Genomic DNA, 72,089 nt, shown 5'->3' on the forward strand with positions numbered 1-72,089 from the left:
GTTTGGTGACACCATCATAAAGATTGGTGAAGACCTTGCCCACTGTAGCGGATTTGTCGATGAAGTCGAAGCTGTCGACACTGCTTGAGTCATCGCTTATATAGGAGTCTGCGGATGACTCAAACGACATGTCGCTGAAGATCTTGGCGAGCTTTTCGCTTGCCCTGGTGCTGATGAAGCGTGGCGATGAAGTTTCCTCTTCGCCTGACTCGTTTGACGATGTTGAGCTTGAAAAATCGGAATCGACCGCCGACAATCCCGACGAGATCGGAATTTCGAGACGATATGCTCCCTCTTTCTCGACGCGAAAGTGGAATCTTCCGAACGTCATCTCCATAGGCTCCTCCAGATACGCATATGCATCCAAACGGGAGGGCGGGTGAGGAACAAAATCGACAAGACCAGTTGCGATCTGTTTACCTCGATCCATCGCGTTGCTTGCAGTTGATGAAGTCGACGATCTTGAACGTGCCATCGAGATCAGATCCTTGATGCCTCTAATTCCCACAGACGGCGCCAATTGACAAGGGATTAACTTGTCAATGCCTACGGGTTGTAGACTAGGGTTTAGTTGGAAGTAGAGGGCAAGTAGATCTCGAAGGTTTCAGCCGAAAAGTACTCGACGATTATGAAAACTAGGGTTTGAGAGACAATGATTCGATGCTTTCTTTGTCCCTCGACTCCCCCTTATATAGGAGGTGGAGTCGAGGGATTCGTATTGTACAAGTTACAGAGTCCGGGAAGGTTTCCAACTCATCCCGCAAGATTACAAACATCATCTTCTAATACAATTCTAAATATCAACTTGGGCTCCTGTATCTTCTTATTCTTCGAGTCGTGGGCCTTCAGTAAACCCTGAGTACTATCTTCGGCAGGCCCATTGGGGATGCCTATGTCACCTTGTATGTCTAAACTACCCCTCCTTAGTGGCTCCCTATATATAGGCTCCCACTTCCCCCTTCATTAGGTTAGAGTTGAACTTGAGAGAACATGGGCTTATGCCTCCACCATCCCTTTGGGATTAGGAAAACCCCCCCTTAGATTATCAAATCTATTGTATCAAGGTACTCCTTATATGATTAGTCTCTCACACTTGTGATTCTACCACCGGTCTCTCACTCGTGTGATTCCACCGATCGTATACCGATCTTCCTCTCGGGGATTCTACCGCGTATCTCTCCCTTGAGAGATTCTATCGGGATAGTGGTTCGGGCTATCGGGAGTAAACCGGAATTGTATCGGGTTGTGTTGCGTGCGTTCGCCGTGTTCTTCGTCGTGTTTTTCGTGTTCATCCCTCGCCCCCTCTTGTTCTTGGTCAATTCGTGAGATCGGGCCACAACCAAGCCCTTAGGGCTTGTTCATATGGTATCAGAGCCCAAGTTGCCACGAATTTGACCCCCAAATCCACCGATTTTCGTCCGAAAAATTTCCCAAAACATTGCCCCAAAAAATAGCTCGAAATTTGATCTGCAAATTTGTTGCGTTTTTTGTGGTTTTGATCCACGGATCTGGTGTCTCTAGTGTTGATCTACACTTCCTCCAATTTTCAGCTTCTAATTCCATCAATTTCTGCTCGAATTTGAAGAGTTTCAGTCCGTTTTCGTGAAGAACAGACCAGCAGTTCATCCCCAAATCCTGGTGAACGCCATCGTCTTCGTCCACTCGATTCTGCCACCACCACGCCGCACATCACCAGCTCGCGCATCACACCAGCCAGGCCACCTCCGTTCGGGCTTCCAAACGCCTGGCCCAACGCCCGTCGTCCGCTCCTCTACTCCCAAGCCATCGCACCCAGCGCCGCCTGGCCCCACCGCCGCTCGCCTGCACCACTCGGCCCACCTCTGCGCAGCCGCCAGGAACCCGCTCCACTGCCGCCCGCTCCACTGCCGCCCGCACCTGGCTCGCAGCCGCATCACGCCAGGGCCCCGCCCATCCACGCGCCGGCCGGCCGCACGCCAAGCCGCGTCACCAGCGCAAGCTGCTGCGCCGCCAGCCTCGTCTTGGCCGCTCCCGCTCCCGCACGCCGTGCTGCTGCAGCTACACGCGCCAGCCTCGTTCACGCGCAAGCCCCGCCCGCGCCTCTCCTCCCCATCAGGCCGCCGCCCTGCTCACCTGCGCACGCACGCGCTGCCAGCTCCAGCTCGATCCCCAACTCCAACCCAACTCACGCATCGAGCCCCCAGTTTCCTCCCAGAAATTTCCTCAATCAGCAATTTTTTTTTCCTGGCCGGAGCCTCCGCTGGAGCTACCGCTCACATGTCTTTGCTCCCTGTATACTCTTAACATATTAACCGGTACCTCCTCCGTACCTCGGCCGGTACTACCGCTAACATATCTGTCCAGTTTCGCACAGTTTGACTCACGGGGTTTTTCCCCCAAATTTTGACAACTTTCCGAAACCCATTTGACTTCAAACTTTGACAGCCATCTCACAATATTGTGACTCTAATTTTGACACCTTTTCCGAAATTTTTGGAACCCAACTTTTGACCGCTCGTTTTGACCCAACTTTTCGGGCATTGACTTAATTTGCCCGGTTTCCGTTTTGGAGTGCCTTTGGTCCGTGACAACCCCTTCCGCGCCTACATCGACATCGCGACGACGGCATCGGTACTCCGGATCCCGGCGTAACTTCACCACCACTACTTCGCCATCGCAAGTTGTGTGTTCCGACACCGCCTAACATCAATAGGTATAACTTGCCTCCCCTTGTAGCCAAACATTTCTTCCTTTGCGTACATGTCCCATTGAGAGTGGCTTTCCGAGTGTTGCGAAGCATTGCACAAGTGTCACGACCGTGAGAGGGTGTGTGTGCGCGTTGTGTTGAGCAAAGCTCCGAAGCAAGCTCGGTGAGAAAGATACACAAAAGAAGAAAAGTGATATACATACATAGAGAAAAATAAAGCTTCTAAGCATAAAAAAAAGTGAAAAAGGGAAAGAAAAAAATAGGAAAGAGTGTGTGTGCCACTGACACAAAGGAGTGCAAAGCTTATAAGCACTAAGAGAGATAAGAGAAGAGTGGCATTTGTGCAAATCTTGTTGCTTCTCTCATATGCAACCGAGCTACGGTCTCTCTTGTGTTGGCGCGACACCGAGCTAATAGTCTTCGTTAGGACCATCCTTGTTACTTGCTCACTTCCTTGGTCGCGCTAACCCCATTGTTCTTCCTTGTGTGTGTTTCCTTGACATAGATCACCACTTTTGACATTTGACTTTGGATCTTACCCACATTTGACAATAGACTTTTCCGTTGATCTTTTTCGTTTGCTATCCACCCCTTACCCACCACATATAGAGTTCTTAGCCTTTTGCGGTGCTTTGAGTGTGTGTGTGAGTAACCCCGATACAATTTTTACTTTGCTCTTGACTTGAACCATTGTTTCGATACTTTCTTGATAGGTGGGATACTTGTGTAGTTTTCCTTCCACCATACATATACACCTATCCTAGTGAGATATACATGATGACCCCACAAGAGCAAGCCGAGATGAGAGCATACTTCGTCGAGCTAGATGCTCGAGAAGCCCAAATGACACACAAAGATAAAGCCGAGTGCAACGCATACTTCAAACGCCTTGAGAGCAAGAGTGATACACACCATGAGTCGAGTGAGGATGTTTCGATTTCTAACAACTTAACCTCTACTCCGCTTGTGTTGTCTTCCTCTTTGCTAGGTTGCTCGGACATCGACGACGCCATTGCCATGGAGATGAGGGACTCCACTATATGTGAGATGAGCGACTCCACTATATGTGAGATGAGTGACTCCACTATATGTGAGCTTGATGAGTGCCTCCACTTCGAGAGCATGAGTGATACACCGAGTGAGATGAGAGTCGTAGTTGATAGGTCATGTGAGGCCATTTCGAATTCTAACAACTTACCCTGTACCTCTAGTGTGTTTCCTTGTGTCTCATTAGGTCCCATGGATGACGAGACGCCGGTCATGGAGAAGATGTACATGGTACATGAAGATGATGATATCACACCATGCTTGATTGAAGATGAACATGGAGGCCACGTCGAGCCTACCTCTTCCACAACACCTACCTCATATGAGCGGGAATACAAAGGTACCTATATGGGTGTTGATGATGCCATGATCCGACTAGTGGATATGATGATTTGTGAGTGCATGCATGATCTTGATGATACAAATGCTATGTCATATGCTTCTTTCATTTTCCCATGCGATGCATTGCTAGATAACATTGTTGATCATGTGGACTTGATTGCTTGTGATAAGATGACCATGCCATGCTATGAGTGTTTCAATATATCTCACATTGCTTGCAACTTGTCGAACAATTTCTCTTTCTCGTGTGTTGATTGCAATGAGGACATTGATGCTTGTGTTGTGACAACCTTGCCGAACAATTGCTCTTTCCCTAGGTTTGTCGACAACAATGATCAAATGTTGAACATGTTTTGTGCTACATGCTTGCAATATTCTCCCATTAGTGCAACCAAAATGTTGAATACTTCTCATTCCAATGCTTGGTTTGTCATAATGTTAATATGCTTGTAAATGAGATTGCCCCCATAGCTCTCTCACATTTTGGAGACTTTGCATATATCCATGTTGAGCATGTTCCCATGTTTACTCCGCATATTCACCACATCTACTATGGTAAATTGCTTAATGCTAATGGTGATGTGCAAAAGAAATGGACCATCATGATGGATGATGTGTATATATACCATGCACACACGTTCTTTGTTTTGCCTATTGTGTGTGTAGGTACACGGAAGACAAGGTCAAACTCGATTGAGCACGAGTTGACCAAACGAGCTCTTGAGAGCATAATACAAGTAAGTACAAGATCGAACCCGGCTCTAATACCTTTCCCATGCTTTGCATTGAACATGCCGAAAAATTTCTCTTTCTTATGGTTCTTTTGCAAGCATGATGATGTGATCCTTACCGTTGGTGTTGCCACAAATATGAGGACCAATTTCTCTTTCCGATGGTTTGTGTGCACACATGTTGATGATATTTTGGACACTCTCCCTTATGTGTTTTTGCCAAATTCTCCTCTTATTGCTTCAAGGATGTTGAACAATTTCTCTTTCCGATGCCTTGAGTGCAATAATGCACATGAGTTTCTACATGAGATGGACATCATAGTCGTCTCACAATTTAGAGATTTTGTGTTTCCGCATTTGGAAGATGTCCATACGGAGTTCTTACACATTGACCTTGCATATGCATTATTCTTGATATATTTGTGTTGCGCTAACGGTGTTGTGAACATGAATGGACATGTCGTTGATGATATGCTCCTCTATCACGCACACATATACTTTGCTTGGTCTTTGTTGTGTAAAGGTACACGTGACTTGTGGATGAGCGTCAATGAGTGGTTCCGCCCACATACTTCAACGACCCAAGATCTCTCGATGAGAGCACACCGGCATCTTGCTAAGGTGACCTCCTTCTACTTACGGCCTCTTGCTAAACACATTGAACTTTGGCTACACTTTGATTGCTCCTTTGCTTTTCTTTTGCTATTGATAGGGCTCTCGACAAGTGAAGGAACATTCAAACATTAATTGGTGTCATCTACCTCCTCCATATAAAACAATGTAGATGAGATTGGTTTGTCGTGCCTCTCTGGGCCGACGTAAGACACTTTATATATACGTGTATTAGGGTTTACATGAGTTGTTAGGATTACAACAATCTAACTAACATAGAGGCTATCTACTTTACAATTCAGTTAGACAATCACGTGAGGGATCGTATCACATCTAATCATCTGACTCCGTTTAACAGTCTCCCTCGATCCGAACGTGTGCCAATCAGATTCAATCCATACCTCATTCGATCAAACGTCTCTTTGCTAAGAGCCTTAGTAAATATATCAGCAAGCTGATCACGCGTCGAGATGAACCGAACCTTCAGAGCTCCAGCTGAAACCTTTTCTCTCACAAAATGAAAATCAATTTCGATGTGTTTGGTTCGAGCATGGAAGACAGGATTTGCTGTGAGGAACGTGGCTCCCAAATTATCGCACCAAAGTACAGGAGCTTTGGCTTGGTAAATTCCTAGTTCCCTGAGTACAGACTGAAGCCATGTCACTTCGGCGGTGCCATTGGTGATGGCTTTGTATTCCGCTTCTGTACTCGATCTACTCACAGTTGGCTGCTTTCTTGAGCTCCATGACACTAAATTCGGTCCATAAAATACTGCGTACCCACCAGTAGAACGACGATCATCTGGGCACCCGGCCCAATCAGCATCTGTATACACACTGAATTCAGTGGAGTTAGACCGGCATATACTCAAACCGACATGCAGCGTGCCCTTCACATATCTCAGGATCCGCTTGACTGCACTCCAGTGTACATCGGTAGGAGTAGCTAGGAACCGACAGGCCTTGTTTACAGCGAAGGAAATGTCTGGTCGTGTCAAACACAAATACTGCAAAGCTCCCACAGTGCTTCTGTACTTAAAGGCCTCATTATTAGTTAACTGAACGCCAACTGTCTTGCTAAGTTTATCTGACGGAAGCATAGGCGTACTGATCTCCTTGCATCCATGCATGTTCACCTTACGAAGCAGATCTCCTGCATACTTGGTCTGCGTCAGAGATATTCCATCATACTGTGGCTGTGTTCACCTTACGAAGCAGATCTCCTGCATACTTGGTCTGCGTCAGAGATATTCCATATTGTGGCTGTACCTCAATACCAAGAAAATACGATAGTGGTCCAAGATCCTTAACAGCAAAGGATCGTTGCAGTTCAGACATCAGCTTCTCCACTGCTCGATGACAGGAGCCGGCGATGATTATATCATCCACATAAATCAGCATATAGATGGTAACCCTTCTGTCATTAAAAATAAATAACGAGGTATCTGCTTTAGAAGGCACAAAGCCAGTGGACTGCAACTTGATGCTCAGTTTGGAGTACCACGCCCTTGGAGCTTGCTTGAGACCATACAAGGATTTCTGAAGCCGACAGACATAGTTTGGATGTTTGGGATCAACATAACTGGGAGGCTGCTGCATATATACCTCCTCCTGAATATCGCCGTGGAGGAAAGCGTTTTGCACATCCACTTGCCGAAGAGTCCACCGCTTTGACACAACGATAGACAGAATAAGCCGAACGGTAGTTGGTTTGATGACAGGGGAAAAAGTATCTGTGTAGTCAATGCCAAGGCGCTGAGTGAAACCTGTTGCGACGAGGCGAGCCTTGTACCGATCGATGGAACCATCTCGTTTTTGCTTCAGCTTGAAAACCCACTTGCAGCCAACAATGTGATGTCCTGGAGGGGGCGCAACAAGGCGCCAGGTGCTGTTGAGCTGAAGAGCATGAAATTCCGTATCCATAGCAGCTTTCCAGGAAGGATGACTGAGGGCATCATGATGTGACACAGGTTCTGCAGCGAAGGCCCGCTTGGACGGATCATAACGGACAATGCCATCAAACATACGGAGAGGCTTGACCATGTTGTTCTTCAGACGGGTGCGCATAGAGTGTGCTCCAGGGGCAGGGGCAGGCGGTGGAGAGGACGACGATCTCGGAGCAGAGGTAGACGGCGAGGAAGGTGAACTTCCAGTGTCTTGGGCCGTGTCATCGGGTGGGGACGGCCCATGAGATGGAGTGGACAAAAAAGGGACGGTGGCAGAGATGTGTCCGCATCGGAGGCACCATCGTGGGCCGCATCAGGCCCGTCCTGATCCAGGACACCATGATCGTCGTGGGGAGGCGCATGCAGATCATGCATGGGAGGAGCGACGCCCGCCGAAGGAGCACCTGAAACAGAGACAACAGGTGGCAAATTAGTAGCACAAGCCCTATCACTACATGTGGATGATTCCATGTCTGGTTCGGGAAGAAGAATGAGGTTCTCTGTGGGTGGAGAGGAATGACAAGAGGTCGTGTCAGGGGGCGCAAAAGGAAAGATACTTTCGTCAAAGACGACGTCGCGAGAGACATAGATTCGACCTGTGGAGCGGTCAAGACACTTGAAACCAAGATGATGGGGGCTGTAACCGAGAAATACACACTGTCGGGACCGGAACTCAAGTTTACGGTGATTGTATGGCCGAAGATTTGGCCAACACGCGCACCCGAAGACACGGAGAACCTCGTATTTGATGGGAGTGTTGAAGAGTTTTGTGACTGGTGGGATGTTGTGAAGAACACGGCTGGGCATACGATTGATTAAATAGCAAGCCGTAAGAATGGCGTCGTCCCAAAACCGAAGAGGAACATGGGCTTGAGCAAGAAGAGCAAGTGCAGTTTCGACAAGATGTCGGTGTTTGCGCTCGATGGCGCCGTTTTGCTGATGGGTGTGAGGACAGGATAGTCGATGGACAATGCCAGTGTCACGAAAATAGCGATGCAATTTATGATATTTCCCTCCCCAATCAGATTGAACTGATAGAATTTTAGTACCAAGAGAACGTTCGACTTGCTTTTGGAATTGGTAAAACACAGTCTCAACATCAGATTTATGTTTTAACAGATAGACCCATGAAAATTTACTAAAATCATCCAAAAAGCTTACATAGTAATGAAAACCACCAGAAGATCTGATGGCAGGACCCCACACATCTGTGTGTACTAACTCAAGGGGAACAGTAGAGACTCGGCTAGACAACTCATAAGGGAGCTGATGTACTTTTGCTTGTTGACATGCATCACATACATGCACAAGGGACTCTTTATTTGTGGAAGACTCTAAATTATTCTTGGACAGGATGGCTTGAACGATGGTGGAGGATGGATGTCCAAGACGCTTGTGCCATGTATCCTTGGACGTGAGGTGGGCTTGGCGAAGATGATTTGCAGGTACTGGATACAGGCCGGCCTGAGCTTTACCGTGAAGCCGAATTTCCTTCGTGATGCGGTCCTTGACATAAAAGGAGAAAGGATGAAGTTCAACAAAGCAACCATTATCAAAGGCAAGTTTGCTGGTGGAGATAAGATTTTTACTAATATGGGGAGAGTGCAGAACATTTTTAAGATGCAATGGATATTTCGAACCAGGTATGGAAGAGTCACCAACATGTAAAATAGGGATATGCATACCATTTGCGACCTGAATCTGGTCGGTTCCCTTGTAGGCCTCCTGGACGTGAAGGCGCTCCATGTCATTGGTCATGTGATCGGTCGCTCCAGAATCCATGTACCAGACAGGCTCAGAGGAGTTGTCGCCATGGTTGGAGTAGTTGGCAGAGCGGTTCGACGATTCCGGTTGAATGGCATGGTTGAACCGAGAGTAGCATCGCAGGGCATCATGCCCGTAGACACCGCAGATCTGGCAGGTGGATTTGCCACCTCCACCTCCACGTCCGCGTCCTCCGCCCTGGGCATTGCCACGCCCAGAGTAGTCACCGCGGTCACCGCCACGACCGCCGTTTCCGTAGCCACCGCCGTAATGGCGGCCTCCTCCAGGGCCACGGCCGCCACCATCGCGACCACGGCCACCTCCGCCTCGCTGAAACTAGCCGCGGCCACCTCCTCACGACGTGTTATTGGCGGAGTGCTGGAACTGCAGATTGTTCCCAGAGGCATGATCACCGTTACGCGCCTCATAGGCAACCATGTGCCCAAACAAATCATCGAGGGTGAAGTCGTCGTCCCCCTTGGATGCGATCACCGAGACCGAAGTGGTGAAGTTCTCATGATCATCGCCGAGGCCGGCGAGTATGTAGGAGATAATCTCCGAGTCAGAGAGGGGATTGCCGATCGTCACCATGGTGTCGGCAATTTTCCTCACGTGGTTGAAGTAGTCAGACATCGTCGCGTCCTTCTTCTTGGGCCGGACTAGGGCCGTGCGAAGCTGAACCACCTTCGCTTTCGACCGGGATGCGTACATCCGATCAAGGGTCTCCCATGTCGCTGCAGACGTCTTTAGCAGCTGAACGTGGCCGAGAGTTGAGGGAGACAGGGAGGACAGCAGGGCGCTAAGCACATGCTGATCGGTGCGGAACCAGACCGCATAGTCAGGGTTATCGACCAGCGTCGAGCTTCCCTCGGTGGAGGCAACCTTTTTCGGTGGCGCCTTCTCAGATCCATCTACGAAGCCGAACACATCTTGGCCGTAGAGCGCGGGGAGAGCCTGCGCCTTCCAGAGCAGGTAGTTGTCCTGATCTAGCTTGATGGTGATCGCCGAGGCAAGAGTTTGGGTGAGGTTGGGGATCGGCGTTGTTGGAGCCATGGATGATCAGATCGTGAGAGGCTCTGATACCATATAAAACAATGTAGATGAGATTGGTTTGTCGTGCCTCTCTGGGCCGACGTAAGACACTTTATATATACGTGTATCAGGGTTTACAGGAGTTGTTAGGAGTACAACAACCTAACTAACATAGAGGCTATCTACTTTACAATTCAGTTAGACAATCACGTGAGGGATCGTATCACATCTAATCATCTGACTCCGTTTAACACTCTACACGTTCATGAAGACTCATCGTCGAGGACGACTCTTTTTCAAGTGGGGGGAGATGATGCAGCCCGGCCTACGGTCTACGCTTCATCATGCGCGTCAACGTCAAGAACCACACTCAAGGCCGAGGTCACGGAGGCATGGAAGAGAAAAAGGAAGAAGATGCGTCTGAGGTCGCCTAGGAGAGAAGGCGATTGCCACAAGTCAATTCGGGCCAAGGCCCATGTATCCCCTTGTATGCCTAAACTACCCCTCCTTAGTGGCTCCCTATATATAGGCTCCCACCTCCCCCTTCATTAGGTTAGAGTTGAACTTGAGAGAACCTAGGCTTATGCCTCCACCATCCCTTTGGGATTAGGGAAACCCCCTCCTTAGATTATCAAATCTATTGTATCAAGGTACTCCTTATATGATTAGTCTCTCACACTTGTGATTCTACCACCGGTCTCTCACTCGTGTGATTCCACCGATCGTATACCGATCTTCCTCTCGGGGATTCTACCGCGTGTCTCTCCCTTGAGAGATTCTATCGGGATAGTGGTTCGGGCTATCGGGAGTAAACCGGAATTGTATCGGGTTGTGTTGCGTGCGTTCGCCGTGTTCTTCGTCGTGTTCTTCGTGTTCATCCCTCGCCCCCTCTTGTTCTTGGTCAATTCGTGAGATCGGGCCACAACCAAGCCCTTAGGGCTTGTTCACCTATACACGCAAGAAGCCCACTAGTGGCTAGTTGTGGGCTTAGCCCAAGTACATTAGGGGCTTAGCCCAAGTAAATTAGGGTTTAGAGGAGGCCGTCCTCCTATATAAACACATGTACCCTTCGTGATTAATCAGACAAATATTCAGTATCATACTGTCTCGTCTCCCTTCAGGAGACGGGAGACCCCCTGCGCCCAGCCGCACCCAACCCTAGCCACCGCCTCCTTCCTCCGCGATGGCGCCCAGCCGCCGGCGCCGAGCACTCCAGCCCCTCCGCCCTCACTTCCACCCTTACAACCTCCGCCCTAGACCCGATAGAATCCTAGCCCCTACCACTTTGGTATCAGATTGCCTAGGTCTAATGGGCTCCAACAGCCCCCCCGTCGACCCCATCACCGCCACATCCGCTGCCGCCACCAACACCACCCGCGCCACCTCCGCCACCATTACAGGCGCCCACGCGCCGCGGGAGGCCGCTGCCGACGAAGACCAGGGGGCCGCCGCCGCCGCTGCCATCCAGGCCGCCGCCGCCCCCACGGGCCTCAACCTCCTGCCCGCTACACTGGCGGACCTCGCCGACAGTCTCTGCGCCATCCGCTTCGAGCTCGCGGAGATCAAAGCCGGCCAGCACCCGCCGCCCCCACCGGCCGCCGTCCCGGCCCTGTCCGCAACCCCGACACCTCCCGCCTCCGTCGCCAGCAAGGGCCGCCCCGCGTGGTGGCCGCCATCGCCCTCGCCAATCCCCACATGGACCGACGCGTCGCCCGTCTACACTCAGACTGCGGCGCGGAAGACGGTTCAGCAGCCCGCCCACACCCTTGGCGGTCCTGGCGGGCTTGCTGCCCCCTTCGCCGCGAGCACGTCCTTCACCCCGGGCCGCCAGGAGGGCGCCTACGGGGTCACGCCTCTGACGCAGCAGCCGCCCCGCTTCACCAAGCTGGAGTTCGCCACCTACGACGGCGCCACCGATCCCCTGAACTGGTTGAACCAGTGTGAGCAGTTCTTTCGGGGGCAGCGGACGCTCAGCGCCGATCGCACGTGGATCGCCCTCCTATCACCTACGGGGCGCCGCGCAGACTTGGTACTACGCCCTTGAGCAGGTGGAGGGCGGGATGCCGGCCTGGGAGCGCTTCCGCGACCTGTGCCTCCAGCGGTTCGGGCCGACCCTACGCGGAAGCCACCTCGCCGAGCTGGGACGCCTCGCCTTCACCACCACGGTCCAGGACTTCGCCGACCTCTTTCAGGCGCTCGCGTGCCATGCCCCGGGCGTTTCGGCGCGGCAGCACACCGATCTCTTCGTCGGCAGCCACCCCGACTACATCCGCGTCGACGTCGAGATGCGCGAGCCTGAGGACCTGCAGACGGCCATGTACTACGCACGGTCCTACAAGCAGCGCGCCATCGCCATGCAGCAGGTCTACGCGCAACGTGGCAGCGCTCGTCCCGCGCTCCGAACCGCCTCGACGCCCACCGCCCCGCCGCGCCCCACGCCGACCGCTGCGCCCGCGGGCCCTCATGCACCGACTCGCCCCTTCAAGCGGCTAACGGCTGCGGAGCAGCTCAAGCGGCGCCGCCAGGGGCTGTGCTTCAACTGCGACGAGAAGTACGCGCCGGGCCACACGTGCGCCCGCCTCTTCTACCTGGAGACCATCGACGACGCCGACGTGGAGGCCCTCACCGCCGAGCTCGCGGCCGCCACCGTCACTGAGGCCGGTGTCACGACCTACGCGCCGGTCGACGCGTCCGCCTTCGTCGTCTCTCTTCATGCTATGGCGGGCATCAAGACGGCAAAGACGATGCTGCTCCCGGTGACGATCAATGGGGAGCGTCTCACTGCGCTGGTGGACACGGGCTCGACGCACAACTTCCTGTCCAACACCGCCATGCGCCGCCTCGCTCTCCAGCCGGCGGGATCCGAGAAGTACAGCGTCACCGTCGCCAACGGGGACCGTCTTACGTGCCAGGGCGTGGCGCAACAAGTTCCCGTGCTCGTAGGCGACGAGCCGTTCTCCATCGACTGCGTCGGCATCGAGTTGGGCTACTACGACTTCATCCTCGGCCTCGACTTCCTGAGCACCTTAGGACCCATCCTGTGGGACCTCGACGTGTTGTCCCTCATCTTCTGGCGCGAGGGCGGCCGCCGTGTTCACTGGAAGGGCTTGGGCAGCACTGGCGCATCCCCGCAGCTCCACCTGATGGCCGCCACGCTTGACGAGGCGCATCCGCTCCTGGCCGACTTAGTGCAGCAGCACGGCGACCTCTTCGACAAGCCGCAGGGCCTCCCTCCCTCGCGGCCCTGTGACCACCGCATACACCTGCTGCCGAACACGGCGCCCGTCGCTGTGCAGCCGTACCGGTACCCCCAGCTGCAGAAGGACGAGCTCGAGCGCCAGGTGGCAATCATGCTAGAACAGGGCATTATTCGGATTTTGACGTCGCCGTTATAAGCCCCCGTGCTCCTTGTGCGCAAGGCCGACAGCACGTGGCGCTTCTGCATCGACTTCCGCGCCCTCAACACCATCATGTCCAAGGACAAGTTCCCCATCCCCGTCGTGGATGAGCTCCGGGACGAGCTGCATGGCGCGCGCTTCTTCACCAAGCTCGACTTGCGCGCGGGCTATCATCAGGTGCGCATGCACCCGGACGACATCGCCAAGACGGCGTTCCGCACTCACCATTGCCACTACGAGTTTTTAGGTGATGCCGTTCGGCCTCTCCAACGCGCCGGCGACCTTCCAGGCCCTGATGAACGACGTGCTCAGCCCCTACTTACGCCGCTTTGTGCTTGTTTTCTTTGATGATATTTTGATCTACAACGCATCCTGGGCGGAGCACCTGCAGCACGTGGCCATCATCTTCAACGAGCTTCTAGCGCATCATCTTCATCTCAAGCGCTCGAAGTGCTCGTTTGGCACGACCTCCATCGCGTACTTGGGCCACGTCATCTCCGCCGACGGTGTCGCGATGGACGCGGACAAGGTCGCCGCCGTCGCCGCCTGGCCGACGCCCCAGTCGCCGCGAGCTCTTCGCGGATTTTTGGGCCTCGCGGGATACTACCGGCGGTACATCCAGGACTTCGGCCTCATCGCCGCGCCTCTCACGCGCCTGCTTCGCCGCGACGCCTTCTCCTGGGACGGGGAGGCGGCCACGGCCTTCGCCGCCCTGCAGCGGGCACTCATGACGGACCCCGTTCTTCAGATGCCGGACTTTGACGAGCCGTTCGTGGTGGACTGCGACGCCTCAGGCATCGGCTTCGGCGCCGTCCTTCACCACAGCGAGGGGCCACTCGCGTTCTTCAGCCGCCCCTTCGCCGCGCGCCACCACAAGCTCGCCGCATATGAGCGCGAGCTGATCGGGCTGGTCCAGGCGGTGCGCCACTGGCGGGCGTATCTTTGGGGCCGGACGTTCCATGTGCGCATGGACCACTACAGCCTGAAGTTCTTGCTGGATCAGCGCCTCTCCACAGTGCCGCAACATCAGTGGATCAGCAAGCTCTTCGGCTTCGACTTCACCGTCGAGTACCGCTCCGGCCGCCTCAACACAGTCGCCGACGCCCTATCCCGCCGCGACATCGACGACGCCGCGGACGCGCCCACGGTCGGTGCGGCCCTCTGCATCCACTCCGGGCCATCTTTCGCCTTCATCGACGAGGTTCGCCGCGCTACTGCCGAGGCCGCGGATGCGCAACAGCTGCGCCAGCGCCTGGTCGACGACGAGCTGGCCGCGTCATGGCGCCTGGACGAGGGACTACTCCTCCATGGGCGCCGCATCTTCGTGCCGGATCATGGAGACCTGCGCCACCAGGCATTGTCCTTGGCGCATTCTGCAGGTCACGAGGGCGTCCAGAAGACCCTGCACCGTCTCCGCACTGATTTTTACATTCCAGGGGATGGCGTCCTGGTGCGAGACTGGGTGCGGGCGTGTGTCACATGCCAGTGGAACAAGACGGAGACGCTCCGTCCGGCGGGCTTACTGCAGACGCTGGACGTGCCGTCCCAGGTGTGGGCGGACATCTCCATGGACTTCATCGAGGGGCTGCCGAAGGTTGGCGGCAAGTCCGTCATCCTCACGGTGGTCGACCGCTTCTCAAAGTACGCGCACTTCATCGCCCTCGGCCATCCCTATACGGCGGCATCCGTGGCACGCGCTTTCTTCGACGGCATGGTTCGCCTCCACGGGTTTCCGTCCTCCATCGTCAGTGATCGTGATCCTGTGTTCACGGGTCACGTCTGGAGGGACCTCTTTGGGTTGGCGGGCGTGAAGCTCCGCATGAGCACGGCGTTTCATCCTCAGACGGACGGCCAGTCCGAGGTCGTCAACAAGATCATTTCCATGTACCTGCGCTGCATCACAGGGGATCCTCCACGAGCTTGGGTGGACTGGTTGGCGTGGGCCGAGTACTGCTACAACACGTCCTACCACTCCGCGCTGCACGCCACTCCCTTTGACGTGGTCTACGGGAGGCCACCGCCGGCGATGCTTCCCTATGCGCCTGGCATGGCACGTACTGAGACGGCGGATGACCTGCTGCGTACCCGCGACGAGATACTAGCTGAGGCGCGCCAGCGACTTCTTCAGGCTCAGCAGCTGGCCAGGAAGTACTATGATGCACACCATCGCGAGGCGGAGTTTGCTGTGGGCGACTGGGTCTGGCTACGCCTTCTTCACCGGACGACCCAGTCCTTGGACCCGCGCTCCAGGCGCAAGTTGGGACCTCGTTACGCCGGTCCCTTCCGTGTGCTAGAGCGCATCGGCACGCTCGCCTACCGTCTTGAGCTGCCCGCAGGCTTGCGCCTCCACGACGTCTTCAACGTCGGCCTCCTCAAGGCCTACCGTGGCGACCCTCCGTCTGCACCACCAGCTCTTCCACCTACTTCGGACGGGCATCTCGAGCCTGCCCCAGCGAGTGTGGCTCGCATGATGAAGGCCCAGCAGCGACGTGGTGTTTGGCACGTCTTGGTGCATTGGACAAGCATGCCAGAGGACGAGGCGACTTGGGAGAAGCTTGAAGATCTCCGCCAGCAGTTTCCAGAAGTTCAGCTCGAGGACGAGCTGTTTGAGAAGGCGGGGAGAGATGTTATGTTCGGTCTGACCTATACACGCAAGAAGCCCACTAGTGGCTAGTTGTGGGCTTAGCCCAAGTACATTAGGGGCTTAGCCCAAGTAAATTAGGGTTTAGAGGAGGCTGTCCTCCTATATAAACACATGTACCCTTCGTGATTAATCAGACAAATATTCAGTATCATACTGTCTCGTCTCCTGAAGGGAGACGGGAGACCCCCTGCGCCCAGCCGCACCCAACCCTAGCCGCCGCCTCCTTCCTCCGCGACGGCGCCCAGCGCCACCGGCGCCGAGCACTCCAGCCCCTCCGCCCTCACTTTCACCCTTACAACCTCCGCCCTAGCCCCGGTAGAACCCTAGCCCCTACCACGATGATTTCCAACGCTAGCAGTGGCTTGAGCATTAGTGATAGAAGAGGCCCTCTACTGGGCAAGTGGGCGTTTAAACATGAACAGAATGGCTGAGGAAATTGAAGAGGACAACTTGGGATTACGTAAACCATCTTGATTATTCATTCACTTTTTTGCACTGGTACAGTGAAAAATTATGTATGACATTGTCTACACAAATAATGCTTGTAGTGTTGTATGTGTTAAAGTTACATTTTTACTCAAGTTTGCATTTTCAATGGACAACAAGACAAAGATGCTAATTTATTTGGCTTTGGCATATATGCTTGCCTCTGTGATGTCTAAGATGTTCAAGTTCAGTTCCTATTTTTCAAAATGCAATCTGGTTTAATATATTGCTGAACATAACCTTGTGAAACTTATATTGCTGAAATCAAATGCAAAAGGGAGTATCTCATAATCTCGTGACAAAAAGGTCAGCACAACAACATATACACCTCGTCTCTTCAAGCAAACAAAAAAGGGTTCATCCTATGCACCGAACCAACCATCTACCCGAGAAAAAAACTGGCTCATCCCTCTCATCCAACCAAACAAAAAAACAAGAATATTCCCATCCATGTAGACATGGATATCCCAACACATTACTGCTTGACCTCAAACCAAACACACCCTAAGGGCTTCAAAGGTAAGAATGTGGTGGATGTCTTGCAAGTTGCCACACCTCATCACCTTCATAATGTGGTGAAAATTTGTTGTTCTCACTTTAATCAATATATCTTTCAATAATGAAGCACAGCACATAAATGCAAAGCTTTAAAATTTCTTGGTCCCACATAATGCATCTGGTATTTTTCAATCACTATTAGTCTAGCATATACACATCATATTTCCAGCTCAATAGAATTATTGGTTTTGGCTGGTTAGCTTTTTGATGCCTCGGACCTTAGCCTTTTTTTCCTCATTGCACATGGATGCTTTGAAGTATGTTTTGTTCCGTACGGGGAAAAAATGCATACCATATTTTCATGCCCACAATAGTTTCATTAGGTTGATTTATTCTACACATTTGCAATTCTGTCAAGAGACCTAGTGCAGATATAATGTTTTCTCAGCCAATTTGAATACTGTTATACTGTATTGAAGAATCAAAATAGCAAAAGACAGTAAGCCAACTAGAAAAGCTATTCAGCATAAACGCTGGAATTCAGTCTTACCAGTGTACATGAGCAGGCGCCAACCATTCAAAAATAAGATTACTTGGCACAAATGAAGTCATTTCCTCATCATAGTAGTTCATGCCAACAATATTCCCATCACAATCAACAAGTGGTCCTCCGCTGGCAGCCTGGCACAAAAAATTAACTTACGCTCAGCCTACCACACATACCAAAAAAATTGAAATTTTGGGGCATAAGAAAGTATAATGCCCATAATAATGATAAATAATATGACCCTAATATCATGAATTCACTGTACAATTGTTGACTTTGACCATGTCGAAAAATCAGACAAGATATCAACAGCGCACCTCGATGATTTTGCATGTGGACAATTTGCGCTCTTTCTTATGAATTCCACCTGTCCATGTTCCATGTATCACTGACCCTCTCGTGGACACTAATTCTCCTGAGTCGAAGCAACGCCTTACAGCTAATAACTCAGCAGACGACTCAACGTGCATGTCGTTGCCAAGACATGCTACACAAAGATCAAGGGAGGACGGCAAGGAATGGGTCACGATGACAGCAAGACTGTAAGGAGACGAATAATAATGCAACCACCCATGGACCACTTCATCATTCGGAAGGTGCACTTTGATCTGTAATTATATAGCAAAGGAAGACAAATGTTATGCGTAACCATTACCTATAGCATAAATAAGCAAGCAAAGCACAGAAAAATTGGCAGCACAAACCGTTAAATCATCCCAAAGATTTTGATCTAATGATCCAAACAAACTTGCTGTCGTCAGAAAGGAGGCTGAAGATAGTTCTCTGTCAATAACCATGCCTGTGCATTCAGAATGCAATGCCTCTCCTATGCAACATCATAATTTCAGTCATTAACTACTGATGACGGCTAAATGCAACCATTGGAAATGTGCACATAGTAGTATTAATCACCATCAAATGAAGCAATGGAGATAATGCTCGGAGACAATTTTTCTGCAAGTGCTTGATTGAGGTCACACCATACATCATTAGCTTCATGAATAGGAAATGCGCAAGGTTCCTGGTTCTTATTTTCACTTCCCTCGCTTGCGCGATTTTGACTTGAGCTACCTACAATGGTACCTAAACTTGAAGTAACTATAATGGAAGCGAAACTGAATTTAGACAAACTGATTTCATATATGCCTACTTCAGGATGGCCTACGTTAGTGTAACTATAAAGGAGTGATTGTGCTTAGCTCACCTACTGAACTGAAGTTCGATGGTGTGGGAGTATTCTCCAAATAGGTCCTGCAGCAGAATGTAGTAAACTTATCATAATTTTTAGTATCATCAGTAACAGAGGACATGTTTGTTTCAAGGCCCAGGTAACTACCCAACTAAAATTTTGGTATGACAACCGAAGCAAAGGCATGACCACTATTTTGTTATGTTAATGTTGTTTGGATTATTATGAATATAGTACCTTCCAACTTTTTGGCAAAAAATAGGTCTCTGATTAGTTTGCAGCCAAATTGCTTGGCAAACAATCGGCAACTTGGCATGCATAGTGATACCAATTGTTTTCATGATGAGGCAATAAGAACTTGAAAGATGTGAGCATGTAGAGAAGTATAGAATTCCAGCACATATGGCACCATTCAACTGAGACATAGTCATAGCCAACTACAATCATCATGAAAAACTAATCAAACTATAATCAAACTGGAACAGCAAGAAATAGTCATCAACTCATCATCCTTTGAACACGCGACCACTTTTTTCAAGAAAAAAAATAGTGCGGTATGTTGGCCTGCTATTGTGCTGTGCTATACAGTATTAATTAGACCGACACTTACACAGAAACGTTCACTTAATTAACTTAAACATCCTACACTTCAAAAAAATTGGAAATGTCATCCTCATGTGTTCATAGCTGCAGGTTAGACGCTATGTTTCGTCTCCCATCAGCATATATTAAACCGCTTGATCAGCCACCACTAACCGCCAAAGGAGACCCACAGAGAAGAACGGTAGAGCTGTGAAGCCAATTTTTTGGTAGAGCTTTCCCACAGCCTCTGCTCACCAGCAGCCACATGAGAGTGGGGTTGGGGTTGACTCGTCGAACAGAGAGCATCGAAGCCGCTTAATGAACCGTCAGATGGTGTAGGGAAGAACTGTACTAAGATGGCCAGGGTTTGAACATCGTAAGATGTGAATGTCCCCAATAGAGACATCTAGCCTGTTTAATTTAAGTGAAAATAACATGGGTGCCCATAGGGCTAGGCGAGCCAAAAAAATGCAATTCCAAAGACCAATCAAATCAGGTGGGCAGCTAACTTTTTTAATCTAGACAGATTTGGCTGAAAGCGAACAGATGCATAGATTTCAGAACACATACTGTGTTTGTAATATTCATCAGTATGATTGAAGCATAGATGACATACCAGAACCCAAGCCTGTCCATGCATTCAACAATTCGCTTTGCTGGTACGAACGAGGTTTTTTGCTTCTTCATACAGAGGTTCATCCCAACAATATTTCCATCAAAATCAACAAGAGGTCTACCACTTCCAGCCTAGCACAAAATAAAATCTGTGATGCCTCAAAAGAGAGTTATAAAAAACTTGGACAGAAATTGACAGTGCACATCAGTGATCTGGCACGTGGACCACATGGTTTCATGGCTCTCAACTCCAGTAGTACTGTCAGTCAGTACCCCAGTGGTGACCCAAAATTTATCCGAAATGCGGCATAAACTTGCAGCTAATAACCGCGTGGAAGAATCAACTTGCATTTGTGGTATACAAGCTGCACGGATATCAGGGAAGAACCCAGTGGTTACAACAAGCATGTTGTGAGCTACACTGTAGTACTGCACAGAGGCATTCACAACTTCCCCATTCGGTAGATGCACTTTTAACTGTAACAATACAACAAGACAACATGTATACGAATGATTAGCAAATGATTACAGACATCTTAAATCAGCAAGGATGGTGCAGTGTGATTAGATTAGATCTAGGTGTTCTGCTAGTTCTCTTTTGGTCTATAGACCTCTTTGTTTCATTTTCTATTCTCTCACGTTGGCGACAATGCACAGTGGAGCCTTCTTGGCTAGCTCATCTAATTGATATATCAAAATAAAATCTGCATGTAACGAAGTGCAGAAAAAATGGCAACACCAACCTTTAATGTTCGGACATAACCTGAATCTGTAGTGGTAACCAAATCTCTCGATGTTACAATAGATGAACCTAGTCGATCATTTCGGACAACTGTGCCTGTGCATTGAGAATGGAGCTTTTCGCCTACACAAGGACAGAACTTCAGTCATGATGATTAAATACAGAAGATGGAGAAGTAATGTGCATATAGTACAATCACCGTCAAATGAGGCAAGCGAGACAATGCTTGGAGACAACTTTGCAACAAGTTCTTGATTGAGTCACTGCCGTGTGGGGGCGCCACCAGAGCATCCTCTACCTCTGCGGCTTTCTCATATCCTCAATAGAAATTCAAATGTAATAATATTTAAAAAAAATCATACGAATATTGACTAATTTTATACAAAAGTCACTTGAATTTAAACTGAAAATTAAAAAAAACCTAGCGGTGGCCCGCTTCAAAGATGGTGAAGTTGAGGTTGTTGACGTCGTCAGTGTTGTCGTCGTCGCTGGACAAGCCGAAGGACCAGTCGTCGTCCTCTTCCTCCTTTGGCATCGGCAGCTAGGAAGGTCCGACGGGATGGATGAAGCTGGCGCCGTGGTCCCTGGCAGACCACACTGCCGTCTGCCGCGGGTCCAGCATCATCTTCAACGGAGCGGCCAACGCTAAAGTGTTGCCCGAGGAATTCCTCTCGATCGTCACCGCCACGGAGGCCCACCAGCGCCTCCGCCTCCATCTCCCACCATTGCCTCTTTGCTGGTGGAAGTGGTGACGAGCCCGCGGCGTCCTCCTCCTTGAGGCGGCGGCGTTGGACCGACCCTGTCGTCCTGTGGGCCGGAGCCGAAGATGTGTGCCTTGCCCCATCGTCGATGATGACGCCACCCGAAGGAGGCGCGGCCGAGCGCGTGCGGTCATCGGCGATCGACGATCTGGTGCACTAGCTTCTAGACGCCGTCGTCCTTGCCGGCGGCCTCTGTAGAGGCGGCACCACCGGTGCCATGCACTCCGCCTGCGGGTAGTAGAGAGCGGGATGCACGGGGGCTCGATGTGGGTGCACTGGCGGTAGTTGTGCTACTGTAACGTGGCATCGACGCCGCGGCCGAGCCACCAGACACGACGGCCGACGCGGTTGAAATGCTCGTTCGTGCGGCTGGCCGCTCGCGGGAGCTCAATGGCACGCTCCTCTTCGAAGCGCCGCGGCCACGCCGGGCTGTTGAGCGTGTTGCTTACGCCGCTCGCTGATGAGGGCCCACAACTCTGGTTTAGCTGGTGGCAGCGGCAACACGGCGAAGCCGGCGTTGGATATGTGCCACCCGTGCGGCAGCTTGTACTTTACTGGCACGGGGATGCGCTGCCAGTACAGATAATCCGCCTCGTCATACGTCAGTTGCAACAAGCGGAGCGCGGCCCCGCTACTTCTGCCGGCCTCGTCGTTGTGCGCCATCGCGTCGGTGGGTGCTTGTGTCGGTGGGTGTTTTGGCGCGGCGTCTGCGACAATTGCGGTGGCGACGGCTAGGGTTCGAAGATGGGGAAGAAGAGAGGTGCGCGCCAGCGGGTTTTAAGGGAGGCGGCGGACACGCATTGAAGGCGCGTGAGGGAGGTGGGTGGACGTCGTGTGAACAGTCGCCGCCCTTGTCGCTTCTTCGGTTTCCGTGCGGGAGACCATTAACGCCGACGACCAACCTTCCCGCGTCATTTCCAAAGCGAACTATCGCCTCCTCTCGCTGCCAAGGCGGCTCCACCCGCGAAAACCAATGTGCCACGAGGCGTTGGCGCGCCCGATTCATGCCCTTCGCGAAGGGGCCAGCACGGGGTTCACGGTGATTCTATTGGGCTCGAAATTGGGCCGGCGCTTTTTGGGCGCGCTGGTGCGAGCCCATTTTCGATGCCGCACCGGCCCTCAAAATGCTTTCGGGGCCGCCGGTGGAGATCCTCTAACTACCTAGACATCGCGGGTGGGGCGGAGCATCGCCGGCTCGCACGTCGCTAGCAGTGGTAAAATTGCACGCGCCAAAACTTTTACGACGCACGAGAGAAACCGCGATGCGTGCGCTTTCTTTCGGGTGCCATTTCTTTCAGGCCGCACGACACTTCAGCACGCTTTTACCCTCCTCACCGCTTCACCGTCCCAGCACATCGCTCCCGTGCCACCGCCATGCCGCGACGCCATGCGAGCTCGGGGTACCGCGGCGTCCGCGAGCGCACAAACGTCACTTTCTACACAGAGATCCGGACTAGCGGCAAGATCATCAGCCTCAATACCTTTGAGACCGCGTACAGGTGACGCGCGTACGATGACGCCGTGGCGTGGCAGTTTGGGCGCCCGCGCTCGACGATGAACTTCCACGACATGTGGACGCGCCAGCATGCCGATGACGTTGTGTCGCCGCCGCCCCTCGTCACGCAGGAGGAGCAGCGCCGCCAACGACAACTAGAGCACCGTCTTCTCATCGTCGAGCGGGAAGAGCGCACACGGCTTGAGTGGGTGGCCCGCTTCCCCAACAACGTCACCGCTGAGGAGAAGCACTTTGCCAACCGCAAGAAGACACAACGAATAAGCAGGACCGCCTCGCTCGAAGGGCCGACAAGGAGCGAGGCGAACCCCGTTGGGCTGACATGTGGTCGTCGACTCTGGTGTCGACCATGACACGGAACTCGTCCGATTTCGAATTTTAGATTAGGTTTACTTTTATCTGCACTAGTTTGTAATATTAACTATCTCTATTTTCTGGTCTATCTAAACTAGTTTTTATCCTATTTTCTAGATCTTATTTTGTGCTATTTTTTGCAAAATCGTGTTTGTGGCGCAGCATTTTAGCGTCTGCTGGAGAGGGTTTTTCTATGTTAGTGCGCTTCCAGTGAAGTAAAAGTGAGCGTCGGGCGCGCGCTATATGCAGTGAAAAACGCTGCAAAACTGATTTAACGTGTTGAGATATGTGAATGCGCAAAGATCATTGGGTACCCTGATATAACCAGATGCGGAGGACGCCATCAATTTTTTTTCTTTTTTTTCGAACCAAATCTAGATCTTGTTTTTTAGGCAGAGCTGCCCAACCTCAACAACCTGAGGCAGAGCTGACCGGAGCGGGGCCGGTCAGGTCGGGCCATGTAAGAGACGGCTAGGGCGGGGCCGGCCAGGACAGATGCGGCTGGGGCAGGGCCGGCTAGGGGCGGATGCGGCTGGGTCAAGGCTGACCAGGGACGGAGGCGATCGGGGCGGGGCCAGCCGGGACAGGCCGCAGCGGGTGGCGGGCGGAGGCCGAGCTGGCCAGAACAGGACCAGCCGGTGCGAGACATGGAAAGAGGCGGCCAAGGTAGAAGCAGGCCGGAGTGGGATCAGTCGCCGGAGAGCTCGCCGGTGGTGACTGCGGCAGCACGGAGTTGCTACGTGCAAGAAGAGTTAAACCTAAGCTCTGATACCATGTTGTGAATAAGCAACTAGTATTCACAGAGGATTAAAGGACAGTACATGTACATGTGTTACAATGTGCAGGAAAGTCACTTATACAGTGAGGATATATAAGAAAAGGGTCTATACATCTATACATCTCTAACAGTAGCCACGTTTTTACCAACGGAAAATTGGTTAACCATGTGACCACCATATCGTTAGATGCACTACATGGATGTTTTAATATATAAAAAAAGCACAGCACTATTACTCTGATTCAGTTCAAATAAAATGCGAACACTAGATTTTTACTCAGATTCTGGAAAAATGAAATACAAGCGGAACACTTTTACTCGAACTTCTCATATTCAACGTAACGAGGTTTGGGGTAACGACTCGGATAAAACCATTCTGGGTCAGGCACGGGCCAGCTGTGGATGGGAAAAAAAATCAAGGTCAGAATCTGAACAATTTATCTGGAAATGTAATGAGATGGTCACAAGGATACAGATACCTAGGAATTTCAGACTTGTCTGGAGTCTGTGCAACAGAAACAGTCCTACAGATAAACCAAATGGTAATTTTAGACTTCTAGAGTCCAAAAAACAAATGATTTAGATGCATGACGCTTTATGTTAATTGTTGGCTTATTCAGATAAAGGTAAAGCAGCCGCAGCAAAGCAGTTGCAGCTTCGACAAAACACAGCCGCCGCTAAATAGTTGCAGTAACACTACAAAACACGGAACATAATTTGATAATAGAAACCTCTACATAAGCTCCATGTCTGTCCTAAGCTATAGCTTTAACAGCGCTGCAGCTAGAGTAAGGCCAAATGTCAATTGAGAAAAAGATTACACCGACTGATATCATTACATCAATATTATTATATATTTGCAAACAAGATGAGACATATATAATATCAAATCAGTTCAGCATTCCATGATGTTGTATGTTCAACTGTAGCTCAATATGGCTTATCAAATTATCTAGTAAGGGAAGCAGGGCAACCCTAAGCAGCTCTGCCAACCCTACAGAGCTCCAGCACATAATTTGCGTCTGGGAAACACTATACAAGCTCTATGGCAGGTTCATCAATATTGTCATTATTTCCTAACCAGATGAAACCACAGAAACATCAAATCATTTGAAAAAAATGCAAAATAAGACACATGACTTCTTAATTCAAACTGCTAGTTGCAGATCAGAAATAGACTAACAGCCTAATCCAAATTCAGTTATCATCAATTCTACACTGTTTCACCCGAAATTCAACTACTGATGATCAAAAGGATTTTGCGAGCCAACTCCCCAACACCTGGATACTGTGTACTTCACAAACACTTCGAGCAGTTGCACCAGAGTAAAAAAAACTATATACATGAAGATAAAGGGCATACCGTTGTGCCTTAAAACACCTCATAAGTTCCAGGATTCTAACCCTTGGTAGGAAAGGAGTTTGATCCATCCATGTCATAAAAGTTCATGCCAACAAAGTTCCCATCAGAATCAACAAGGGGCCCTCCAATTCCAGCCTATAGCATAACAATGAAGCGATAACAAAGGATTACACAAGGAAATAGTCACTGGTATTTCATACGCTCTCATGGACTATTTAGCTCCAATAGGTGGAAAGAGATGAGTGAAGTCAACAGTGTACCTTGGCGATTTTACAAGTGGATATCTGAAGCTCTTCGCAATAAGATCTACTACGTTTAGCAGTCACAGCCCCCTCTGTGGCCATTAACTTACCTGATTCAAAGCCACGCCCAAGAGCTACTACCTGAGCTCCAACCTCAGTTTGCGAGGTTTCATCAATTTTTGCTGCACGATAACTGCAGACACCCTTGATGCTAACAACAGCCACGTTATACTTTAAATCATAATGTTGCAATGTCCCATCCACGCGTCGTTTACTTGGTAGGCACACTTCAATCTAGAATAATGAAGTGAGGCTTACTAGTATCTTAAATGAACAAGTAGAATAAGCTCGTATGACTAGGAGCACCAACCTTCCATTCACGATGAATGTTCTTTCCATCACCAGACCTAACCAAACTTGCTGAAGTCAGAATTCTTGTAGTGGATCCAGAGCATTCTATAAATACACCTGTGCAAGCAAACTTTCTTGCAATTTTTTTCTCTGCACAAAATATAATTTCAAACTTTTAACAAGTAACCAAATATATAAATATAATGAGCTAGAAATAGTAAAATCACCCTTTCTGTGTTCCCCCGAATCCTCAGGTTTATCTACAACGAATGAGGCAAGTGCCACAACACTTCGAGACATCTTTGAAGCAACTCTGCTAGTGGGTTCACTCAAAATATCTTTGCCAAATCCCTCTTCAAAATCCCAATTCAAGTACATGCCATCTGGTTAAGTAAAGCATGGCTCGTTAATTAAGTCAGAACAAAGCTGTCAAAACCTGGCACATCAGGGAACAGTCATCACGATGGATAGTAACTACTCACCATCAGCAAAACTTGGCAAGGGATAACCTTTAGCAAGTAAGATCGCATTTACTCTATTTCTAAATCCTGGTGCAACAGATTGAAGAGATTCAGGACAATTTATTAATAATGATCAGCATAGTCAGAACATATGCTCGTGCAACAAAGGTGAAGCAATTCACCATGCAATGGTAATGATAGGAAAACTCCAAAGCACCCACTCACCATCCCCAGGGAGAAAGTATGCGCTTAAGTTCATCATCTGTGAGTTCTACAAGATGAAAAAATTATTAATCCCATGATGATCAAAAAGCTTAGTACTCGTCATTGCTGGGAACATTAGAACTTAATAAATTGCGTGATGGAACTACTACAGCCATTAACTTAAACTAGCTTTGTGCAGCGCTGGAGGAACCAAAATATGATTGTCGGCAAGTAACGTTAGAAAATGATGAAGAACATCTTGCTAGTGCATATCACCTTAAAGGTGGTTGTGCTTAGCTTACCTTTTGGACTGTAGCTATGAGGTGCGGAAGATTGTTGTATCTCATTTGTACGAGAAGGGTCTTTACTTGCAGCCCTGAATGTGGTAATTGATGCAAAGATCAAGAGTCGTTTTCAGGCATGGATGTTAAATAACTAAAACAACTGAATGGACATGACAAAAAAAAACAGAGTTCACGAGAAAATAAAAATATAGAAAATGAGAAGCACGGTTTTGCAACAAGAACAATAGGGCAGTGTGATGTCTAGAATGGATGCAAGAATAAATAATAATAGCATTGCAAGAAAATGACTAAATGTGCAACAATGAAGTTCTCTTTCATGCTTACAGGGATAAATGCAAGATTGCCTACATGGAAGTCTGGTGTACTCATCCATTTATGTACTATTTGGTGGTGTTCAAGCCGCATTTTGCTTGCCACTGAATGGTCAGATAGCAACTTTCACAATCAAACAGAAACGGCAATTGCCAGCGCTAGCAGCGGCTAAAGCCTTAGCAATAGGATAGGCCCTCTAATGGGCGATTGGTCATTTAACCATGACCAGAATGAGTGAGGAAATTGAAGAGGACAACTTGGGATCACGTAAAACCATCTTGATGGTTAGTTCCTTCACTTCTTTTCACTTCTACAGTGTTAAATTATCCATAGTCATTGTCTCCGAAGAAAACGCCTCTCGGGTCGCCCCCTCCAGGCGACCAGGGAGGCGAAACCCTAGTCGCGCCGCCGCCGCCTCCCCCAGCCATCCTCTTCCTCCTCGTCGCCCCTAGAGGCGCCGCCGGGCTAAGCCCGCGACGCCGGTGAAGGGGGCGGCGGGGATCTGGGCCCTCGCCCCCCGCGCGGAAGATCGGTGGAGGAACTCCGCGCTGGGTTCGCCGTGGCCGGTGGGGCTGCTCGGTGGCTCTTCCGTCGCCGTTGGCTGGCCTCGGGCCTAGCCGGAGGTAAGGGAGGGTGCTGCCGGCGGCGTCCTCGGAGGGGGCTCTGGACCTCAGGGCGGCGGCCCTGATCTGGTGGACGGCGCCGGCTCTGCGGCGAGCGGTGGCTGTGAGTGCTTGCCCTCCTCTCTGGTCGTGCGGACGGCGGAGGGGTGGCGGGCGTCTGGTGTGGCCGGGGAGCTGCCGCCAGCTCTGTGTGCCTGTCCCCGGAAGATCCCCCCTTTTCCGGCCGGTGAAACCTGCATCCCTTGGCCAGATCTGCTTGCTCTGGTTTGCTGGATGGTGGCGGGAGGCTCGGGACCGGGGAAACCTGTGGCCGGCGGTGGCCACGACGCTGGCGACGCTCCTGGCGCCGTGTCCCTCCTTGGAGGCAGCGTTGAGATCCCTTGTTTCTTCCCCACCCTCACCCCTGCCCGGGGTGAAAACCCTTTTTCCTCGTGTGGGCGTTGGCGGCATTGCGATGGCGTTCCCTTCCTGGAGGCTTCGTCTGAGGATTGCAGGGGTGGTTGGCGGGTTCCGGTTGGTCGTGGTGGTGCTTGGCAGTGCGTTCTCTCCTTTGTCAACCTTGTGCTTGGCCAGGTTGATGCTCTTGTTTGCCGGTCTTCGTGGTGCGCCGGCGCCCAGCAGCTTGTGTCCTCCTCATGGTGGTGCCGAGGCGGCTGATGGCGCTCGTCGGGAGCTCTCTGTTGCGGTAGCCGACTTGCCCACTTCCATGCTCTTTGGGTGTTCTTACTCTGGTTTGCTCTTGGGAGAGCTTCTCTGTCTGCCGATGGCGACGCTCTTCGGACCGGGGCGAGAGGGAAGGGTCCCTCTTCGGAGTCAGAGGTCATGAGTTGGACACTAATCACTCTTCTGGAAGCTGGCGTGCTCGTTCCTTCCGCTGATGGTGCTCCCTTCTAGCTATGTTTCTTCCTCTGGTGGCTGCTCGGGTAGACGATAGCCTTAGTGATCATAGCATCTGTGCTTTTTCTCTTTGGTTTGTAAGCTGTGTATGCCTTGTTGCACTCTGTATCTGCCGTTTTGGCTTTATTAATTTAAAGCTGGGCCTTTGGCCTTATGTTTAAAAAAAAAAAATAGTCATTGTCTCCACAAATAATGGTTGAAGTTTTGTATGCTGTCATGTTAAAGTTACACTTTAACTCAATTTTTCATTGTCGATGGACAGCAAGACAAAAATGCTAATTTATGTGGCTTTGGCATATATGCTTGCCTCCGTGATGAATAAGATGTTGAAATTCAGTTCCTATTTTTCAAAATGTTATCTAGTTTAATATATATATCACTAAACTTGACATTGTGTGAACTAGTGAAACTTATATCGCTGAATCAAATGCAAAAAGGAGTATCCCATAACCTCATGAGAAAAAAGGTCAGCACAACAACCTATATACCTCGTCCCTTCAAGCAAACAAGAAAGGGTTCATCCAATCAACCTCACAACCTTTTCTACCCAACAGAAAAACTGGCTAATCCCTCTCATCCAACAAAACAAAAAAAAAAGAAGAATATACCCATCCATGTGGACATGTACAAACTTTAACAGTTTTTGGCACGTATAATACATAAGGTATTTTCATCAATAAGGCTTTTTGAATGGAAGTAGCTATTATTCTAGCATATGCAAACTATATCTAGTTCACTGGAAAATTCAGTTTTTGGCTGGTAAGCGTTTTGATGCCTCGGACCTTAGTTTTCAATGGACAACAAGACAAAGATGCTAATTTATTTGGCTTTGGCATATATGCTTGCCTCTGTGATGTCTAAGATGTTCAAGTTCAGTTCCTATTTTTCAAAATGCAATCTGGTTTAATATATTGCTGAACATAACCTTGTGAAACTTATATTGCTGAAATCAAATGCAAAAGGGAGTATCTCATAATCTCGTGACAAAAAGGTCAGCACAACAACATATACACCTCGTCTCTTCAAGCAAACAAAAAAGGGTTCATCCTATGCACCGAACCAACCATCTACCCGAGAAAAAACTGGCTCATCCCTCTCATCCAACCAAACAAAAAAACAAGAATATTCCCATCCATGTAGACATGGATATCCCAACACATTACTGCTTGACCTCAAACCAAACACACCCTAAGGGCTTCAAAGGTAAGAATGTGGTGGATGTCTTGCAAGTTGCCACACCTCATCACCTTCATAATGTGGTGAAAATTTGTTGTTCTCACTTTAATCAATATATCTTTCAATAATGAAGCACAGCACAGAAATGCAAAGCTTTAAAATTTCTTGGTCCCACATAATGCATCTGGTATTTTTCAATCACTATTAGTCTAGCATATACACATCATATTTCCAACTCAATAGAATTATTGGTTTTGGCTGGTTAGCTTTTTGATGCCTCGGACCTTAGCCTTTTTTTCCTCATTGCACATGGATGATTTGAAGTATGTTTTGTTCCGTACGGGAAAAAAATGCATACCATATTTTCATGCCCACAATAGTTTCATTAGGTTGATTTATTCTACACATTTGCAATTCTGTCAAGAGACCTATTGCAGATATAATGTTTTCTCAGCCAATTTGAATACTGTTATACTGTATTGAAGAATCAAAATAGCAAAAGACAGTAAGCCAACTAGAAAAGCTATTCAGCATAAACGCTGGAATTCAATCTTACCAGTGTACATGAGCAGGCGCCAACCATTCAAAAATAAGATTACTTGGCACAAATGAAGTCATTTCCTCATCATAGTAGTTCATGCCAACAATATTCCCATCACAATCAACAAGTGGTCCTCCGCTGGCAGCCTGGCACAAAAAATTAACTTACGCTCAGCCTACCACACATACCAAAAAAATTGAAATTTTGGGGCATAAGAAAGTATAATGCCCATAATAATGATAAATAATATGACCCTAATATCATGAATTCACTGTACAATTGTTGACTTTGACCATGTCGAAAAATCAGACAAGATATCAACAGCGCACCTCGATGATTTTGCATGTGGACAATTTGCGCTCTTTCTTATGAATTCCACCTGTCCATGTTCCATGTATCACTGACCCTCTCGTGGACACTAATTCGCCTGAGTCGAAGCAACGCCTTACAGCTAATAACTCAGCAGACGACTCAACGTGCATGTCGTTGCCAAGACATGCTACACAAAGATCAAGGGAGGACGGCAAGGAATGGGTCACGATGACAGCAAGACTGTAAGGAGACGAATAATAATGCAACCACCCATGGACCACTTCATCATTCGGAAGGCGCACTTTGATCTGTAATTATATAGCAAAGGAAGACAAATGTTATGCGTAACCATTACCTATAGCATAAATAAGCAAGCAAAGCACAGAAAAATTGGCAGCACAAACCGTTAAATCATCCCAAAGATTTTGATCTAATGATCCAAACAAACTTGCTGTCGTCAGAAAGGAGGCTGAAGATAGTTCTCTGTCAATAACCATGCCTGTGCATTCAGAATGCAATGCCTCTCCTATGCAACATCATAATTTCAGTCATTAACTACTGATGACGGCTAAATGCAACCATTGGAAATGTGCACATAGTAGTATTAATCACCATCAAATGAAGCAATGGAGATAATGCTCGGAGACAATTTTTCTGCAAGTGCTTGATTGAGGTCACACCATACATCATTAGCTTCATGAATAGGAAATGCGCAAGGTTCCTGGTTCTTATTTTCACTTCCCTCGCTTGCGCGATTTTGACTTGAGCTACCTACAATGGTACCTAAACTTGAAGTAACTATAATGGAAGCGAAACTGAATTTAGACAAACTGATTTCATATATGCCTACTTCAGGATGGCCTACGTTAGTGTAACTATAAAGGAGTGATTGTGCTTAGCTCACCTACTGAACTGAAGTTCGATGGTGTGGGAGTATTCTCCAAATAGGTCCTGCAGCAGAATGTAGTAAACTTATCATAATTTTTAGTATCATCAGTAACAGAGGACATGTTTGTTTCAAGGCCCAGGTAACTACCCAACTAAAATTTTGGTATGACAACCGAAGCAAAGGCATGACCACTATTTTGTTATGTTAATGTTGTTTGGATTATTATGAATATAGTACCTTCCAACTTTTTGGCAAAAAATAGGTCTCTGATTAGTTTGCAGCCAAATTGCTTGGCAAACAATCGGCAACTTGGCATGCATAGTGATACCAATTGTTTTCATGATGAGGCAATAAGAACTTGAAAGATGTGAGCATGTAGAGAAGTATAGAATTCCAGCACATATGGCACCATTCAACTGAGACATAGTCATAGCCAACTACAATCATCATGAAAAACTAATCAAACTATAATCAAACTGGAACAGCAAGAAATAGTCATCAACTCATCATCCTTTGAACACGCGACCACTTTTTTCAAGAAAAAAAATAGTGCGGTATGTTGGCCTGCTATTGTGCTGTGCTATACAGTATTAATTAGACCGACACTTACACAGAAACGTTCACTTAATTAACTTAAACATCCTACACTTCAAAAAAATTGGAAATGTCATCCTCATGTGTTCATAGCTGCAGGTTAGACGCTATGTTTCGTCTCCCATCAGCATATATTAAACCGCTTGATCAGCCACCACTAACCGCCAAAGGAGACCCACAGAGAAGAACGGTAGAGCTGTGAAGCCAATTTTTTGGTAGAGCTTTCCCACAGCCTCTGCTCACCAGCAGCCACATGAGAGTGGGGTTGGGGTTGACTCGTCGAACAGAGAGCATCGAAGCCGCTTAATGAACCGTCAGATGGTGTAGGGAAGAACTGTACTAAGATGGCCAGGGTTTGAACATCGTAAGATGTGAATGTCCCCAATAGAGACATCTAGCCTGTTTAATTTAAGTGAAAATAACATGGGTGCCCATAGGGCTAGGCGAGCCAAAAAAATGCAATTCCAAAGACCAATCAAATCAGGTGGGCAGCTAACTTTTTTAATCTAGACAGATTTGGCTGAAAGCGAACAGATGCATAGATTTCAGAACACATACTGTGTTTGTAATATTCATCAGTATGATTGAAGCATAGATGACATACCAGAACCCAAGCCTGTCCATGCATTCAACAATTCGCTTTGCTGGTACGAACGAGGTTTTTTGCTTCTTCATACAGAGGTTCATCCCAACAATATTTCCATCAAAATCAACAAGAGGTCCACCACTTCCAGCCTAGCACAAAATAAAATCTGTGATGCCTCAAAAGAGAGTTAAAAAAAACTTGGACAGAAATTGACAGTGCACCTCAGTGATCTGGCACGTGGACCACATGGTTTCATGGCTCTCAACTCCAGTAGGACTGTCAATCAGTACCCCAGTGGTGACCCAAAATTTGTCCGAAATGCGGCATAAACTTGCAGCTAATAACCGCGTGGAAGAATCAACTTGCATTTGTGGTATACAAGCTGCACGGATATCAGGGAAGAACCCAGTGGTTACAACAAGCATGTTGTGAGCTACACTGTAGTACTGCACAGAGGCATTCACAACTTCCCCATTCGGTAGATGCACTTTTAACTGTAACAATACAACAAGACAACATGTATACGAATGATTAGCAAATGATTACAGACATCTTAAATCAGCAAGGATGATGCAGTGTGATTAGATTAGATCTAGGTGTTCTGCTAGTTCTCTTTTGGTCTATAGACCTCTTTGTTTCATTTTCTATTCTCTCACGTTGGCGACAATGCACAGTGGAGCCTTCTTGGCTAGCTCATCTAATTGATATATCAAAATAAAATCTGCATGTAACGAAGTGCAGAAAAAATGGCAACACCAACCTTTAATGTTCGGACATAACCTGAATCTGTAGTGGTAACCAAATCTCTCGATGTTACAATAGATGAACCTAGTCGATCATTTCGGACAACTGTGCCTGTGCATTGAGAATGGAGCTTTTCGCCTACACAAGGACAGAACTTCAGTCATGATGATTAAATACAGAAGATGGAGAAGTAATGTGCATATAGTACAATCACCGTCAAATGAGGCAAGCGAGACAATGCTTGGAGACAACTTTGCAACAAGTTCTTGACTGAGTACACCACCTTCACGATCAATTAATCTACTGGATGCCTCGTTCAAACGCAAGTTTCCTAGTTACAGAAGCATCATAGAGCATAGTTGTTAGCGCTTTGGAAAAACTGTACAGCATAAAGAAAAAGAGGTGCGAAGATTGAGAACAGTGACTTACTGCTCCTTGTTCTAGCGGGAACATCTTTTCCACTGATTTTTCGCATATTTCAAACCCTTAAGAAAAGGAACAATCCAAACTTTCAGCCACCATAAAGAGTATAGTACTAACTATTTAAACAATTCCACAATGAAATATCAAAAGGGCCGAAGTTTAACCAGAAACCAGAGATGTTGTTTTGGGGAACATAAAGGGATCGAATCCCCAATTTACTAATAACCCTACTTATAATGCCGTAAGGATGAGATTCAAAACGAATAAAAAAAAGGAGGAATACCAGATCCCAAACGAACAAACAAAGAAGGAACAACATTCAAGATACGACATCACATGAAAACCACAAGCACTCTGGCGACTAAATCGGATCGCTCAAGAAAAGGGAAGGAGTCAAAATCAGGGCTACATAATAGATCTAAAGCGCATGCTACCCAACAAGAGACCGCGGGGTTAGCGGCGAATTCTCGCTTCTGGCGGCAGATTTGGGACTTACCCTTACGTGGGAGGCGCCTGGGTGAGTTTGGGGCGCTCGGTGGCGGCTGCTACGAGTTTTCGCCTCCGGCGGCAGATGTGAGATTTAAAGCGCCGGCGAGGGTCGGGTGATGAACTGATAGGTTGCAAATTTGTATGGATGGTATCGTCCATATATGAAAGAAAATTCTCTCCATATGTTGCATCAACTGGTCTATCCAAAACGGCCGCACATCGATCGCTCTTTTCTCTAATCGCAACTCCGAGTCTAATCCTTGTCCCTCTTATCGCTATTTTTTCCCCGCCGCAAGAGCAAGCTTGGGCCGCCGCCTGAGCCCCCGCCATAGGTCTCTCTCCGTAGCGCTGAAAGAGCAGCAGTAGGTGTGCTACCCAACAGAGGCGCATCCTCCGCCATGGCATCGGCGGTCGGCGGGCGGCGGCAGAAGATCCAACTCCACTCCGAGCAGAACGAGCTCGTGCGCCGGCTTCCCAGGACTGAGAGCATCTTCACTGGTGCCCCCACTAAGCGTCACTGCCGTGTGGGGGCGCCAGTAGAGCATCCTCTACCTCTGCCCCATATCCTCAATAGAAATTCAAATGTAATAATATTCAAAAAAAAATCATATGAATATTGACTAATTTTATACAAAAGTCACTCGAATTTAAACTGAAAATTAAAAAAAAAACCTAGTGGTGGCGCGCGTCAAAGATGCTGAAGTTGAGGTTGTTGACGTCGTCAGTGTTGTCATCGTCGCTGGACGAGCCGAAGGACCAGTCGTCGTCCTCTTCCTCCTTTGGCGTCGGCAGCTAGGAAGGTCCGACGGGATGGATGAAGCTGGCGCCGTGGTCCCTGGCGGACCACACTGCCGTCTGCCGCAGGTCCAGCATCATCTTCAACGGAGCGGCCAACGCTAAAGTGTTGCCCGAGGAATTCCTCCCGATTGTCACCGCCACGGAGGCCCACCAGCGCCTCCGCCTCCATCTCCCACCATTGCCTCTTCGCTGGTGGAAGTGGTGGCGAGCCCGCGGCGTCCTCCTCCTTGAGGCGGCGGCGTTGGACCGACCCTGTCGTCCTGTGGGCCGGAGCCGAAGATGTGTGCCTTGCCCCATCGTCTTCTGCGTGCTGTAACAGCCTCCCGCCGCTTCGCCGGCTTCCACGCGGCGAGTTAATGTCGTCGTCTCGGTTTCACGCGCGTCACCCTCTATTTATTGCGGAACTACCGTGTCTGGCCGCATTCACCACGTCGTCTCCCTATTCACCTCCTATCTTCCCCAATCTCATCGAGCGAGCTAGCGATCAATGGTGAATGACGGCGCGGCGAACAACGGCTTCGGCCGTCGCTCTCTCCACCAATGGGAGGGGAGGCTACTGCACGCCGCGGGTGAAAGTGCATGGAGCCCCCATGTATGGTTTTGGTAATTAATGACAATCTCTATGGACTAATGTTTGCATTGAGTTATATTTATAGGTGTTCTCCATAGGCAATGCTTGAACCATATGTTGGCTTCAAGGTTGCAATAAGAAGAATTTGATGAAGGATATCAAGTGTCAAGTATGTCTTGAAGATGAAGATGAAGTGAGCCCTCAAGTTACTTCAAGACATCAACATAATGAAGTGCAAGTTCAAGATGAGCCAACTCAAAGAGATCATAAGCTTGAAGCTTGCCATGAAGAAATGCTTGAACCATATGTTGGCTTCAAGGTTCCAAGAATGAAGAAGATCAAGTCTCAAGTATGTCTTGAAGATGAAGATGAAGTGAGCTCTCAAGGTTAACTTCAAGACATCAACGAAATGAAGTGCAAGTTCAAGATGAGCCATCTCGAAGAGATCCTTTGCTTGAGTCTTGCCATTCCTATGGTGATCATGGATATGTGAAGATGCGCCGAAGAAGAAGCTCTCCCATGGTGGATTATGGGGGAGCAATCCGCAAGACTTCGTCAAGCAAGCACAATCAAGAAAGGCGTTACATCTTGTTGAGGTCAAGATCGTCGTCATCGAGCTCAAGTGGAATGCGCAAGTATAAGGTTTGCTCTTGATAGGGTTTCTTTCTCACCGGTCTCATAGTATATAGTTGGAGACCGGTTTATAGTTTAGTTGCCGTACTATCAAGAGAGCTCTCGAGTGAGTAACTCGATCGTATCGTTCGGAGAGAGCTCAAACCTTTGCATCCTTACATCATCTTTCTTGGTTGTTATTTGGATCTTATCCATGTGATGTTTTAGAGCTTGTGCTTATTCTCATGACAAGCTCTAGTTCATCGAAAACGGATTTGCATAGATCACTTGTTGTGTTTTCGAGTTTGGTGATTTTCTCGGTTTCTCATGTTGAGGTGTTGCACCTCTAAATATAATAGAAAATCAACCCCCACTAGTTTCCATATTTTCACTTTTTGTTGGGTAAGCTCTTGTCGTCCTCTTTCCAACAAAATTGGTTTCACTCTATTCGGAGCTACCAATCTTAAGTTTTGGATTTTACAAGGTAGCGGTTTTATATCAGCAGGCCGGATTTTCCGGGCCGGATATTTCCCAAATATCCGGCCCCTGAAATTTGGCTAAGGACTCGTGGCTTTTCGGCTCAGTACTGCCACGGATATATTGCCGGACTTTTGACCGGAAATTCCCCATGCCGGAGATTTTGGGCCGGATAATCCGGGCCGGAGATTTTGGGCCGGATAATCCGGGCCGGATATTTGCAAAATATCTGGCCCCCAATATTTGGCTAAGGACTCAAGACATTTCGGCTCAGTACTACCCTGGCATGAGGCCGGATTTTTGGCCGGACTTTTGACCGAATTTTCCCCAGGGCCGGACATTTTTTTTGGGGGGGGGGGGGGGATTATCCGGCCCCAACTTAGGCCGGATTATCCGGCCCTGGTTTTGCCCAACGGCTCGATTTTCTTGGGGGTATAAATACCCCCCTTCTTCCTCCTTGGGATGTTGCTTCTCTCACTCTCTCTCTCCTCCATTGTTGAACTAGAGAAGCTTGCTCTATCTCTCAATCCCTCCATGATTCTTGCCCCCATTTGAGGGAAAAGAGAGAGGAGATCTAGATCTACATTTCTACCAATCAAATTCATCTCTTTGTGAGTGGAACTCTCTAGATCTTGATCTTGGTGTTCTTTGTGAATTCCTCTGTTCTTCCTCTCTTATTCCCCCAATAGCTTTTGTAGATTTGTTGGAATTTGAGAGAGAAGGACTTGAGCATCTTTGTGGTGTTCTTGCCATTGCATTATTTGGTGCATCGGTTTGAGTTCTCCACGGTGATTCGTGGAAGTGAAAGCAAGAAGGTTGTTTCTCTTGGGTCTTTGGACCCTAGACGGCTTAGTGGCCTTTGTGGCATCTTTGTGGTGTTCTTGGGGACTCCAATTAAGTTGTGGAGAATCTTCAAGGGCAAGGCCTTTGTGGCATCTTAGTGGTGTTCTTGGGGACTCCAATTAAGTTGTGGATATTCTTCAAGGGCAAGGCCTATGTGGCAATTTGTTAGGAGCCTCCAATTAAGTTGTGGAGATAGCCCCAAGCTTTGTGCGGGTTCGGTAACCTCCCTAAGGTTACATAGTGATTCGAGGACATCCCTCTTGGTGGGAATTCTCGAGGAGAATACGGTGGCCCTCGTGCTTTTGGAGTGACTTGTCCTCCACACCGCTCCAACGGAGAGTAGCACTCGCAAGAGTGTGAACTTTGGGCTACATCGTCGTCTCCCGCGTGCCTCGGTTATCTCTATACCCGAGCTCGTTACTTATGCACTTTACTTTGTGATAGCCATCGTGCTTGAAGTTATATATCTTGCTATCACATAAGTTGCTTGTATTGCTAAGCATAAGTTGTTGCTGCACATAGGTGAATGATACGTCTCCAACGTATCCATAATTTCTGATGTTCCATGCTTGTTTTATGACAATACTTACATGTTTTGCTTGCACTTTATGATGTTTTTATGCATTTTCCGGAACTAACCTATTAACAAGATGCCGAAGTGCCAGTTCCTGTTTTCTGCTGTTTTTGGTTCCAGAAAGGCTGTTCGGGCAATATTCTCGGAATTCGACGAAACGAAGACCAAACATCATAATTCACTGAGACGGACCAGGACACCGAAGGGAAGTCAGAGGGGAGGCCTGGGGCCCCCACACCATAGGGCCACGCGGGCTGGCCCCTGGCCGCGCCGGCCTATGGGGAGGGCGCCCTGGTGCCCCTCCTGTGCCGCCTCTTCGCCTATATAAGCCCTTTCGACCTAAAAACGCGAGACCTTTTGTCGAAGTCACCAGAAAGCCTCCAGAACGCCGCCACATCGCGAAACTCCGTCTCGGGAGCCAGAAGTCTCCGTTCTGGCACTCCGCCGGGACGGGGAATTGGAGGAGATCATCGCCATCATCACCACCGACGCCTCTCCATCAACCAGCCATGTTTCCCCCATCCATGTGTGAGTAATTCCCCCGCTGTAGGCCGAAGGGGATGGTAGGGATTGGATGAGATTGGTCATGTAATAGCATAAGATTGTTAGGGCATAGTGCCTAGTGTCCGTAATTGGTACTTTGATGATATTGTTGCAACTTGTTATGCTTAATGCTTGTCACTAGGGCCCGAGTGCCATGATCTCAGATCTGAACATGTTATTATTTGATCATGATATTCATTGTTTTATGATCTTACCTGCAAGTTGTATACACATGTCGCTGTCCGGAACCGATGGCCCCGAAGTGACAGAAATCGGGACAACCGGAGGGGATGGTAGTGATGTGAGGATCACATGTGTTCACGGAGTGTTAATGCTTTGCTCCGGTACTCTATTAAAAGGAGTACCTTAATATCCAGTAGATTCCCTTGAGGCCCGGCTGCCACCGGCTGGTAGGACAAAAGATGTTGTGCAAGTTTCTCATTGCGAGCACGTACGACTATAATTGGAACACATGCCTATTGATTGCTTTGTACTTGGACACCGTTTTATTATTATCTGCAAATGCCCTGCTATGATTGTTACATGAGTTTCTCTCATCCATGCAACGCCCGTCATCCGTCCCCGTGCCTACAATTTTTGATCATGTTGTTTACTATAATCACTACTGCTGTATGTGTTACTCTGCTGCTGTTATTTCACTACTGCTACTGCTATAAAACTGTTACTACTGATAAACTCTTGCGAGCAAGTCTGTTTCCAGGTGCAGCTGAATTGACAACTCCGCTGTTAAGGCTTCCAAGTGTTCTTTGTCTCCCCTTGTGTCGAATCAATAAATTGGGTTATACTACCCGCGAAGACTGTTGCGATCCCCTATACTTGTGGGTCATCAAGACCATTTTCTGGCGCCGTTGCCGGGGAGGCATAGCTCTACTCATAAGTTCACCTGGGGAGTACACTCTACCTCTCTCTCTGTTTTTATTTTGTTTTATTTTGTTTTGCTTAGTTTACTTTTGTTTAGTTTATTTGTGCTTAGTTTATTTCTGTCTAGTATTATTTTGCTTAGTTTCTTTTTGTCTTGTTTTATTTTTCTCATATACCCAAAAATCCATAAAAATTTGAAAAACCTAAAAATTAAAAACTGCTGTTATGGGAGAACCCATAACCTACTTGGAGCTTATAGAATATTATAATAATTATAGAGAATCAAGAACTGGTAAAGTAATGAGTGTTGTGATAGAAAAATTGAATACAATTGCTAAAATCTTGCTTAAACGCCATGATATAAACTGTTGCTCTCAACAGGACAGTAAACATCTTAAATTTCAATGTGGCTTTAGTGAGGAATTTTTAATTAAGAACTATAATCGGAATAGCTATATTCATTTTGGGTTCGAAGAGGTAGAACAATTTGTCATATTTATGGGAGCCTCTGAGATAGAATCCTTCATGGCTAAAAATTATGAAACTTGTGTTGTTTGTAAGGACCTTAAAGATTATGTCTCTTCTATCCTTAATTTTTGCAATGAAAGTTACATTGATAATCCTTATATCATTGACTATAAAGAGAGACTTATTAATGCACAAGAATGCACTCACAATTTGCAGGAACCTGTGGAAGAGGAAATTGATGAACCTGAAAGCTCATTGGATGAAAAAGAGGAGGAAATTTATGAACCTGAAAGCTCATTGGATGAAAAACAAGAGGAGAGTGATGAACAAAAGGAGGAAGAATGGATTAGCTACCCATGCCAACCTTCTAATGAGAGTAACTCTTTATCTTTTACACTATTTGATTATCCTCCATGCTTACCGAAAGAGGTTGAATGTTATGTTCCTGTGGATTCTCTTGAAATATTCCCTATGAGTAAAACTTGTGAGAATAATTATGCTACTGTTATATATGATAATCCATGCTACTTTGATAAATCTTATGATAATGCTTTGTTTGTGCCTGATGTCGAAATGCATGGTACTAAAGAATTTTGCTTGGCAAATGTTTATGATAAATCTCTAGATGATGGTCCTATGTTACTTGATAATATTAATTGTACTACTAATGAAAATGGGATTGGAGAGTTCTTGAATTTATCTATGAGTCCCATATCTCTTGAGATTGATCAATCATCTTGTTATATTATTGATAAAAGTGAGTTTGGAAGTTTTGATCCCACTATTTTTGAGCTTGATAAAAATTATGTGTTTGTGGATCATGAAAAGTATGCTGCATGTGATAGTTATATTGTTGAGTTTGTTCATGAAGCTACTGAAAATTATTATGAGAGAGGAAAATATGGTAGTAGAAATTTTCATGGTACTAATACACCTCTCTACATGCTGAAATTGTTGAAGTTACTCTTGTTTTATCTTCTTATGCTTGTCACTTTGTTCTCCATGAATTTATTTGTGCACAAGATTCCTATGCATAGGAAGTGGGTTAGACTTAAATGTGTTTTGAATTTGCTTTTTGATGCTCTCTTTTGCTTCAACTCTTATTTCTTTCGAGTGCATCATTAAAACTGCTGAGCCCATCTTAATGGCTATAAAGAAAGAACTTCTTGGGAGATAACCCATGTGTTTATTTTGCTACTGTTTTGTTGTGTTTTGGAAGTTTTTACTACTGTAGCAACCTCTCCTTATCTTTATTTTATTGCAATGTTGTGCCAAGTGAAGCCTCTAATCGAAGGTTGATACTAGATTTGGATTTCTGCGCAGAAACAGATTTCTATCTGTCACGAATCTGGGCTGTTTTCTCTTTAGGTAACTCAGAAAAATATGCCAATTTATGTGCGTGTTCCTCAGATATGTACGCAACTTTCATTAGTTTTGAGTTTTCTGATTTGAGTAACGGAAGTATTTCTTTAAAATTCGTCTTTACTGGCTGTTCTGTTTTGGCAGATTCTGTCTCTGTTTTTTGCATTGTCTCTTGTGGACTTTAAGCAAGGCTTTCTACACGTGGAGAGCTGTAGCTAATGTTTTATTAAGTTCTTGAAATGTGTCACTACAGGACCAAGGTGGATTCAATTTTTTGAGTACTAACCCCTCTAATGAAGTTTATGAGAAGTTTGGTGTGAAGGAAGTTTTCAAGGGTCAAGAGAGGAGGATGATATATGATCAAGAAGAGTGAAAAGTCTAAGCTTGGGGATGCCCCCGTGGTTCATCCCTGCATATTTCAAGAAGACTCAAGCGTCTAAGCTTGGGGATGCCCAAGGCATCCCCTTCTTCATCAACTTATCAGGTCACTTCTATTGAAACTATATTTTTATTCGGTCACATCATATGTGATTTACTTGGAGCGTCTGTGTGTTTATTTTCGTTTTGTTTGTGTTTGAATAAATTCGGATTCTTGCAATCCTTGTGTGGGAGAGATACACGCTCCGCTTTTTATATGAACATTTGTTCTTCGTTTTACTTTTAATGTTCAATGATAAAAGTTGGAAGCTACAATACTTATGGTTATTTGGTTAGAAACAGAAAATGCCTCATAATGTATTGAATAATTTGATACTTGGCAATTATTTTGAGCTCTCAAGTAGATCATGATTAAGTTTTTTCATGTAGTTTAAACCTATTAGTGGAGAACTACCGTAGAGCTTGTTGAAATTGGTTTGCATGATTGGTCTCTCTTAAGGTCTAGATATTTTCTGGTAAAAGTGTTTGAGCAACAAGGAAGACAGTGTAGAGTATTATAATGCTTGCAATATGTTTTTATGTAAGTTTTGCTGTACCAGTTCATACTTGTGTTTGCTTCAAACAACCTTGCTAGCCTAAGCCTTGTACTGAGAGGAAATGCTTCTCGTGCATCCAAAACCTTGAGCCAAAACCTATGCCATTTGTGTCCACCGTACCAACCTACTACATGGTATTTCTCCGCCATTCTAAAGTAAATTGCTTGAGTGCTACCTTTAAACAATTCAAAATGCTTCTCAATTTGTGTCAATGTTTTATAGCTCATGAGGAAGTATGTGGTGTTTATCTTTCAATCTTGTTGGGCAACTTTCACCAATGGACTAGTGGCTTCATCCGCTTATCCAATAATTTTGCAAAAAGAGCTGGCAATGGGATTCCCAGTCCCAAATTAATTAACCAAAATAGACACTCCTCCATGGTATGTGATTGTTGGACGGCACCCGAAGGATTCGGTTAGCCATGGCTTGAGAAAGCAAAGGTGGGGAGGAGTGTCATCATAATAAAACTAAAATAAAAAGGCACTCCTTCATGGTATGAGATTTTGGCAGGCACCCGAGGATTCGGTTAGCCATGGTTTGTGAAAGAAAGGTTGGAAGGAGTGCCACCCAAAAATAAAATAAAATGGGAGCCGCTCTTTGAAGGTTTGTCTGGCAAGGGGGTTAGAGTTCCCACTACCATTCGTTGACAACAACAAACACCTCTCAAAACTTTACTTTTATGCTCTCTTTATGTTTTCAAAACCAAAGCTCTAGCACAAATATAGCAATCAATGCTTCCCTCTGCGAAGGGCCATTCTTTTACTTTTATGTTGAGTCAGTTTACCTAATTCCTTCCATCTTAGAAGCAAACACTTGTGTCAACTGTGCATTGATTCTTACATACTTGCTTATTTGCATTCATCATATTACTTTATGTTGACAATTATCCATGAGATATGCATGTTGAAAGTTGAAAGCAACTGCTGAAACTTGTATCTTCCTTTGTGTTGCTTCGATGCCTTTACTTTGAATTTATTGCTTTGTGAGTTAACTCTTGTGCAAGACTTTTGATGCTTGTCTTGAAAGTACTATTCATGAAAAGTTTTGCTATATGTTATCTATTTGTTAGCAACTATAGATTATTGCCTTGAGTCACTTCATTCATTTCATATGCTTTGTAATAGTATGATCAAGGTTATGTAAGTAGCATGTCACTACAGAAATTATTCTTTTTATCGTTTACCTACTCGAGGACGAGTAGGAACTAAGCTTGGGGATGCTGATACGTCTCCAACGTATCCATAATTTCTGATGTTCCATGCTTGTTTTATGACAATACTTACATGTCTTGCTTGCACTTTATGATGTTTTTATGCATTTTCCGGAACTAACCTATTAACAAGATGCCGAAGTGTCAGTTCCTGTTTTCTGCTGTTTTTGGTTCCAGAAAGGCTGTTCGGGCAATATTCTCGGAATTCGACGAAACGAAGACCAAACATCATAATTCACCGAGACGGACTAGGACACCGAAGGGAAGTCAGAGGGGAGGCCTGGGGCCCCCACACCATAGGACCGCGCGGGCTGGCCCCTGGCCGCGCCGGCCTATGGGGAGGGCGCCCTGGTGCCCCTCCTGCGCCGCCTCTTCGCCTATATAAGCCCTTTCGACCTAAAAACGCGAGACCTTTTGTCGAAGTCACCAGAAAGCCTCCAGAACGCCGCCACATCGCGAAACTCTGTCTCGGGAGCCAGAAGTCTCCGTTCTGGCACTCCGCCGGGACGGGGAATTGGAGGAGATCATCGCCATCATCACCACCGACGCCTCTCCATCAACCAGCCATGTTTCCCCCATCCATGTGTGAGTAATTCCCCCGCTGTAGGCCGAAGGGGATGGTAGGGATTGGATGAGATTGGTCATGTAATAGCATAAGATTGTTAGGGCATAGTGCCTAGTGTCCGTAATTGGTACTTTGATGATATTGTTGCAACTTGTTATGCTTAATGCTTGTCACTAGGGCCCGAGTGCCATGATCTCAGATCTGAACATGTTATTATTTCATCATGATATTCATTGTTTTATGATCATACCTGCAAGTTGTATACACATGTCGCTGTCCGGAACCGATGGCCCCGAAGTGACAGAAATCGGGACAACCGGAGGGGGTGGTAGTGATGTGAGGATCACATGTGTTCACGGAGTGTTAATGCTTTGCTCCGGTACTCTATTAAAAGGAGTACCTTAATATCCAGTAGATTCCCTTGAGGCCCGGCTGCCACCGGCTGGTAGGACAAAAGATGTTGTGCAAGTTTCTCATTGCGAGCACGTACGACTATAATTGGAACACATGCCTATTGATTGCTTTGTACTTGGACACCGTTTTATTATTATCTGCAAATGCCCTGCTATGATTGTTACATGAGTTTCTCTCATCCATGCAATGCCCGTCATCCGTCCCCGTGCCTACAGTATTTTAATCCTGTTGTTTACTATAATCACTACTGCTGTCTGTGTTACTCTGCTGCTGTTATTTCACTATCACATCGCTATAAAACTGTTACTACTGATAAACTCTTGCGAGCAAGTCTGTTTCCAGGTGCAGCTGAATTGACAACTCCGCTGTTAAGGCTTCCAAGTGTTCTTTGTCTCCCCTTGTGTCGAATCAATAAATTGGGTTATACTACCCGCGAAGACTGCTGCGATCCCCTATACTTGTGGGTCATCAGTGAACCATAGTATATAGGCTTTGGGCTTGACAAAGTAAACGCTAGTTTTATTCCGCATTTGTTAAGCCCATCTCGTAAAAAATTTAAACCGCCTATTCACCCCCCCTCTAGGCGACATCCGTGTCCTTTCAGCGGGCTACCTGATACGTCTCCGATGTATCGATAATTTCTTATGTTCCATGTGTAGGATAACGTTGCATAGAAAACAAAAAAATTCCTACGGCGAACACGCAATCCAAGCCAAGATGCAATCTAGAAGACGGTAGCAACGAGGGGGTATCGAGTCTCACCCTTGAAGAGATTCCAAAGCCTACAAGATGAGGCTCTTGTTGCTGCGGTAGACGATCACTTGCCGCTTGCAAAAGCGCGTAGAAGATCTTGATCACGATCGGTTCCGGCGCCACGAACGGGCAGCACCTCCGTACTCGGTCACACGTTCGGTTGTTGATGAAGACGACGTCCACCTCCCGTTCCAGCGGGCAGCGGAAGTAGTAGCTCCTCTTGAATCCGACAGCACGACGGCGTGGTGTCGGTGGCGGTGGAGAAGTCCGGCGGAGCTTCGCTAAGCTACGCGGGCTATATGGAGGAGAGGGGGCGGCTAGGGTTTGGGTGGGGGTGGCCGGCCACTTCAAGGGGGGCGGCCAGCTTGTGGTCTTGGGGTGGCCGGCCCCCTCCCTTGGCCCCTCATTATATAGGTGGATCCCCAAGTGTTGGTGTCCAAGTCTTCGAATAAGACCCGAACCAAAAACCTTCCATAAGAGGGGGAAACCTAGCCCAACTAGGACTCCCACCAAAGGTGGGAGTTCCACCTCCCATGTGGGGGGGTGGCCGGCCCCCTAAGGAGGAGTCCACTTGGGACTCCTCCCCCACTAGGCTTGGCCGGCCATGGAGGTGGAGTCCCATGTGGACTCCACCTTCCTTGGTGGTTTCTTCCGGACTTTTCTAGAACCTTCTAGAACCTTCCATAGAACCTTCCGCGACATTTTATTTCACATAAAATGACATCCTATATATGAATCTTATTCTCCGGACCATTCCGGAACTCCTCGTGATGTTCGGGATCTCATCCGGGACTCCGAACAAATATTCGAACTCCATTCCATATTCAAGTACTACCATTTCAACATCCAACTTTAAGTGTGTCACCCTACGGTTCGTGAACTATGCGGACATGGTTGAGTACTCACTCCGACCAATAACCAATAGCGGGATCTGGAGATCCATAATGGCTCCCACATATTCAACGATGACTTTAGTGATCGAATGAACCATTCACATATAATACCAATTCCCTTTGTCTCGCGATATTTTACTTGTCTGAGGTTTGATCTTCGGTATCACTCTATACCTTGTTCAATCTCGTCTACTGACAAGTACTCTTTACTCGTACCGTGGTATGTGGTCTCTTATGAACTCATTCATATGCTTGCAAGACATTAGACGACATTCCACCGAGAGGGCCCAGAGTATATCTATCCGTCATCGGGATGGACAAATCCCAATCGTTGATCCATATGCCTCAACTCATACTTTCCGGATACTTAATCCCACCTTTATAGCCACCCATTTACGCAGTGGTGTTTTGTGTAATCAAAGTACCTTTCCGGTATAAGTGATTTACATGATCTCATGGTCATAAGGACTAGGTAACTATGTATCGAAAGCTTATAGCAAATAACTTAATGACGAGATCTTATGCTACGCTTAATTGGGTGTGTCCATTACATCATTCATATAATGACATAACCTTGTTATTAATAACATCCAATGTTCATGATTATGAAACTAATCATCCATTAATCAACAAGCTAGTTTAAGAGGCATACTAGGGACTTCTTGTTTGTCTACATATCACACATGTACTAATGTTTCGGTTAATACAATTCTAGCATGATATATAAACATTTATCATAAACATAAAGATATAAATAATAACCACTTTATTATTGCCTCTAGGGCATATCTCCTTCAGTCTCCCACTTGCACTAGAGTCAATAATCTAGATTACATCGTAATATACCTAACACCCATGGCATTCTGGTGTTGGTCATGCTTTGCCCTAGGGAGAGCTTTAGTCAACGGATCTGCTACATTCAGATCAGTGTGTACTTTGCAAATCTTTACTTCTCCATCTTCGATGTACTCGCGAATCGAGTGGTAACGCAGCTTGATATGCTTCAGCCTCTTGTGTGACCTTGGCTCTTGTGCATTGGCGATGGCACCCATGTTATCACAGTAAATGATTAATGGGTCCAATGCACTAGGAACCACACCGAGCTCTACAATGAACCTCTTCATCCATACCGCTTCGATGAAGCCTGGAAGCCGCTTATGTACTCTGATTCTATTGAAGACTTCGCCACCGTGCAATCGCTTCGAGCTTGCCCACCATCTGCAGCACCATTCAATATAAACACGTACCCAGATTGTGACTTAGAGTCATCAGGATCAGTGTTCCAACTTGCATCGGTGTAACCGTTTACAACGAGCTCTTGGTCACCTCCATAACAAAGAAACATATCCTTAGTTCTTTTCAAGTACTTCAGGATATTCTTGACTGCTGTCCAGTGTTCCATTCCTGGATCACTTTGATATCTGCTAGTCAAACTAACAGCATGTGCTATATCCGGTCTAGTACATAGCATGGCATACATGATAGATCCTACTGCCGAGGCATAGGGGATATTACTCATCCTTTCTCTTTCTTCTGCCGTAGCCGGTCCTTGAGTTTTACTCAATACCTTGCCTGGTAACATAGGTAAGAACCCTTTCTTAGTTTCGTCCATTCTAAACTTCTTTAGAATCTTGTCCAGATATGTACTCTGTGATAGCCCTATTAGGTGTCTTGATCTATCTCTATAAATCTTGATGCCTAATATATACGATGCTTCACCAAGGTCTTTCATTGAAAAACTATTATTCAAATAACCTTTAACACTGCTTAATAGTTCTATATCATTCCCGATCAATAATATGTCATCTACATATAATATCAGGAATGCTACAGAGCTCCCACTCACTTTCTTGTAAATACAGGCCTCTCCATGACACTGTATAAACCCGAAGTCTTTGATCACCTTATCAAAGCGTCGGTTCCAACTTCTTGATGCTTGCTTCAGTCCATAGATTGAACGCTGAAGTTTGCATACTTTATCAGCATTTTTAGGATCGACAAAACCTTTGGGTTGTACCATATACAACTCTTCCTCAATGTCTCCATTAAGGAACGCCGTTTTGACATCCATCTGCCAAATCTCATAATCGAAAAATGCAGCTATTGCTAACAAAATCCTCACAGATTTTAGCTTCGCTACATGTGAGAAAGTCTCATCGTAGTCAACTCCTTGAATTTGTCGGAAACCCTTTGCGACAAGTCGAGCTTTATAGACAGTAATATTACCATCAGCATCTGTTTTTCTCTTGAAGATCCATTTATTCTCGACAGCCTTTCGGCTATCAGGTAAGTCTACCAAATTCCATACTTTGTTATCATACATGGATCCCATTTCGGATTTCATGGCTTCTTGCCATTTGTTGGAATCTGGGCTCATCATCGCTTCTTCATACGTCGCAGGGTCCTCATCATTGTTATCTACAATCATGACATTTAGACAAGGATCGTACCAATCAGGAGTGGCACGTTCCCTTGTCGATCTGCGAGGTTCAGTAGTTTCCTCGTTCGAAGTTTCATGATCATTATCATTAGCTTCCTCTGTTGCCGGTGTAGGCGGTACAGTACAACTTCCGATATCTTTGCGCTACTCTGATCAACGAGTATAGATTCATCAATCTCATCGAGTTCTACTTTTCTTCCAGTCACTTCTTTAGTGAGAAATTCTTTCTCAAGAAAGGTTCCGTTCTTATCAACAAAGATTTTGCCTTCGGATCTGTGATAGAAAGTGTACCCTATAGTTTCCTTAGGGTATCCTATGAAGACGCATTTCTCCGCTTTGGGTTCTAGCTTGTCCGGTTGTAACTTCTTTACATAGGCTTCGCAACCCCAAACTTTCAGGAACGAATGACTTAGGTTTCTTATTAAACCATAATTCATACGGTGTCGTTTCTACGGATTTTGATGGTGCTCTATTTAAAGTGAATGCGGCTGTCTCTAATGCATAACTCCAAAATGATAACGGCAAATCAGTAAGAGACATCATACTACGAACCATATCTAAGAGAGTTCGATTACGACGCTCGGACACACCGTTTCGTTGAGGTGTTCCCGGCGGTGTCAATTGTGAAAGTATTCCGCATTTCTTTAAATGCATGCCAAACTCATAACTCAGATATTCACCTCCACGATCAGATCGTAGAAATTTGATCTTCTTGTTACGTTGATTTTCTACTTCACTTTGAAATTCCTTAAACTTCTCAAAAGTTTCGGATTTATGTTTCATGAAATAGATATACCCATATCTACTCAGATCATCTGTGAAGGTTAGAACATAACGATAACCACCGCGCGATGCTACGCTCATTGGTCCACATACATCGGTATGTATGATTTCCAATAAGTCAGTAGCTCGCTCCATCATACCAGAAAATGGAGTCTTTGTCATTTTTCCCATTAGACATGCTTCGCATCTATCAAGTGACTCAAAGTCAAGTGATTCAAGTAATCCATCAGTATGGAGTTTCTTCATGCGTTTCACTCCAATATGACCAAGACGACAGTGCCACATATAAGTAGAATTATCATTCAATTTAATTCGCTTAGCATCAATGTTATGTATATGCGTATCACTACTATCGAGATCTAACAGAAATAAGCCATTCTTTTGTGGTGCTCGACCATAAAAGATATTATTCATAAAAATAGAACAACCATTATTCTCAGACTTAAATGAATAACCGTCTTGCATTAAACAAGATCCAGATATAATGTTCATGCTCAACGCGGGTACAAAATAACAATTATTTAGGCTTAAAACTAATCCCGAAGGTAGATGTAGAGGAAGTGTGCCGACAGCGATCATATCGACTTTGGATCCATTTCCAACGCGCATCGTCACTTCATCTTTCAGTAGTCTTCGTTTATTCTTTAGTTCCTGTTTCGAGTTACAGATATGAGCAACCGAACCAGTATCAAATACCCAGGTACTAGAGCGAGAACCAGTGAGATAAACATCTATAACATGTATATCAGATATACCTTCTTTCTTCTTCTTGACAAGGCCGCTCTTCAGATCAGCCAGATACTTGGAGCAATTACGCTTCCAGTGTCCCTTCTCCTTGCAGTAATAGCACTCAGCATCAGGCTTAGGGCCGTTCTTAGGTTTCATAGGATGCGTGGCAGCTTTCTTGCCACACTTCTTGAATTTTCCCTTAGACTTGCCCTGTTTCTTGAAACTGGTGGTCTTGTTGACCATCAACACTTGGTGCTCTTTCTTGATCTCAATCTCAGCAGCTTTTAGCATGCCAAAGAGTTCAGGTAACTCCTTGTTCGTGTTCTGCATATTGTAGTTCATCACAAAGTTCTTGTAACTTGGTGGCAGTGATTGAAGGACACGATTAATCCCCAGTCTATTAGGAATCACTATTCCCAAGTCACTGAGTTTCTTCGCATGCCCGGTCATGGCGAGCATGTGCTCACTAACGGAGCTGCCTTCTTCCATCATACAGCTGAAGAAATGTTTCGATGCTTCATAGCATTCCACTGCCACATGAGTCTCGAATATAGCTTTCAGCTCATTCATCAACTCATGAGGATCATGGTGCTCAAAACGTTTTTGAAGATCGGATTCCAGGCTGCACAGGATGGCACACTGAACTTGAGAGTACCGAGTTTTCCGAGTCGCGTAAACAGCTTTTACTTCATCGGTTTCATCTTCTGCAGGAGGGTCACCTAGCGGTGCATCAAGCACAAATTGCAGATTTCCGCCAGAGAGGAAGATCCTCACATGACGGAACCCGGTCGGTGAAGTTGCTACCGTTGCTCTTAAGTTTCTCTTTCTCTAGGAACTGATTAAAATTGATTGGGGACGCCATCTCTACAACATATATTTGCAATAGTTTAGACTAAGTTTATGACAAATTGAGTTCAAATTTTAATTCAACATAATTAAAAATCTATGTGAACTCCCACTCAAAACAATATCCCTCGCATTGTCTTAGTGATCACACGAACCAAATCCACCACACCTAAACCCGATCATCACGAGAAAAGGTGTGACTTCAATGGCGAACACTCAAAGTGTTCATCATATCAACCATATGATTCATGCTCTACCTTTCAGTATCACGTGTTCCGAGACCATGTCTGTACATGCTAGGCTCGTCAAGGCCACCTTAGTATCCGCATGTGCAAAACTGTCTTGCACCCGTTGTATGCACTTGTTGATTCTATCACACCCGATCATCACGAGATGCTTCGAAACGACAAGTCTTGGCAACGGTGCTACTAAGGATGAACACTTTATTATCTTGAGATTTTAGTGAGGGATCATCTTATAATGCTACCGTCGCGATCTAAGCAAAATAAGATGCATAAAAGGATTAACATCACATGCAGTTCATATGTGATATGATATGGCCCTTTTGTCTTTGCACCTTTGATCTTCATCTCCAAAGCACGGACATGATCTCCATCATCTTCGGGCATGATCTCCATCATCGTCGGCGTAGCGTCAAGGTCAATGGCGCCGTCTTCATGATCGTCCTCCATGTAGCAACTATTACAACTACTTTGAAATACTACTCAACATGAAATTTAAAGACAACCATAAGGCTCCTGCCGATTGCCACAATACAATAATGATCATCTCATACATATTCATCATCACATTATGGCCATATCACATCACCAAACCCTGCAAAAACAAGTTAGACGTCTCTAATTTGGTTTGCATATTTTACGTGGTTTAGGGTTTTCGAGAGATCTAATCTACCTACGAACATGAACCACAACGTTGATACTAATGTTTTCAATAGAAGAGTAAATTGAATCTTTACTATAGTAGGAGAGACAGACACCCGCAAAGCCTCTTATGCAATACAAGTTGCATGTCGAACGAGGAACAAGTCTCATGAACGCGGTCATGTAAAGTTAGTCCGAGCCGCTTCATCCCACTATGCCACAAAGATGCAAAGTACTCAAACTAAAGATAACAAGAGCATCAATGCCCACAAACCATTGTGTTCTACTCGTGCAACCATCTATGCATAGACACGGCTCTGATACCACTGTAGGATAACGTTGCATAGAAAACAAAAATTTTCCTACGGCGAACACGCAATCCAAGCCAAGATGCAATCTAGAAGACGGTAGCAACGAGGGGGTATCGAGTCTCACCCTTGAAGAGATTCCAAAGCCTACAAGATGAGGCTCTTGTTGCTGCGGTAGACGATCACTTGCCGCTTGCAAAAGCGCGTAGAAGATCTTGATCACGATCGGTTCCGGCGCCACGAACGGGCAGCACCTCCGTACTCGGTCACACGTTCGGTTGTTGATGAAGACGACGTCCACCTCCCGTTCCAGCGGGCAGCGGAAGTAGTAGCTCCTCTTGAATCCGACAGCACGATGGCGTGGTGTCGGTGGCGGTGGAGAAGTCCGGCGGAGCTTCGCTAAGCTACGCGGGCTATATGGAGGAGAGGGGGCGGCTAGGGTTTGGGAGGGGGTGGCCGGCCACTTCAAGGGGGGCGGCCAGCTTGTGGTCTTGGGGTGGCCGGCCCCCTCCCTTGGCCCCTCATTATATAGGTGGATCCCCAAGTGTTGGTGTCCAAGTCTTCGAATAAGACCCGAACCAAAAACCTTCCATAAGAGGGGGAAACCTAGCCCAACTAGGACTCCCACCAAAGGTGGGAGTTCCACCTCCCATGTGGGGGGGTGGCCGGCCCCCTAAGGAGGAGTCCACTTGGGACTCCTCCCCCACTAGGCTTGGCCGGCCATGGAGGTGGAGTCCCATGTGGACTCCACCTTCCTTGGTGGTTTCTTCCGGACTTTTCTAGAACCTTCTAGAACCTTCCATAGAACCTTCCGCGACATTTTATTTCACATAAAATGACATCCTATATATGAATCTTATTCTCCGGACCATTCCGGAACTCCTCGTGATGTCCGGGATCTCATCCGGGACTCCGAACAAATATTCGAACTCCATTCCATATTCAAGTACTACCATTTCAACATCCAACTTTAAGTGTGTCACCCTATGGTTCGTGAACTATGCGGACATGGTTGAGTACTCACTCCGACCAATAACCAATAGCGGGATCTGGAGATCCATAATGGCTCCCACATATTCAATGATGACTTTAGTGATCGAATGAACCATTCACATATAATACCAATTCCCTTTGTCTCGCGATATTTTACTTGTCCGAGGTTTGATCTTCGGTATCACTCTATACCTTGTTCAACCTCGTCTACTGATAAGTACTCTTTACTCGTACCGTGGTATGTGGTCTCTTATGAACTCATTCATATGCTTGCAAGACATTAGACGACATTCCACCGAGAGGGCCCAGAGTATATCTATCCGTCATCGGGATGGACAAATCCCACTGTTGATCCATATGCCTCAACTCATACTTTCCGGATACTTAATCCCACCTTTATAGCCACCCATTTACGCAGTGGTGTTTGGTGTAATCAAAGTACTTTTCCGGTATAAGTGATTTACATGATCTCATGGTCATAAGGACTAGGTAACTATGTATCGAAAGCTTATAGCAAATAACTTAATGACGAGATCTTATGCTACGCTTAATTGGGTGTGTCCATTACATCATTCATATAATGACATAACCTTGTTATTAATAACATCCAATGTTCATGATTATGAAACTAATCATCCATTAATCAACAAGCTAGTTTAAGAGGCATACTAGGGACTTCTTGTTTGTCTACATATCACACATGTACTAATGTTTCGGTTAATACAATTCTAGCATGATATATAAACATTTATCATAAACATAAAGATATAAATAATAACCACTTTATTATTGCCTCTAGGGCATATCTCCTTCACCATGCCACATTATTGATGATATCTACATGTTTTATGCATACTTTATGTCATATTTATGCATTTTCCGGCACTAACCTATTAACGAGATGCCGAAGAGCCAGTTGTTGTTTTCTGCTGTTTTTGGTTTCAGAAATCCTAGTAAGGAAATATTCTCGGAATTGGACGAAATCAACGCCCAGGGGCCTATTTTCACACGAAGCTTCCAGAAGACCGAAGATGATACGAAGTGGGGCCGCGAGGTGGCCAGACACTAGGGCGGCGCGGCCTGGCCCTTGGCCGCGCCGGCCTGTTGTGTGGGGCCCTCGTGTGGCCCCCTGACCTATCTCCTCCGCCTACTTATAGCCTTCGTCGCGAAACCCCCAGTACCGAGAGCCACGATACGGAAAACCTTCCAGAGACGCCGCCGCCGCCAATCCCATCTCGGGGATTCAGAGATCGCCTCCCGGCACCCTGCCGGAGAGGGGAATCATCTCCCGGAGGACTCTTCACCGCCATGGTCGCCTCCGGAGTGATGAGTGAGTAGTTCACCCTTAGACTATGGGTCCATAGCAGTAGCTAGATGGTCGTCTTCTCCTAATTATGCTTCATTGTCGGGTCTTGTGAGCTGCCTAACATGATCAAGATCATCTATCTGTAATGCTATATGTTGTGTTTATTGGGATCCGATGGATAGCGAATACTATGTTATGTTGATTATCAATCTATTACCTATGTGTTGTTTATGATCTTGCATGCTCTCCGTTATTAGTAGAGGCTCTGGCCAAGTTTTTACTCTTAAGTCCAAGAGGGAGTATTTATGCTCGATAGTGGGTTCATGCCTCCATTAAATCTGGGACAGTGACAGAAAGTTCTAATGTTGTGGATGTGCTGTTGCCACTAGGGATAAAACATTGATGCTATGTCCGAGGATGTAGTTATTGATTACATTACGCACCATACTTAATGCAATTGTCTGTTGTTTTCAACTTAATACTGGAAGGGGTTCGGATGATAACCTGAAGGTGGACTTTTTAGGCATAGATGCATGCTGGATAGCGGTCTATGTACTTTGTCGTAATGCCCAATTAAATCTCACAATACTCATCATATCATGTATGTGCATTGTCATGCCCTCTCTATTTGTCAATTGCCCAACTGTAATTTGTTCACCCAACATGCTATTTCTCTTATGGGAGAGACACCTCTAGTGAACTGTGGACCCCGGTCCATTCTTTTAATCGAATACAATCTACTGCAATACTTGTTCTACTGTTTTCTGCAAACAATCATCATCCACACTATACATCTAATCCTTTGTTACAGCAAGCCGGTGAGATTGACAACCTCACTGTTTCGTTGGGGCAAAGTACTTTGGTTGTGTTGTGCAGGTTCCACGTTGGCGCCGGAATCCCTGGTGTTGCGCCGCACTACATCTCACCGCCATCAACCTTCAACGTGCTTCTTGGCTCCTACTGGTTCGATAAACCTTGGTTTCTTACTGAGGGAAAACTTGCCGCTGTACGCATCACACCTTCCTCTTGGGGTTCCCAACGGACGCATGCTGTACGCATATCAAGCTCTTTTTCTGGCGCCGTTGCCGGGGAGATCAAGACACGCTGCAAGGGGAGTCTCCACATTCCAATCTCTTTACTTTGTTTTTGTCTTGCTTTATTTTATTTACTACTTTGTTTGCTGCACTAAACTAAAACACAAAAAAATTAGTTGCTAGTTTTACTTTATTTACTGTTTTGTTTGCACTCTATATTAAAAACACAAAAAATTAGTTACTTGCATTTACTTATTTCATCATGTTTCCTCCTAAGTTTATTCTTAAGGATGTACCGGTAGGCCAAGGGTCTATAATTGGAAGAGATAATATAGAAGAATTTTTCACCCATGTTAGTATGCATGAAGATCTTAAAGATATACCCCTTGCAAAAGCTGTCCCTACTTATGAAGATACCTCTGTTTGTTTGGTACGCATGATGGAAGCTAGATTTATTAGTCTCAACCCCATGATACAACACATGTTTCTTACACTTTCTGATATGGAGAGGGGAGAGAAGAGAGATTTTGTTCTAAAAGTCCTAGTGCGAGAATTTGAGGATATAGCCAAAGAAGCTAGAAAAGTTTTTAGTAAGCATGATAGGCTTGGTATGATCACCGATTTTAAAAGAACACTTGAAAAGATGGATATGGATAGAATTAAGTACACTAATAATGTTAATGATGGTGGGGAGATTAAAGCACCAATACCTTGTAAGCTCCTAGCTATGCATGAAGCTCTAGATAATAATTATGCTTGGCTTGTTCCTGAAAATTTGTTTGATGAGAGTAGCAAGCCCAAGACTAATGAAAAGGGAGCCGCTGAAACTTATGTATCCAAAATACAATGCATGGTTGAGAAAACTCCACACCCCGCTGTAGATGCACCATCTCTTGATAATACTTGATATACACTTTCTGCGCCTAGCTGAAAGGCGTTAAAGAAAAGCGCTTATGGGAGACAACCCATGTTTTTACTACAGTACTTTTATTTTATATTTGAGTCTTGGAAGTTGTTACTACTGTAGCAACCTCTCCTTATCTTAGTTTTGTGCATTGTTGTGCCAAGTAAAGTCGTTGATAGTAAGGTTCATACTTGATTTGGATTACTGCGCAGAAACAGATTTCTTTGCTGTCACGAATCTGGGCCAAATTCTCTGTAGGTAACTCAGAAAATTATGCCAATTTACGTGAGTGATCCACAGATATGTACGCAACTTTCATTCAATTTGAGAATTTTCATTTGAGCAAGTCTGGTGCCTCAATAAAATTCGTCTTTACGAACTGTTCTGTTTTGACAGATTCTGCCTTTTATTTCGCATTGCCTGTTTTGCTATGCTTGATGGATTTTTCGATTCCATTAACTTTCAGTAGCTTTGTGCAATATCCAGAAGTGTTAAGAATGATTGTGTCACCTCTGAACATGTAAGTTTTGATTGTGCACTAACCCTCTAATGAGTTGTTTTGAGTTTGGTGTGGAGGAAGTTTTCAAGGATCAAGAGAGGGAGATGATACAATATGATCAAGGAGAGTGAAAGCTCTAAGCTTGGGGATGCCCCGGTGGTTCACCCCTGCATATTTCAAGAAGACTCAAGCGTCTAAGCTTGGGGATGTCCAAGGCATCCCCTTCTTCATCGACAACATTATCAGGTTCATCTAGTGAAACTATATTTTTATTCCATCACATCTTATGTACTTTGCTTGGAGCGTCGGTTTGTTTTTGTTTTTGTTTTGTTTGAATAAAATGGATCCTAGCATTCATTGTGTGGGAGAGAGACACGCTCCGCTGTTGCATATGGACAAATATGTCCTTAGGGTTTACTCATAATATTCATGGCGAAGGTTGAATCTTCTTCGTTAAATTGTTATATGGTTGGAATCGGGAAATGATACATGTAGTAATTGCTAAAATGTCTTCGATAATGTGATACTTGGCAATTGTTGTGCTCATGTTTAAGCTCTTGCATCATATACTTTGCACCCATTAATGAAGAAATACATAGAGCTTGCTAAAATTTGGTTTGCATAATTGGTCTCTCTAAGGTCTAGATAATTTCTAGTATTGAGTTTGAACAACAAGGAAGACGGTGTAGAGTCTTATAATGTTTACAATATGTCTTTTATATGAGTTTTGCTGCACCGGTTCATCCTTGTGTTTGTTTCAAATAAACCTTGCTAGCCTAAGCCTTGTATCGAGAGGGAATACTTCTCATGCATCCAAATCCTTGAGCCAAACACTATGCCACTTGTGTCCATCATACCTACCTACTACATGGTATTTCTCCGCCATTCCAAAGTAAATTGCTTGAGTGCTACCTTTAAATTTCTATCCTCTACCTTTGCAATATATAGCTTATGGGACAAATAGCCTAAAAACTATTGTGGTATTGAATATGTACTTATGCACTTTATCTCTTATTAAGTTGCTTGTTGTGCGATAACCATGTTCCTGGGGACGCCATCAACTACTCTTTGTTGAATATCATGTGAGTTGCTATGCATGTCCGTCTTGTCTGAAGTAAGGGAGATTTACCACTAGAATGGTTAGAGCATGCATAATGTTAGAGAAGAACATTGGGCCGCTAACTAAAGCCATGATCCATGGTGGAAGTTTCAGTTTTGGACAAATATCCTCAATCTCATATGAGAAAATTAATAATTGTTGAATGCTTAAGTATTAAAGAGGAGTCCATTATTTGTTGTCTATGTTGTCCCGGTATGGATGTCTAAGTTGAGAATAATCAATAGCGAGAAATCCGATGCGAGCTTTCTCCTTAGACCTTTGTACAGGTGGCATAGAGGTACCCCTTTGTGACACTTGGTTAAAACATATGCATTGCAATGATAATCCAGGTAATCCGAGCTAATTAGGACAAGGTGCGGGCACTATTAGTATACTATGCATGAGGCTTGCACCTTGTAAGATATAATTTACATAACACATATGCTTTATTACTACCGTTGACAAAATTGTTTCTTGTTTTCAAAATCAAAGCTCTAGCACAAATATAACAATCAATGTTCCCTCTGCGAACGGCCTTTCTTTTACTTTTATGTTGAGTCAGTTCACCTATTTCTCTCCATCCCAAGAAGCAAACACTTGTGTGAACTGTGCATTGATTCCTACATACTTGCATATTGCACTTGTTATATTACTTTACATTGACAATATCCATGAGATATACATGTTACAAGTTGAAAGCAACCGCTGAAACTTCATCTTCCTTTGTGTTGCTTCAATACCTTTACTTTGAATTATTGCTTTATGAGTTAACTCTTATGCAAGACTTATTGATGCTTGTCTTGAAGTACTATTCATGAAAAGTCTTTACTATATGATTCATTTGTCTACTCATGTCATTTACATTGTTTTGATCGCTGCATTTATTACATATGCTTACAATAGTATGATCAAGATTATGATGGCATGTCACTCCAGAAATTATCTTTGTTATCGTTTACCTGCTCGGGACGAGCAGAAACTAAGCTTGGGGATGCTGATACGTCTCCGACGTATCGATAATTTCTTATGTTCCATGCCACATTATTGATGATATCTACATGTTTAATGCATACTTTATGTCATATTTATGCATTTTCCGGCACTAACCTATTAACGAGATGCCGAAGAGCCGATTCTTGTCAAGTTGCTGTTTTTGGTTTCAGAAATCCTAGTAAGGAAATATTCTCGGAATTGGACGAAATCAACGCCCAGGGGCCTATTTTCACACGAAGCTTCCAGAAGACCGAAGATGATACGAAGTGGGGCCACGAGGTGGCCAGACACTAGGGCGGCGCGGCCTGGCCCTTGGCCGCGCCGGCCTGTTGTGTGGGGCCCTCGTGTGGCCCCCTGACCTATCTCCTCCGCCTACTTATAGCCTTCGTCGCGAAACCCCCAGTACCAAGAGCCACGATACGGAAAACCTTCCAGAGACGCCGCCGCCGCCAATCCCATCTCGGGGGATTCAGGAGATCGCCTTCGGCACCCTGCCGGAGAGGGGAATCATCTCCCGGAGGACTCTTCACCGCCATGGTCGCCTCCGGGGTGATGAGTGAGTAGTTCACCCCTGGACTATGGGTCCATAGCAGTAGCTAGATGGTCGTCTTCTCCTAATTATGCTTCATTGTCGGGTCTTGTGAGCTGCCTAACATGATCAAGATCATCTATCTGTAATGCTATATGTTGTGTTTGTTGGGATCCGATGGATAGAGAATACTATGTTATGTTGATTATCAATCTATTACCTATGTGTTGTTTATGATCTTGCATGCTCTCCGTTATTAGTAGAGGCTCTGGCCAAGTTTTTACTCTTAACTCCAAGAGGGAGTATTTATGCTCGATAGTGGGTTCATGCCTCCATTAAATCTGGGACACTGACAGAAAGTTCTAAGGTTGTGGATGTGCTGTTGCCACTAGGGATAAAACATTGATGCTATGTCCGAGGATGTAGTTATTGATTACATTACGCACCATACTTAATGCAATTGTCTGTTGTTTTCAACTTAATACTGGAAGGGGTTCGGATGATAACCTGAAGGTGGACTTTTTAGGCATAGATGCATGCTGGATAGCGGTCTATGTACTTTGTCGTAATGCCTAATTAAATCTCACAATACTCATCATATCATGTATGTGCATTGTCATGCCCTCTCTATTTGTCAATTGCCCAACTGTAATTTGTTCACCCAACATGCTATTTATCTTATGGGAGAGACACCTCTAGTGAACTGTGGACCCCGGTCCATTCTTTTAATCGAATACAATCTACTGCAATACTTGTTCTACTGTTTTCTGCAAACAATCATCATCCACACTATACATCTAATCCTTTGTTACAGCAAGCCGGTAAGATTGACAACCTCACTGTTTCGTTGGGGCAAAGTACTTTGGTTGTGTTGTGCAAGTTCCACGTTGGCGCCGGAATCCCTGGTGTTGCGCCGCAATACATCTCGCCGCCATCAACCTTCAACGTGCTTCTTGGCTCCTACTGGTTCGATAAACCTTGGTTTCTTACTGAGGGAAAACTTGCCGCTGTACGCATCACACCTTCCTCTTGGGGTTCCCAACGGACGCGTGTTGTACGCATATCAAGCTCTTTTTTGGCGCCGTTGCCGGGGAGATCAAGACACGCTGCAAGGGGAGTCTCCACATTCCAATCTCTTTACTTTGTTTTTGTCTTGCTTTATTTTATTTACTACTTTGTTTGCTGCACTAAAACAAAACACAAAAAAATTAGTTGCTAGTTTTACTTTATTTACTGTTTTGTTTGCACTCTATATTAAAAACACAAAAAATTAGTTACTTGCATTTACTTATTTCATCATGTTTCCTCCTAAGTTTATTCTTAAGGATGTACCGGTAGGCCAAGGGTCTATAATTGGAAGAGATAATATAGAAGAATTTTTCACCCATGTTAGTATGCATGAAGATCTTAAAGATATACCCCTTGCAAAAGATGTCCCTACTTATGAAGATGCATCTGTTTGTTTGGTACGCATGATGGAAGCTAGATTTATTAGTCTCAACACCATGATACAACACATGTTTCTTACACTTTCTGATATGGAGAGGGGAGAGAAGAGAGATTTTGTTCTAAAAGTCCTAGTGCGAGAATTTGAGGATATAGCCAAAGAAGCTAGAAAAGTTTTTAGTAAGCATGATAGGCTTGGTATGATCACCGATTTTAAAAGAACACTTGAAAAGATGGATATGGATAGAATTAAGTACACTAATAATGTTAATGATGGTGGGGAGATTAAAGCACCAATACCTTGTAAGATCCTAGCTATGCATGAAGCTCTAGATAATAATTATGCTTGGCTTGTTCCTGGAAATTTGTTTGATGAGAGTAGCAAGCCCAAGACTAATGAAAAGGGAGCCACTGAAACTTATGTATCCAAAATACAATGCATGGTTGAGAAAACTCCACACCTCGCTGTAGATGCACCATCTCTTAATAATACTTGATATACACTTTCTGCGCCTAGCTGAAAGGCGTTAAAGAAAAGCGCTTATGGGAGACAACCCATGTTTTTACTACAGTACTTTTATTTTATATTTGAGTCTTGGAAGTTGTTACTACTGTAGCAACCTCTCCTTATCTTAGTTTTGTGCATTGTTGTGCCAAGTAAAGTCGTTGATAGTAAGGTTCATACTTGATTTGGATTACTGCGCAGAAACAGATTTCTTTGCTGTCACGAATCTGGGCCAAATTCTCTGTAGGTAACTCAGAAAATTATGCCAATTTACGTGAGTGATCCTCAGATATGTACGCAACTTTCATTATATTTGAGAATTTTCATTTGAGCAAGTCTGGTGCCTCAATAAAATTCGTCTTTACGAACTGTTCTGTTTTGACAGATTCTGCCTTTTATTTCGCATTGCCTGTTTTGCTATGCTTGATGGATTTTTCGATTCCATTAACTTTCAGTAGCTTTGTGCAATATCCAGAAGTGTTAAGAATAATTGTGTCACCTCTGAACATGTAAGTTTTGATTGTGCACTAACCCTCTAATGAGTTGTTTTGAGTTTGGTGTGGAGGAAGTTTTCAAGGATCAAGAGAGGGAGATGATACAATATGATCAAGGAGAGTGAAAGCTCTAAGCTTGGGGATGCCCCGGTGGTTCACCCCTGCATATTTCAAGAAGACTCAAGCGTCTAAGCTTGGGGATATCCAAGGTATCCCCTTCTTCATCGACAACATTATCAGGTTCATCTAGTGAAACTATATTTTTATTCCATCACATCTTATGTACTTTGCTTGGAGCGTCGGTTTGTTTTTGTTTTTGTTTTGTTTGAATAAAATGGATCCTAGCATTCATTGTGTGGGAGAGAGACACGCTCCGCTGTTGCATATGGACAAATATGTCCTTAGGCTTTACTCATAATATTCATGGTGAAGGTTGAATCTTCTTCGTTAAATTGTTATATGGTTGGAATCGGGAAATGATACATGTAGTAATTGCTAAAATGTCTTGGATAATGTGATACTTGGCAATTGTTGTGCTCATGTTTAAGCTCTTGCATCATATACTTTGCACCCATTAATGAAGAAATACATAGAGCTTGCTAAAATTTGGTTTGCATAATTGGTCTCTCTAAGGTCTAGATAATTTCTAGTATTGAGTTTGAACAACAAGGAAGACGGTGTAGAGTCTTATAATGTTTACAATATGTCTTTTATGTGAGTTTTGCTGCACCGGTTCATCCTTGTGTTTGTTTCAAATAAACCTTGCTAGCCTAAGCCTTGTATCGAGAGGGAATACTTGTCATGCATCCAAATCCTTGAGCCAAACACTATGCCACTTGTGTCCACCATACCTACCTACTACATGGTATTTCTCCGCCATTCCAAAGTAAATTGCTTGAGTGCTACCTTTAAATTTCTATCCTCTACCTTTGCAATATATAGCTCATGGGACAAATAGCCTAAAAACTATTGTGGTATTGAATATGTACTTATGCACTTTATCTCTTATTAAGTTGCTTGTTGTGCGATAACCATGTTCCTGGGGACGCCATCAACTACTCTTTGTTGAATATCATGTGAGTTGCTATGCATGTCCGTCTTGTCTGAAGTAAGGGAGATTTACCGCTAGAATGGTTAGAGCATGCATAATGTTAGAGAAGAACATTGGGCCGCTAACTAAAGCCATGATCCATGGTGAAAGTTTCAGTTTTGGACAAATATCCTCAATCTCATATGAGAAAATTAATAATTGTTGAATGCTTAAGCATTAAAGAGGAGTCCATTATTTGTTGTCTATGTTGTCCCGGTATGGATGTCTAAGTTGAGAATAATCAATAGCGAGAAATCCGATGCGAGCTTTCTCCTTAGACCTTTGTACAGGCGGCATAGAGGTACCCCTTTGTGACACTTGGTTAAAACATATGCATTGCAATGATAATCCAGGTAATCCGAGCTAATTAGGACAAGGTGCGGGCACTATTAGTATACTATGCATGAGGCTTGCAACTTGTAAGATATAATTTACATAACACATATGCTCTATTACTACCGTTGACAAAATTGTTTCTTGTTTTCAAAATCAAAGCTCTAGCACAAATATAACAATCAATGTTCCCTCTGCGAAGGGCCTTTCTTTTACTTTTATGTTGAGTCAGTTCACCTATTTCTCTCCATCCCAAGAAGCAAACACTTGTGTGAACGGTGCATTGATTCCTACATACTTGCATATTGCACTTGTTATATTACTTTACATTGACAATATCCATGAGATATACATGTTACAAGTTGAAAGCAACCACTGAAACTTCATCTTCCTTTGTGTTGCTTCAATACCTTTACTTTGAATTATTGCTTTATGAGTTAACTCTTATGCAAGACTTATTGATGCTTGTCTTGAAGTACTATTCATGAAAAGTCTTTACTATATCATTCATTTGTCTACTCATGTCATTTACATTGTTTTGATCGCTGCATTTATTACATATGCTTACAATAGTATGATCAAGGTTATGATGGCATGTCACTCCAGAAATTATCTTTGTTATCGTTTACCTGCTCGGGACGAGCAGAAACTAAGCTTGGGGATGCTGATACGTCTCCGACGTATCGATAATTTCTTATGTTCCATGCCACATTATTGATGATATCTACATGTTTTATGCATACTTTATGTCATATTTATGCATTTTCCGGCACTAACCTATTAACGAGATACCGAAGAGCCGATTCTTGTTTCTGCTGTTTTTGGTTTCAGAAATCCTAGTAAGGAAATATTCTTAATTGGACGAAATCAACGCCCAGGGGCCTATTTTCACACGAAGCTTCCAGAAGACCGAAGATGATACGAAGTGGGGCCACGAGGTGGCCAGACACTAGGGCGGCGCGGCCTGGCCCTTGGCCGCGCCGGCCTGTTGTGTGGGGCCCTCGTGTGCCCCCCTAACCTATCTCCTCCGCCTACTTATAGCCTTCGTCGTGAAACCCCCAGTACCGAGAGCCACGATACGGAAAACCTTCCAGAGACGCCGCCGCCGCCAATCCCATCTCGGGGGATTCAGGAGATCGCCTCCGGCACCCTGCTGGAGAGGGGAATCATCTCCCGGAGGACTCTTCACCGCCATGGTCGCCTCCGGGGTGATGAGTGAGTAGTTCACCCCTGGACTATGGGTCCATAGCAGTAGCTAGATGGTCGTCTTCTCCTAATTATGCTTCATTGTCGGATCTTGTGAGCTGCCTAACATGATCAAGATCATCTATCTGTAATGCTATATGTTGTGTTTGTTGGGATCCGATGGATAGAGAATACTATATTATGTTGATTATCAATCTATTACCTATGTGTTGTTTATGATCTTGCATGCTCTCCGTTATTAGTAGAGGCTCTGGCCAAGTTTTTACTCTTAACTCCAAGAGGGAGTATTTATGCTCGATAGTGGGTTCATGCCTCCATTAAATGCGGGACAAGTGTGACAGAAAGTTCTAAGGTTGTGGATGTGCTGTTGCCACTAGGGATAAAACATTGATGCTATGTCCGAGGATGTAGTTATTGATTACATTACGCACCATACTTAATGCAATTGTCTGTTGTTTTCAACTTAATACTGGAAGGGGTTCGGATGATAACCTGAAGGTGGACTTTTTAGGCATAGATGCATGCTGGATAGCGGTCTATGTACTTTGTCGTAATGCCCAATTAAATCTCACAATACTCATCATATCATGTATGTGCATTGCCATGCCCTCTCTATTTGTCAATTGTCCAACTGTAATTTGTTCACCCAACATGCTATTTATCTTATGGGAGAGACACCTCTAGTGAACTGTGGACCCCGGTCCATTCTTTTAATCGAATACAATCTCTTTGCCAATACTTGTTCTACTGTTTTCTGCAAACAATCATCATCCACACTATACATCTAATCCTTTGTTACAGCAAGCCGGTGAGATTGACAACCTCACTGTTTTGTTGGGGCAAAGTACTTTGGTTGTGTTGTGCAGGTTCCACGTTGGCGCCGGAATCCCTGGTGTTGCGCCGCACTACATCTCGCCGCCATCAACCTTCAACGTGCTTCTTGGCTCCTACTGGTTCGATAAATCTTGGTTTCTTACTGAGGGAAAACTTGCCGCTGTACGCATCACACCTCCTCTTGGGGTTCCCAACGGACGCGTGCTGTACGCGTATCAAGCTCTTTTTCTGGCGCCGTTGCCGGGGAGATCAAGACACGCTGCAAGGGGAGTCTCCACATTCCAATCTCTTTACTTTGTTTTTATCTTGCTTTATTTTATTTACTACTTTGTTTGCTGCACTAAAACAAAACACAAAAAAATTAGTTGCTAGTTTTACTTTATTTACTGTTTTGTTTGCACTCTATATTAAAAACACAAAAAATTAGTTACTTGCATTTACTTATTTCATCATGTTTCCTCCTAAGTTTATTCTTAAGGATGTACCGGTAGGCCAAGGGTCTATAATTGGAAGAGATAATATAGAAGAATTTTTCACCCATGTTAGTATGCATGAAGATCTTAAAGATATACCCCTTGCAAAAGCTGTCCCTACTTATGAAGATGCCTCTGTTTGTTTGGTACGCATGATGGAAGCTAGATTTATTAGTCTCAACCCCATGATACAACACATGTTTCTTACACTTTCTGATATGGAGAGGGGAGAGAAGAGAGATTTTGTTCTAAAAGTCCTAGTGCGAGAATTTGAGGATATAGCCAAAGAAGCTAGAAATTTTTTAGTAAGCATGATAGGCTTGGTATGATCACCGATTTTAAAAGAACACTTGAAAAGATAGATATGGATAGAATTAAGTACACTAATAATGTTAATGATGGTGGGGAGATTAAAGCACCAATACCTTGTAAGCTCCTAGCTATGCATGAAGCTGTAGATAATAATTATGCTTGGCTTGTTCCTGAAAATTTGTTTGATGAGAGTAGCAAGCCCAAGACTAATGAAAAGGGAGCCGCTGAAACTTATGTATCCAAAATACAATGCATGGTTGAGAAAACTCCACACCCCGCTGTAGATGCACCATCTCTTGATAATACTTGATATACACTTTCTGCGCCTAGCTGAAAGGCGTTAAAGAAAAGCGCTTATGGGAGACAACCCATATTTTTACTACAGTACTTTTATTTTATATTTGAGTCTTGGAAGTTGTTACTACTGTAGCAACCTCTCCTTATCTTAGTTTTGTGCATTGTTGTGCCAAGTAAAGTCGTTGATAGTAAGGTTCATACTTGATTTGGATTACTGTGCAGAAACAGATTTCTTTGCTGTCACGAATCTGGGCCAAATTCTCTGTAGGTAAATCAGAAAATTATGCCAATTTACGTGAGTGATTCTCAGATATGTACGCAACTTTCATTCAATTTGAGAATTTTCATTTGAGCAAGTCTGGTGCCTCAATAAAATTCGTCTTTACGAACTGTTCTGTTTTGACAGATTCTGCCTTTTATTTCGCATTGCCTGTTTTGCTATGCTTGATGGATTTTTCGATTCCATTAACTTTCAGTAGCTTTGTGCAATGTCCACAAGTGTTAAGAATTATTGTGTCACCTCTGAACATGTAAGTTTTGATTGTGCACTAACCCTCTAATGAGTTGTTTTGAGTTTGGTGTGGAGGAAGTTTTCAAGGATCAAGAGAGGGAGATGATACAATATGATCAAGGAGAGTGAAAGCTCTAAGCTTGGGGATGCCCCGGTGGTTCACCCATGCATATTTCAAGAAGACTCAAGCGTCTAAGCTTGGGGATGTCCAAGGCATCCCCTTCTTCATCGACAACATTATCAGGTTCCTCTAGTGAAACTATATTTTTATTCCATCACATCTTATGTACTTTGCTTGGAGCGTCGGTTTGTTTTTGTTTTTGTTTTGTTTGAATAAAATGGATCCTAGCATTCATTGTGTGGGAGAGAGACACGCTCCGCTGTTGCATATGGACAAATATGTCCTTAGGCTTTACTCATAATATTCATGGCGAAGGTTGAATCTTCTTCGTTAAATTGTTATATGGTTGGAATCGGGAAATGATACATGTAGTAATTGCTAAAATGTCTTGGATAATGTGATACTTGGCAATTGTTGTGCTCATGTTTAAGCTCTTGCATCATATACTTTGCACCCATTAATGAAGAAATACATAGAGCTTGCTAAAATTTGGTTTGCATAATTGGTCTCTCTAAGGTCTAGATAATTTCTAGTATTGAGTTTGAACAACAAGGAAGACGGTGTAGAGTCTTATAATGTTTACAATATGTCTTTTATGTGAGTTTTGCTGCACCGGTTCATCCTTGTGTTTGTTTCAAATAAACCTTGCTAGCCTAAGCCTTGTATCGAGAGGGAATACTTGTCATGCATCCAAATCCTTGAGCCAAACACTATGCCACTTGTGTCCACCATACCTACCTACTACATGGTATTTCTCCGCCATTCCAAAGTAAATTGCTTGAGTGCTACCTTTAAATTTCTATCCTCTACCTTTGCAATATATAGCTCATGGGACAAATAGCCTAAAAACTATTGTGGTATTGAATATGTACTTATGCACTTTATCTCTTATTAAGTTGCTTGTTGTGCGATAACCATGTTCCTGGGGACGCCATCAACTACTCTTTGTTGAATATCATGTGAGTTGCTATGCATGTCCGTCTTGTCTGAAGTAAGGGAGATTTACCGCTAGAATGGTTAGAGCATGCATAATGTTAGAGAAGAACATTGGGCCGCTAACTAAAGCCATGATCCATGGTGGAAGTTTCAGTTTTGGACAAATATCCTCAATCTCATATGAGAAAATTAATAATTGTTGAATGTTTAAGCATTAAAGAGGAGTCCATTATTTGTTGTCTATGTTGTCCCGGTATGGATGTCTAAGTTGAGAATAATCAATAGCGAGAAATCCGATGCGAGCTTTCTCCTTAGACCTTTGTACAGGCGGCATAGAGGTACCCCTTTGTGACACTTGGTTAAAACATATGCATTGCAATGATAATCCAGGTAATCCGAGCTAATTAGGACAAGGTGCGGGCACTATTAGTATACTATGCATGAGGCTTGCAACTTGTAAGATATAATTTACATAACACATATGCTTTATTACTACCGTTGACAAAATTGTTTCTTGTTTTCAAAATCAAAGCTCTAGCACAAATATAGCAATCAATGCTTCCCTCTGCGAAGGGCCTTTCTTTTACTTTTATGTTGAGTCAGTTCACCTATTTCTCTCCATCCCAAGAAGCAAACACTTGTGTGAACTGTGCATTGATTCCTACATACTTGCATATTGCACTTGTTATATTACTTTACATTGACAATATCCATGAGATATACATGTTACAAGTTGAAAGCAACCGCTGAAACTTCATCTTCCTTTGTGTTGCTTCAATACCTTTACTTTGAATTATTGCTTTATGAGTTAACTCTTATGCAAGACTTATTGATGCTTGTCTTCAAGTACTATTCATGAAAAGTCTTTACTATATGATTCATTTGTCTACTCATGTCATTTACATTGTTTTGATCGCTGCATTCATTACATATGCTTACAATAGTATGATCAAGGTTATGATGGCATGTCACTCCAGAAATTATCTTTGTTATCGTTTACCTGCTCGGGACGAGCAGAAACTAAGCTTGGGGATGCTGATACGTTTCCGACGTATCGATAATTTCTTATGTTCCATGCCACATTATGTAGGATAACGTTGCATAGAAAACAAAAATTTTCCTACCGCGAACACGCAATCCAAGCCAAGATGCAATCTAAAAGACGGTAGCAACGAGGGGGTATCGAGTCTCACCCTTGAAGAGATTCCAAAGCCTACAAGATGAGGCTCTTGTTGCTGTGGTAGACGATCACTTGCCGCTTGCAAAAGCGCGTAGAAGATCTTGATCACGATCGGTTCCGGCGCCACGAACGGGCAGCACCTCCGTACTCGGTCACACGTTCGGTTGTTGATGAAGACGACGTCCACCTCCCCGTTCCAGCGGGCAGCGGAAGTAGTAGCTCCTCTTGAATCCGACAGCACGACGGCGTGGTGTCGGTGGCGGTGTAGAAGTCCGGCGGAGCTTCGCTAAGCTACGCGGGAAATATGAAGTGGAGGAGCAAAGCTAGGGTTTGGGAGGGGGTGGCCGGCCACTCAAGGGGGGCGGCCAAGCTATGGTCTTGGGTGGGCCGGCCCCCTCCCTTGGCCCCTCATTATATAGGTGGATCCCAAGTGTTGGTGTCCAAGTCTTCGAATAAGACCCGAAACCAAAACCTTCCATAGGAGGGGGCAAACCTAGCCCAACTAGGACTCCCACCCAAAGGTGGGATTCCCACCTCCCATGTGGGGGGTGGCCGGCCCCCTATGGTGGAGTCCACTTGGGACTCCACCCCCACTAGGGCTGGCCGGCCATGGAGGTGGAGTCCCTTGTGGACTCCACCTTCCTTGGTGGTTTCTTCCGGACTTTTCTAGAACCTTCTAGAACCTTCCGCGACATTTTATTCACATAAAATGACATCCTATATATGAATCTTATTCTCCGGACCATTCCGGAACTCCTCGTGATGTCCGGGATCTCATCCGGGACTCCGAACAAATATTCGAACTCCATTCCATAATTCAAGTGCTACCATTTCAACATCCAACTTTAAGTGTGTCACCCTACGGTTCGAGAACTATGCGGACATGGTTGAGTACTCACTCCGACCAATAACCAATAGCGGGATCTGGAGATCCATAATGGCTCCCACATATTCAACGATGACTTTAGTGATCGAATGAACCATTCACATAAATTACCAATTCCCTTTGTCTCACGATATTTTACTTGTCCGAGGTTTGATCTTCGGTATCACTCTATACCTTGTTCAACCTCGTCTCCTGACAAGTACTCTTTACTAAATACCGTGGTATGTGGTCTCTTATGAACTCTTTCATATGCTAGCAAGACAATAGACGCCATACCACCGAGAGGGCCCAGAGTATATCTATCCGTCATCGGGATGGACAAATCCCACTCGTTGATCCATATGCCTCAACTCATACTTTAGGATACTTAATCCCACCTTTATAGCCACCCATTTACGCAGTGGTGTTTGGTGTAATCAAAGTACCTTTCCGGTATAAGTGATTTACATGATCTCATGGTCATAAGGACTAGGTAACTATGTATCGAAAGCTTATAGCAAATAACTTAATGACGAGATCTTATGCTACGCTTAATTAGGTGTATCCATTATATCATTCACACAATGACATAACCTTGTTATTAATAACATCCAATGTTCATGATTATGAAACTAATCATCCATTAATCAACAAGCTAGTTTAAGAGGCATACTAGGGACTTCTTGTTTGTCTACATATCACACATGTACTAATGTTTCGGTTAATACAATTCTAGCATGATATATAAACATTTATCATAAACATAAAGATATAAATAATAACCACTTTATTATTGCCTCTAGGGCATATCTCCTTGAGTCTCCCACTTGCTCTAGAGTCAATATTCTAGATTACATTGTAATATACATATCACCCTTGGCTGTCTGTTGTTGGTCATGCTTTGACATAGGGAGAGCTTTAGTCAACGGATCTGCTACATTCGGATCGGTGTGTACTTTGCAAATCTTTACTTCTCCATCTTCGATGTACTCGCGAATCGAGTGATAACGCAGCTTGATATGTTTCTGCCTCTTGTGTGACCTTGGCTCTTGTGCATTGGCGATGGCACCCATGTTATCACAGTAAATGATTAATGGGTCCAATGCACTAGGAACCACACCGAGCTCTACAATGAACCTCTTCATCCATACCGCTTCTGATGAAGCCTCTGAAGCCGCTATGTACTCCGATTCTGTTGAAGACTTCGCCACCGTGCAGTGCTTGTAGCTTGCCCAGCTTACTGCAGCACCATTCAATATAAACACGTACCCAGATTGTGACTTAGAGTCATCAGGATCAGTGTTCCAACTTGCATCGGTGTAACCGTTTACAACGAGCTCTTGGTCACCTCCATAACAAAGAAACATATCCTTAGTTCTTTTCAAGTACTTCAGGATATTCTTGACCGCTGTCCAGTGTTCC

General features: G+C 45.5%; 2 protein-coding genes and 1 long non-coding RNA gene across 5 annotated transcripts; all 3 read right to left on the reverse strand.

Annotated features, from left to right (window-relative positions):
• Window positions 1–17,607: 17,607 nt before the first annotated feature.
• LOC139838116 (uncharacterized) lies at window positions 17,608–20,243 on the reverse strand. Its single transcript, XM_071827467.1, has 7 exons — window positions 20,120–20,243; window positions 18,937–18,983; window positions 18,645–18,803; window positions 18,437–18,558; window positions 18,050–18,340; window positions 17,736–17,866; window positions 17,608–17,653 (listed from the first exon to the last, which is right to left on the reverse strand). The coding sequence occupies exons 1-7, from the start codon at window positions 20,200–20,202 to the stop codon at window positions 17,608–17,610; spliced, it is 879 nt and encodes a 292-aa protein (XP_071683568.1). The 5' UTR covers window positions 20,203–20,243.
• A 126-nt stretch (window positions 20,244–20,369) lies between these two features.
• LOC139837630 (uncharacterized) lies at window positions 20,370–21,121 on the reverse strand. The gene is made up of 3 exons (XR_011754206.1): window positions 21,060–21,121; window positions 20,862–20,983; window positions 20,370–20,595 (listed from the first exon to the last, which is right to left on the reverse strand). It is a non-coding gene; the product is annotated as an uncharacterized lncRNA (long non-coding RNA).
• A 5,328-nt stretch (window positions 21,122–26,449) lies between these two features.
• On the reverse strand, window positions 26,450–35,296 carry LOC127343673 (uncharacterized). Of its 3 annotated transcripts, none has more exons than XM_071828374.1 (15): window positions 34,786–35,296; window positions 34,296–34,351; window positions 34,081–34,197; window positions 33,883–34,004; window positions 33,344–33,616; window positions 33,141–33,271; window positions 31,958–32,004; window positions 31,666–31,824; window positions 31,458–31,579; window positions 31,071–31,361; window positions 30,757–30,887; window positions 27,190–27,263; window positions 26,909–26,954; window positions 26,705–26,770; window positions 26,450–26,605 (listed from the first exon to the last, which is right to left on the reverse strand). In XM_071828374.1, the coding sequence occupies exons 2-14, from the start codon at window positions 34,339–34,341 to the stop codon at window positions 26,764–26,766; spliced, it is 1,566 nt and encodes a 521-aa protein (XP_071684475.1). In that variant the 5' UTR covers window positions 34,342–34,351; window positions 34,786–35,296; the 3' UTR covers window positions 26,450–26,605; window positions 26,705–26,763. The 3 variants fall into 3 exon arrangements, with proteins under 3 accessions (XP_071684475.1, XP_071684473.1, XP_071684474.1); XM_071828372.1 differs by having other exon boundaries at window positions 31,666–31,836; XM_071828373.1 differs by having other exon boundaries at window positions 26,575–26,605; window positions 26,866–26,954; window positions 31,666–31,836.
• Between the last annotated feature and the right edge of the window lie 36,793 nt (window positions 35,297–72,089).

This window comes from Lolium perenne, chromosome 3 (assembly GCF_019359855.2).
Source record: "Lolium perenne isolate Kyuss_39 chromosome 3, Kyuss_2.0, whole genome shotgun sequence".
NCBI lineage: Eukaryota > Viridiplantae > Streptophyta > Magnoliopsida > Poales > Poaceae > Lolium > Lolium perenne.

What these genes read in the sequence shown, in the direction of transcription:
- LOC139838116 (XM_071827467.1), bottom strand. Translation starts at nt 20,202, where the DNA reads ATGAACCTCTGTATGAAGAAGCAAAAAACCTCGTTCGTACCAGCAAAG. An exon ending in ATCTTTGGGATGATTTAACG is followed by an intron (nt 18,341 to 18,436) that starts GTTTGTGCTGCC and finishes ATATAATTACAG; the next exon opens with ATCAAAGTGCACCTTCCGAA. An exon ending in GCGCCTGCTCATGTACACTG is followed by an intron (nt 17,654 to 17,735) that starts GTAAGACTGAAT and finishes TCTTCAATACAG; the next exon opens with TATAACAGTATTCAAATTGG.
- LOC127343673 (XM_071828372.1), bottom strand. Translation starts at nt 34,341, where the DNA reads ATGCGAAAAATCAGTGGAAAAGATGTTCCCGCTAGAACAAGGAGCA. An exon ending in CTCGCTTGCCTCATTTGACG is followed by an intron (nt 34,005 to 34,080) that starts GTGATTGTACTA and finishes GTCCTTGTGTAG; the next exon opens with GCGAAAAGCTCCATTCTCAA. An exon ending in CCACATGCAAAATCATCGAG is followed by an intron (nt 30,888 to 31,070) that starts GTGCGCTGTTGA and finishes TTTTTGTGCCAG; the next exon opens with GCTGCCAGCGGAGGACCACT.